Consider the following 72,089-nt stretch of genomic DNA (forward strand, 5'->3'; position numbering starts at 1 on the left):
CACGTGATATAGTTACAAATCAGCATTTTTAAATTTTTCCTTTGTTTGTAGTGTGAATCCTTGATTCTTGGCAAATTTCATAATTCTAGACTAGCGGGAAATACCCTATAGGTTTTGGTGAGTAAGTTTGCGAGTATAAAAACACGTGATTTAATACCCGCTTCTTTTTGTTTCATTTATTTACATGCTTACATTTATTACACCGTTAAGCTTCTAGACGCCTTAGTATGTGATACAAAATTCAACCTTATGCGTCTAACCGTTACTGTGAAAAAAGAGGGCTTAATAGACGGACAGACAGACAGTCAGATAGCAAATTACAATTTCTTGCGCGTGATATAATTGCAATTTACCTTTCCCTCTGGCGGTAGTGTGAAACCTTGCTTCTTGACATATTTCACGATTCTAGACTAAAGGGAAATTTCCTAATTGTTTTGATGTGTGAGTTTCAGAGTATCAAAATATGTGACAGAAGCGGCCGTGTCATTGGTTGTATTGAATTAGAAGGTAACGTTTAGGATGCCTCTAAGGACCCTTAGTACGTGACACAAGCTTGATACATCTACCCGTTGCTGAGAAAAATAGATCTTCACAAACGGCGGATAGAAAGACAGTCTTATAACAAATTCCAGTCTTTTTTTTCGTGCGTTATAGTTACAAACTAACACCTTTCGGATTTTTTTCCTTTAATTGTAGTGTGAAACCTTCTTTCTTGACAAAATTTCATGATTCTAGACTAACGAGAAGTAGCAGGCAGGTTTTAACGAGTGTGTTTGTTAGTATCAAAATGTGTGACATCAATGGCCCTGTCATTTGACTGCATGGACCTAGAAGCTAACGTTTTTTATATCGCAAAGGTACCATAGACCTTAGTGTGTGACGCAAATTTCAACTTGCTCGTCTACGAGTCCCCAGAGAAAGGGGTCTTAAGAGACGAACAGATGAACAGAAAATCGAATAACACATGACAAAAAAGCTTTTCTCATGTGAAATAATTACAAATTAAAGATTTTATGATTTTTTTTCCTTTGGTTGTAGTGTGAAACTGCTTCTTTGCAAATTTCATGATTCTAAGTCGACAGGAAGACTGCTGTAGATTTTGATGAGTGAGTTTGGAAGTATCAAAATACACTATGTGATCAAAAGTATCCGGACACCTGGGTAAAAATGACTTACAAATTCGTGGTGCCCTCCATCGGTAATGCTGGAATTCAATATTAACCTTAATGACAGCTTTCTCTCTCGCAGGCATACTTTCAGTCAGGTGGTGGAAGGTTTTTGGGGAATGGCAGCCCCTTCTTCGCGGAGTGCTCCACTGAGGAGAGGTATCGATGTCAGTCGGTGAGGCCTGGCAACGAAGTCGGCGTTCCAAAACATCCCACGCAGGTCAGGACTCTGTGCAGGCCACTCCATTACAGGGATGTTACTGTCGTGTAACCACTCCACCGCGGGCCGTGCACTATGAACAGGTGCTCGATCGTGTTGAAAGATGCAATCGCCATCCCCGAATTGCTCTTCAACAGTGGGAAGCAAGGAGGTGCTTAAACATCACTGTAACCTGTGCTGTGATAGTGCCACGCAAAACAAGGGGTGCAAGCTCCCTCCATGAAAAACACGACCACACCATAACACCACCGCCTCCGAATTTTACTGTTGGCACTACACACGCTGGCAGATGGCGTTCACCGGGCATTCTCTATTCCCACACGTCGGCATCGGATCGCCACATTGTGCACCGTGATTCGTCACTCCACACAACGTTTCTCCACTGTTCAATTGTCCAATGTTTACGCTCCTTACACCAAGCGAGGCGTTCGTTTGGCACTTACTGGCGTGATGGGTGGCTTATGATCACCCGCTCGACCATGAAATGCCAGTTTTCTCACCTCCACCTAACTGTCATAGTATTTGCAGCGGATCCTGATGAAGTTTGGAATTCCTGTGTAATAGTCTGGATAGATGTCTGCCTATTACACATTACGACCCTCTTCAACAGTTGGCGGCCTCTGTCAGCAACAGACGAGGCGACCTGTACGCTTTTGGGCTGCCCCTTCACGTTTCCACTTCACTATCTCATCGGAAACAGTGGACCTAGGGATGTTTAGGAGTGTGGAAATCTCGCTTACAGACGTATGACAGAAATAACACCCAATCACCTGACCACGTCCGAAGTCCGTGAATTCCACGGTGCACCCCATTCTGCTCTCTCACGATGCCTAATGACTACTGAGGTCAGTGATATGGAGTACCTGGCAGTAGGCGGCAGCACAATGCAGCTAATATGAAAGACGTATCTTTTTGGGGGTATCCGTATAGTTTGAGCACATAGTGTACGTGACAATAATGGTCATATCTTTTGACTACATTGACTTAGAAGCTTCACGTTATTATGTCACCAAAAAACCGTAGAGCACAATATGTGACATAAATTTGAACTTCATACGTGTATACGTTCCCGATAAAAATGGTTTTGAAAAGTCGGACAGTGAGACAGTGATGCTATAAAAGTTCCGTTTTTACCATCTGAGTTATGGAATCTTAAATAATCATGATTATGCACAATATAAAAATAATTTCAGCAAGCAGTGCGCTAAAGCGGATAAACGATAAATTTGATGACCCTTAACATATCTATCGTCACACAGACACATATACTAACGTAGACTATAGTAAGGGGCACAGCTAAACGTTATTTCGTTGCTTGAATGAATATTCACATTTATTTGATTAACAGCAACATTTCAAGTCCATTTGGGTTCAGGAACATATTCAGTATCTTTATGTGAGCTGTTACTATCCACACCATTCGCAGACCCCGAAAAGCATATTTTTGATGCGAATACCAAACGTTTTCACATTTTGTCAAAGTTTCCGTTATGGAGGATCCTAAATTAAAACTAGACCAAATATCTCTCGGTTTACCGTGGAATTATCAACTAATGTTATTAGTAAAGCACCTCACTTACCACGTTTTATACCCAATAATCCTGTTTCTCATCCACTGTTCTTACCATGGTTTTACAGGCGACAGCTTCAAATGTTATTCTATATAAGGATGCAGATACAAGCAGGAAATAATTTACAATCATCAAAGAAGTTAATTTCTAATACTAAATGTACGAAATAACATATTTCTAATCATAGAACACCGAAATAAGTAAATAAAGAAATCTGACGGTTTTGCATAAAATAAAAACGTGTCACTTTACTTTGCTTGTGTTAAAGTTCCTCAGATTTATTGTGAAAAAAATGCTGTTTTGGAATGCTAACAGGACAGATCAATTTACTTCGTATATTGACTTCCAATATAACAGGCTTCCCAGCAATTCCGAGACCAAGCCACGTCCTATTAACAACTAAATTTAGGCCCCTCTCACACTCTAGTTTGCCGTTGCTGTATTGCACACCCAAAGCGGTCCCCGGCAGCGTTATCGTCGTTCAATTAAAAACATGTTCCACAACGGATATTACTGACGAACAATGATGCTACTGGTTTATCTGGTAATTTCGTGTATAATTAACTTCCAAGCTCATATTTCACCACCAGCAAACTGTCCAAGTAATTTTGGTGTGCGCAATTCCAAGCGATAATTCTACGAATAACCTGAAGGACGAATGCCTCCTCGCATTCTGGCACTGACGAGTAGCACGTGACTGAACGAAAAGTAGAAAGACAGTGCCCCTGTCGCAAAAGGTGCGCTCAGTTCCGAAAGTTCCAGAGAACCAGCGATGCGTAAGCGGTAGAACTAACTATGATGTATCACTATCGATTGTAGGAGGGGTACCAAACAAACCGAGAAAGCATTGCCGTGAGCGGAGCTCGTGTAGTATGCATTTCTGAAGATATGCGTGTATAGCGCAAGTCATTGCCAGTTCCGCGCTACCTGTATTGTCGACTTGGCTTGTTCTGTTCATCTGCAGTGATTGTTTTTGCTAGCGCTGTTTTGTTCTTGTTTTGTTTTCTATGATGACAGGTTTAAATGAACAATGTGCACCTGCGAAATTTTGTTTTCTTCTCAGCAAAAATGCTCCTGAAAGAGTTTTAATGTTGCAAACAGCTTACCAAGACGATGCTGTGGAAGAAACTCAAGTGTACGAGTGGTTTGCTCGATTTAAAAACGGCAACATGTCGACTTACGACAAATCTCCTTCTGGACGTCCATCGAGGGCGTAGTTCATTTAGAGTTTGTTCCTCAGGTCAGACCGTCAATCAGACTTTTTACTTGGAAGTTTTGAAAGGATTGCGCAACAGTGTTCGTCAAAAAAGACCCGATTTCTGGCAGACAGCAGACTGGTTCTTCCACCACGACATCGTACCTGTACACACTGCCGTCACTGTTAGTTTTTGGTTAAAAATGGCATGGTCGCACTGTTCACTCGCCTGACCTGGCTCCATGTGACTTTTCCTTATTTCCAGGTTTGACTGTGGGCATCGATTTCATAACAATGAAGAAGCCAAGAAAGTATATATATATATATATATATATATATATATATATATATATATATATATATATATATATATATATATATACTCCTGGAAATGGAAAAAAGAACACATTGACACCGGTGTGTCAGACCCACCATACTTGCTCCGGACACTGCGAGAGGGCTGTACAAGCAATGATCACACGCACGGCACAGCGGACACACCAGGAACCGCGGTGTTGGCCGTCGAATGGCGCTAGCTGCGCAGCATTTGTGCACCGCCGCCGTCAGTGTCAGCCAGTTTGCCGTGGCATACGGAGCTCCATCGCAGTCTTTAACACTGGTAGCATGCCGCGACAGCGTGGACGTGAACCGTATGTGCAGTTGACGGACTTTGAGCGAGGGCATATAGTGGGCATGCGGGAGGCCGGGTGGACGTACCGCCGAATTGCTCAACACGTGGGGCGTGAGGTCTCCACAGTACATCGATGTTGTCGCCAGTGGTCGGCGGAAGGTGCACGTGCCCGTCGACCTGGGACCGGACCGCAGCGACGCACGGATGCACGCCAAGACCGTAGGATCTTACGCAGTGCCGTAGGGGACCGCACCACCACTTCCCAGCAAATTAGGGACACTGTTGCTCCTGGGGTATCGGCGAGGACCATTCGCAACCGTCTCCATGAAGCTGGGCTACGGTCCCGCACACCGTTAGGCCGTCTTCCACTCACGCCCCAACATCGTGCAGCCCGCCTCCAGTGGTGTCGCGACAGGCGTGAATGGAGGGACGAATGGAGACGTGTCGTCTTCAGCGATGAGAGTCGCTTCTGCCTTGGTGCCAATGATGGTCGTATGCGTCTTTGGCGCCGTGCAGGTGAGCGCCACAATCAGGACTGCATACGACCGAGGCACACAGGGCCAACACCCGGCATCATGGTGTGGGGAGCGATCTCCTACACTGGCCGTACACCACTGGTGATCGTCGAGGGGACACTGAATAGTGCACGGTACATCCAAACCGTCATCGAACCCATCGTTCTACCATTCCTAGACCGGAAAGGGAACTTGCTGTTTCAACAGGACAATGCACGTCCGCATGTATCCCGTGCCACCCAACGTACTCTAGAAGGTGTAAGTCAACTACCCTGGCCAGCAAGATCTCCGGATCTGTCCCCCATTGAGCATGTTTGGGACTGGATGAAGCGTCGTCTCACGCGGTTGCACGTCCAGCACTAACGCTGGTCCAACTGAGGCGCCAGGTGGAAATGGCATGGCAAGCCGATCCACAGGACTACATCCAGCATCTCTACGATCGTCTCCATGGGAGAATAGCAGCCTGCATTGCTGCGAAAGGTGGATATACACTGTACTAGTGCCGGCATTGTGCATGCTCTGTTGCCTGTGTCTATGTGCCTGTGGTTCTGTCATTGTGATCATGTGATGTATCTGACCCCAGGAATGTGTCAATAAAGTTTCCCCTTCCTGGGACAATGAACTCACGGTGTTCTTATTTCAATTTCCAGGAGTATATATATATATATATATATATAACGAGGGAGGAGGTGTCAGCTATTTCTAAAAATGACTACAAAAAATGTTTGGACAGTGAAAGCACCGGTGGGACAGACGTATTATTGTAATGGAGAGTATTTTGAAAGGGATAAGGTTGTTTGTAAGCAATTTGAAAATATATAGGTTTTAAAAAATAATTCCTTTTTTTGCGGTACCCCTTCGTAGTACCTGTTACTACTTCACAGTATGGAGTAATGTCAATCGCTCTTCAGTGTCGTTGAGAGATGACCCTGTAAATTACTGAATGGAAATATTTCTAGGTGGTTTTGAATAATGTAATATAATATACTTCACTATTAGCTATAGACAAACATCCGAAAGAAGAGAAATAAGAGAAACAAGAGAAATAAGAAGAAGGAATCGCTAAGTTTGATGCTGCATTGAAGATAACAGGATATGAGTTGCATATGCGCAGCCCATCACTTGCCATTATCAGCAGGATTTCTTTTGTCTATCTTCTCCTCATCCTTGCCTCCAGACGGGACTCATTCACAGCGGGGGTAGCTTAATCTCGCGAACGAACCTGTGCTGTCAAACTCAGCGACTCCCATCACACAGCCAGCTGTTAACTCCTCAGCTGGCGGCAGGAACTCATTAACGTCACTCTCACCACAGACTGCCTTAAATCTCGATTTCACTTACAGTGAACAGCAACCGCCATCAGTCTTGCCAACTTCCAAGGCTCTCAAATTGGCGGTAAGACGCTGTCAAAGTCCTGCAGTGGCAATAAGTTTATGTGTGACGGAAGGGAGAGCGTGTAATCCGATGCCGGCACACAGCCTACTCCTGCCGAACACCTGAAGGGGGGGGGGGGGGAGGGGGGGTCGTGGCCGCCGAGCTGAACTAGAAACTCGGAGCTCGTCCGCAGCAAATGGGACGGACAGTCCATTGCCGGGTGCACGATCGTTACCAGCAGGGGTAGGGGGCGGCTTCCCCCCCTCCTCCCTCTCCCCCCATATTTTTCGAAAAGAAATTTCAATTTTTTAGAGTTAGATGACAAAAAATGACACTGTTGAACGAATGTATCCAAGCGTAACTGATTACATGTACAGCTCTTGTGCAATAAGAATTAGTTTACTAATGTACCATAAATCAAATTCACCTATATTATTCACCAAAGAGACGATACTCCACGTTTTCATGAATTGTGTTGGTGATGGCATAGTAATAAAGTTGTAGTCAGTGCATGTGTCAAGACGTATAGCTATGAAAAGAGTTCAAGGCACTTAATTAATACTGCCTTTCTTTAAAAGACAAAGGAATAATGTTAAGAGAATATTTATTACAAAGTGTATTCCAGTTTCCCAGTCTTACCAACACAATATAGTAGAACACCTAGTTTATAGAAATATATCAACTATTTTTTAAACTGATTTAAATATAGCATATAAGCTACTACCTCCTAAAAACATTGTAATTCTTCTATTCTTCCCTATTTAAAGGTTTAGTAGCTAATAGCAATTTACACTTCGCGGCTTTGCCCGCTTTACTCAGTAGGAGAAAACTATATAATGTGAGTTTTTGGAGCGAATTTTGCGTGAACGTAGCTTTTATATAGAAGGAATCGCTAAGTATGACGCTGCATTGAAGATAACAGGACATGAGTTGCATATGCGCAGCCCATCACTTGTCATTATCAGCCGTTTCTAAATGTCTCACCATATCATGGTAACATCCAATTCACTGCCACTACAATATGTGAGAAACTTGTCCATTGCTTCCACTGAGAACAATACATACACACAAGGCGTTCAGAAATTCCCCTTACAGATTCCTAGGACTTGTAGAAGGGACTGAGCACATGATATTTTGAATAGGAACCCGAGCCCCGAAACGTACCGTTTCCTATCTACGAAGGCTTCAGTTCAGATATCTAACTCATCCGCTTCTGCTTGAGGAATTGAATAAGGCGTGACGCAGTACATTTATCAGGTAACAGTTCTATTGGACACATGACGGAACATCCATTTACAAGCACATTTGTTTATAGAAAGTATAGGGTGACAATTATTGAACTATATGAAATAAAATCGTCGTAACTTCTGAAATGTTTGCGTTGGGACATTCAAACTGCACGGTTGAACGCAGGGCATGATGGGAATTAGTATGCACATGTGACGACGAAAGCCACTTTCATGTGGACGGGTTCGTCAATAAGCAAAATGGATGCATTTGGGGTACTGAGAATCCGCACTTCGCGATGGAATGTCACTTCACCCTCAACGGGTGACAGTGTAGTGTGCAGTGTCCAGTCACGGAATAATCAGTGCGATGTTCCTTGATGGCACGGTAACTACCGAACAGTAATTGAAGGTTTTGGAAAATGATTTTATCCCCATTATCCAAAGTGACCCTGATTTCGACAAGATGTGGTTCATGCAAGACGCGGCTCGATACCGTCGAGGGAGGAGGCTGTTTGATGTCCTGCATTCATGCTCTGGGATACCCAGAGGCCGCTGACATGGATCTCTATTGGCCACCATATTCTCCTGATCAGATCACATGCGACTCTTTCTTGTGCTGCTATATTAAAGACAAGGTGTACAACAATAAGAGCGCCTCCTGTGATGTAATCCAAGAATGCAACCTGGGGGGGAGGGGGGGGGGGTATGGTGGGAACCAATAGGAACCCTTAATCCCGTCACGTGTTAGACTTCAGCCAGTAGGATGGCGGTATGTGGTAATGTTGTTAAAGGGAATATAGGGTAGGCTCAGCATCTCTGGGACCTGAGTCTTGCTTAGTCAGCCAGCAGCAGGAGAAGAAGAACCATGAAGTGTCAACAGCAGTCACAACCAAAACACAGCCCTACAAAACAGGAAGAAACGTAAAAGGAAGTATATCATATCACATTTTTCCCCGTGGTTAGCATTGTTACTATTATTATTATTATTGGTTGTTTTCGTTGGTCCGTATGTAATACTTCCTCGTCTTTGTTCAACAGTAGCCCTCGACGCGGCCAAGCCCGCAGGGTCGAGCGCCAACATGCCGATCTCCGCTGCGTCCGGACCTGTAGCCACCTAGGCTGCATCTTGTCGAGACCTGCACCGACCTCTGGACCTGTGGCAGCAACAACCTCTAGCATGGTTGAACCTGTAGCGACTACGAGGAATCCTGTAACGCACAATCCCACTTGTTGGAGCAGGACAAGGTGCTGTTGTTGTTGTCTGTCCAACTCATCCATTTGTGTGATGAGGACACGCGATCTGCTCCCAACACATCGAACGCTGCTGGTGGTCCCAAACAACAGCAAGATGGAGGACAGTACTGGTCACCAACATACGACCCATCCCCGCAGAACATCCTTGTGCTAGTGCAGGCACAGAGTGGAGACGCTGTGGATAAGAAGGCATCGAGTGTACCCATGCTTTTCAGTTCCACATGCAATTTAACTCTTAGTGGAACGAAACGTGTAAAGATTGGTATAGATGGGGAGTGCATGCGACAGTAGAAATTGAAATTGCATCGAAGGGTGTTAATTTCTGAGTTCGACTGGGATGAAATACGTCGTGTAGAGCGCTACATCAATCAGCAGATGACTACAGACTATTATCCAACTCGTTCTACCCCAGACATTCACCTAACTGGCGTGACACTATCCATTACAACAGTGTATGATGACTGTGCACTATGTGTGAAATCGGGTGACAACTGTGTTTGTCTAAGACATGCCTCAATTATGAACTTATGCGATATAGGCACTGCGCTAAATCTTGCATTGGAAAGATTGAACCGTTGGTTGCCGAGCATAGACTCTGGATACAATGATGTAAACTTCCTACGTGTGCATAGTGTACATGTTGATGATTTGGAGCAGTACCGTTGTTTGCGCAGAGCACTGAACCAAAAGAGAAACAGATTAAATGTGTGTGTGAAAAGCCCGAGTACTATGAGGCATCCATTGGCTTGAGGGAGACACGTGCTTAATTTATTGCACATCAAAAAGCTTTGTTTGGGAAATACTGTACAGGTGTGAAGAGGAAGAAGATACAGAAAGAGTCTGATGATTTTCTTGAAATACTGCATCCTTTGTAAGATATTTAAATAAATAAATAAATAATGTATATATAATCTCAAATCGTGCTTGTGTTTTATTTCATTCCTCTCTTATTATATTCAAAGTATTACGCTTAATAATATCCTTGTTTCTTCAATGCTACACCTATAATGATGCAGCAGCAGACAATTACCCCAAACATCAATTCACCAATTATAGACGTAATGAATGATCAAGTTCTCTACATGGGTAAAATATAAATATAGCTGATTTCTGTGTGAAGCCAATATAGCTCAGTCGGTTAAGCGATGGAGATATAATGGCTACACATACTATTACCGCCCCTTTAAGTGTATCTATATATGTCAACTACTTGTCAGTAGCTGGCGTAGTTAGTATCATGGCAGGGTGGGTGAAACATCCGCATAAGGACTTTGTTGTCAGTGACTGGTCCTGTGAAGATGCAAAACAAGACCTGAAGAAGAAGAAGAACGGAATTCTCCTTCCTGGTAAAATACAAGCAATTATTGTAGGTCCATCCAGTTGTGGCAAGACTAATTTCCTCATGACGCTGCTAACACATATAGATGGAATCCGATATGAACATTTTTGTGTATTCTAAAAACACTGTTTCAACCCAAGTATCAGCTATTACAGGAGATACTGCGAGTTGTAGATGGTGTTACATACACATACATTAAGTGAAAGCGGTGATATCCCTCCACCTGAAAAAGCAAAGCCAAACACTGTCTTCACATTTGACGATATTGCTGTGGAAAACCAAGACCAAATTCGAAAATATTTCTGTTTCGGTCATCATATGAATGCTGATGTATTTTAACTAAGCCAAACATATTCCCGAAACAATTAGTTAGGGATAATGCAAACGTCATTACAGCCTTCAAACAAGACAATCTTAATTTACATTTACCAGTCACATGTATGAATTGACATGTCGTTCAATGATTTTGTAAAGATATGTGCTGATTGCTGGAATCATTCACAGTATGCGTTTCTCGTTATTGATAAAACAAGAAAACTGAGTGATGGTAGGTACACGCGAAACTTTCAAAAGTTTTTGCGTGTATAGCACGGTAAGAGAGGTTAGTACATCAGTATACACTGCACCATGGACAAATTCGCGCACATGTCTAGCTCTCAACCTGAGAGAATGGGTGTACACAGACAGAACATTCACCTGTTCATGGATGCGAAAATTCAGGCTATTGTGTATAAAGTTGGACGTATGCACAGGGAACTAGAGACGTATTACCAGACTCTTCTGGTAATGGTAAATGGGTTAAATGAGTTAGTTAATGAAATCGGTAAGAAACTAACCGACTTAACTGAAAAGGTCGAGGCTACAGAGGGGAAAACAGATTTAGAGTTCCTTGTTGTTGAGAAGGGGTAACAGGCACATAGTAAGAGGATGAAGAAGAACGGATATGTAAAGCCTCGCGCTGCGCAGACGTCTGATTAGTATACACCGAGATGTCAACGAAGCAGAAAGTGGGTCAAGCGCGGAAAGTAGTTCGAGAGAAATTACGGTTGCTGAGGTTAGGGCATATGGATCGACAGCAAAAACTAAGAAAGACCTTTAAGCCGGTTAATGTATCTCTCAGACAGCTCGCAGCAAAAACAAAACCACGCGATAGGTAGAACATTTGGCTTTAGCAGGGGAGGACCGTACGTGTTGTGGAATGCATCCTATAACTGTAACTGATGACACAAAACAGATTGGTGATAGGCGATTTGAGAGAACGCCTGGCTTAATGAATCTTATTTTCCTAATACCTACCAAGAAACCTATAAATTATTCAGTTAATGATAGGGAAACGTACCGTGAAATACTGCACATGACTGACGTACATGAGATCGCGAAAAGCCTGAGCAACAAGAAGTATAAAACCATTATAAAACCAATACTTGATGGTGAAAACAACAACAGCAGCAGCAGCGGTGATGGTATTAACATTGAGCATAAAGCAGTGAACAATGGAATCCCGCAGTATATATATTATGACGACCCCAACGAGCTAATAGATCGACCACGGCTGCTCATGGAATCAGCTGCTGCAGGTAATACAGCTCATTCGAATGAGGCTGTTTCAGTAATCTCTGAGCTTAGAGAGGGAGGTATCATCGAATAAGTATGGAGACAGTAGTTCGAGAACTGCACAAACCAGCACGCAAAACATACCCTCGTAGGCATGTTATGATTAAAGATCGGATTACTTATGGCAAGGTGATCTTGTAGATATGAGGGAATATTCACATGAGAATAATGGATTCAAATATATTTTAATTGTTATTGATACATACTCCAAATTTGCCTGAGCACTACCTGATAAAACTAAAATGGGCAGAAATTTCGCGGATGTTTTTGAGCGTTTGCTACAGACAGAGACGAATCGATGCCAAGAAAACCTTCAAACCGATCACGGCAGGGAGTTTTACAATAGGTATTTCAAGTCAGTGATGCAACGGTACTCAATACATCACTACTCAACATTCACACACCTAAAGGGAAGTATCGTGGAGTGTCTGAACGGAACAATAAAAGGTCGAATGTGGATACATTTTAACCTTCGCGGCTCATACAAATGGACAGATATCCTCCCAGAAATAATTGCTCAGTATAATCGAACCAAACACAGTACAATAAAAATGAGAGCAATCGACGTTCGTGATGATGGACTCATGGATACGGTGTACTATCGCATTAAAATGCTGGATACACGCAGAGAGAAGTTTACTGTAGGTGATTTGGTACATATCTCAAAACACAAGACGGAATTTGAGAAATCATACCTATCGAACTGGCCAACAGAGATATTTATAGTTTCAAACTGAAGGATAGTAAAGGCGAAGAAATTGCAGGCTGCTTCTATGCCAAGGAGTTAGAGAAGGGCTCAGAACCAGTGTGTTTCTCGTGGAGAGAGTCATAAGACGCCGGGGAAATAGAGAACTAGTCAAATGGCTTAGTTTTCCTGCTACGCAAAACAATTGGATTGTTGCTAACGATTTGCTCTATAATGGGGGCGCACAGTCCACAGCCACGGCAGCAGCATAACATGCGTGCTAGGAGACGCATTAGAGGAGGTGACGGTATTCTAGCAAACTACCAGTGGAATTACACATCCCTGGGTATAACTACTGCGGACCTGGGACAAGGCTTCAGAAACGCTTGGCACGAGGTGATAAGGGGGTTAATCTGCTCGACGAAGCGTGTATGGAACATGTCAATGCATACGCTGCAAATAAAGATCTATCAAGTCGTCACATATCAGGATTTTCGCTGATGAGGCTAACGCGATACGGAAATGAAAGGATATTGGTATAGGTCAATGCATTGCAGCATTTGCAGTTGATAAAACCATGAGAGGAAAAATTAAGTTGGGATTAGGAGTGATGAATTTCAAGCGAATTGTGAATGCTGCACATTGTGCTCTAAATAGGAAGAAGAACAAGGGCGGGAAGCAGAGCTGTTTGAAGAACTGTGTCCTGACAGTGATGTATGCAGCTAAAAACGCAAGGAAGCAGAAAGGTGCGGGAAGAAGAAGAAGAGGATCGGTTAAAGCACCTCGAGTCCTAGCAGTAACCAAGACATCAGGCGGTTTTCTTCCATTTCTGATCCCGGCCCTCTCAGAGCTCTCGGCGATAGGGTCCGTCGCTGGTGGTGCTGCAGCTATTGTTCGAATGGTCAACAACGCGCAAAACTCCAAAGTGCAGTTAGAAGAGGCAAGAAGACATAACCGCATGATGGAAGCCGCAGCCATCGGAAAAGGACTATACTTGAAACCGTACAGGAAACGTCTTGATCTATTCATAAATAAAAAAAAGAACATTAGCGGCCCTACCGACTACTCACAGATACTGCTCTTCTTAAGTTTGTTAGAAAGAAACTCAACATTCCAAGACTCCGTGGTGTGTTTATGCGGGATATATTACCGGATACTATGTGGAAAACTGGTGAATTTAGATGTTTCTGGAGGCTGCAGCACCCACTGGGTATCATATGTGATGAAAAAAACGGATATCGCATACTATTGCGACTCATTACAGCGATACTTCACTCACAGAAGACGCGTGGTCTGCAATTGTCGGCGCTATCAGGACTTTAATACTAACCTCTGTGGACATCTATGCATCATGTTTCTCTTGACGTTTACAAAGAAGACGAAGTGTGCTATATAAGCACACTGTCTACGGATTCTTCCCCTCAGTTGCAACAGGGTATAAGATTGTTGAGACCCCTGCCAATACAATATACCTTGCAGTGACAGCTCAGACATTGAACATTTGTAGCTGCGTATTGTGGACCAGAATAATCAACTTGTTGACTTTCGTCGTGAGGAAATCATTGTACAATTACATCTAAGGTGTAAAACAAGTGCACGCAATCCACAGCATGCCACTTCGCTACCAAACAGCAAAGTGATAACACGTGCGAACTTCGAGTTTCTTAAATCAGTTGGCGTGAAACCTCGCAATGACGTTCTCACTCAATACAACCAGTCCAGTAGAGTATGATGAGGGAATTATGCGTCAGGAGTACTTCTCGAATAAACCTTACGCTTCAACCACATTTAACAAGAACGATGAAATTAGGATTGTCGTCCAGCACCAAGGTGCACTCATGCTTCCATGCAAGAGTTTCATATATCTAGCGGAGTCATTCAAGAAAACGGACGGCAGCGGTACAGTGGGATCGAAGCTTACACGTAACGCTTTAGCATTCCTGCTCCAAGAGATACGCTATGAACTCAATGGTTCTGAGATCGACCATACACACAATGTCGGCATAACATCAACCCTTAAAACATACATCTCTGCATCACCCGCGGATTTGCATAGTTTAGCAAATGCGGGGTGCTTCATAGATAGATCTGTCTGGAGGATAGAACAGTTACAGAGTACTAGCGATTTAACGCATGCATGACTCTATAAATGCCTATGGGCTACTTCGAGGACATGATACAGATTATGATGAATGCTAAACAAAAACTTATTCTGGTACAGAGTGCCACTGATAATAACTCATACATTCAAGGAGCTCAAGAAGAGAATGTATTCAAAATGAGCAAGGTAATATGGAAAGTGCCTCACATCAGTGTATCAGATGAGGAGCGTTTGAAGCTTTTAAAATTCCTGAATTCCGGTACATTTCTATCACTGACATTTCGCTCCTGGGAGGTTTTTGAGTACCCAGTATTACCAGCTGTGAGCAGACAAACATGGACTATTAAAACCTCCTCGCAGCTAGAGACACCTAGATTCATCATACCTGCGTTTCACACTGATAGAAGAGTTAACATAGCAAATGATTCCACCATGTTCGACAACTGCAAGTTAACTAATGCCAAAGTCTACCTGAATTCAGAATTCGACCCATATAACAATTTACATCTGCAGTGGAATCAAACTGTATACAGTCTAGCATATAACATGTATGCAAGGTTTCGTGCTTCTTACTATGAAATTGCTGAAGGAGAGGGAGGAGGGTGACTGTTCAGTCCTCGGAAGTTCAAGGAGGTTTCACTGATGATCGTCATATACTGTTCGAAACAGAAGGAGATAATTAAGTCTGGACCTACAGATATGCGAATTGAATTTGAATCTTCGACAAAATTCCCAGAACACACTGCCGTGTATGCTCTAGTTCTACATGACCATGTGATCAACTACTGCCCTCTCACTGGGGTTGTGCAACGAGCTGTATAAATGAGCACGTGCTGCACCATACCTAGAACATTTCGCAATGGCATCTCAAGGCTTGAACGTAATTGCAGACGCTCAGGGATTCTACACACATCAAAGAAAGTTTCGCATCACCCCGGTTCCCAGAAACCCTGATGATAGACGTTGACTGAGGATACTGTATCACAGACACAGTCCCTTTGGCTGTTCAGAGATGTTTCGAAACCCGCCCAAAGATGTAAACAACCATGCATGAGCAGCGCCTCTTAGACGTAGGAGGTGCCACGGCCTATCACTTCCAGCCATTCCACCAGGAAGGAGGTACATGGCTGGTCAAGGTGAACGCCTTTAACACACTGTCCAGCGGGTGCAGCAAGGTGGAGTTTCCTTGCTGTTTTGGGGTGGCATTATGTGGGGCTGACGTATGATGCTGGTGGTCAGGGAAGGCGCCGTAACAGCTGTACTATACATGATGCCATCCTCCGACCCATTGTGCAACCATATCGGCAGCATATTGGCGAAACATTCGTCTTCATGAACTACAATTTGCGCCCGCATCGTGCACATCTTGTGAACGACTTCCTCCAGGATAACGACATCGCTCGACTAGAATGGCCCGCATGTTCTCCACACATGAACCCTATCGAACATGCCTGGGATAGATTGAAAAGGGCTGTTTATGGACGACGTTACCCACCAACCAGTCTGAGGGATCTTCGCCGAGTCGCCGTTGTGGCGTGAGACAATCTGGCCACACAGTGCCTTGATAAACTTGTGGATAGTATGCCACGACGAACACAGGCATGCATCAATACAAGAGGACGTGCTACTGGGTATTAGAGGTACCGGTGTGTACAGCAATCTCGACCACCGCCTCTGAAGGTCTCGCTGTATCGTGGTAAAACATGCGATGTGTGGGTTCCATCAGCAATGAAAAGGGTGGAAATGATGTTTATGTTGATCTCTATCCCAGTTTTCTGTACAGGTTCCAGAACTCAGAACCGAGGTGATAAAAAACTTTTTTTGATGTGTGTATGATAGTGAGTTTAGACAATTGATATTTAAATATGTTGCATTTGTAGCGTACACACAAGATGCGGGAGTAATAGAGACATTATCAGCAAACATTGCATCACTGAGGTCTTTCGAGTATGTGAAGTGTGTTAAGACATGGAAGAGTGCAAAGTGGTTAACACATTTCTACCATGGTATTCACTGGGATGATCCTCGCATACCCTATAAGGATGTGGTTACTACACTTAAATTATTCGATCACACAGATATCAGCATCTATGTGAAGGGAAAGGAGAAGATCTCATGGATGCAAGGAATCTGTAAGTTTGCTGCTATTCCAGACCTGGAATTCTGTGGGTGCGCTTCTTTCCACCGACTCATGGAGAAGATGTGTGAAAACAGTGTTGCTGTGTCTGCTTATGAAATGTAAAATTACTTTAAGTTGGAGAAGAAATGAATTTTTACCTCACAACCTCTGTGTTCGTTTTTCATTTTTTTTTCAACCCTGTTCCCACGTTGACCATGTACAGTTTTAACCACAAGCTATGTCTGTAGTTTTCTTCAAGTACAGGAGATAAAATTTTAAACAAGCCTGCTATATATCTTTGGAAGCGGACATGGTCACGTGCCTCCTGCTCTCATAACCCAATTTGTGCTGCATGATAGGCATAATTTCACGCAACCATTCTATATACACTCCTGGAAATTGAAATAAGAACACCGTGAATTCATTGTCCCAGGAAGGGGAAACTGTATTGACACTTTCCTGGGGTCAGATACATCACATGATCACACTGACAGAACCACAGGCACATAGACACAGGCAACAGAGCATGCACAATGTAGGCACTAGTACAGTGTATATCCACCTTTCGCAGCAATGCAGGCTGCTATTCTCCCATGGAGACGATCGTAGAGATGCTGGATGTAGTCCTGTGGAACGGCTTGCCATGCCATTTCCACCTGGCGCCTCAGTTGGACCAGCGTTCGTGCTGGACGTGCAGACCGCGTGAGACGACGCTTCATCCAGTCCCAAACATGCTCAATGGGGGACAGATCCGGAGATCTTGCTGGCCAGGGTAGTTGACTTACACCTTCTAGAGCACGTTAGGTGGCACGGGATACATGCGGACGTGCATTGTCCTGTTGGAACAGCAAGTTCCCTTGCCGGTCTAGGAATGGTAGAACGATGGGTTCGATGACGGTTTGGATGTACCGTGCACTATTCAGTGTCCCCTCGACGATCCCCAGTGGTGTACGGCCAGTGTTGGAGATCGCTCCCCACACCATGATGCCGGGTGTTGGCCCTGTGTGCCTCGGTCGTATGCAGTCCTGATTGTGGCGCTCACCTGCACGGCGCCAAACACGCATACGACCATCATTGGCACCAAGGCAGAAGTGACTCTCATCGCTGAAGACGACACGTCTCCATTCGTCCCTCCATTCACGCCTGTCGCGACACCACTGGAGGCGGGCTGCACGATGTTGGGGCGTGAGCGGAAGACGGCCTAACGGTGTGCGGGACCGAAGCCCAGCTTCATGGAGACGGTTGCGAATGGTCCTCGCCGATACCCCAGGAGCAACAGTGTCCCTAATTTGCTGGGAAGTGGCGGTGCGGTCCCCTACGGCACTGCGTAGGATCCTACGGTCTTGGCGTGCATCCGTGCGTCGCTGCGGTCCGGTCCCAGGTCGACGGGCACGTGCACCTTCCGCCGACCACTGGCGACAACATCGATGTACTGTGGAGACCTCACGCCCCACGTGTTGAGCAATTCGGCGGTACGTCCACCCGGCCTCCCGCATGCCCACTATACGCCCTCGCTCAAAGTCCGTCAACTGCACATACGGTTCACGTCCACGCTGTCGCGGCATGCTACCAGTGTTAAAGACTGCGATGGAGCTCCGTATGCCACGGCAAACTGGCTGACACTGACGGCGGCGGTGCACAAATGCTGCGCAGCTAGCGCCATTTGACGGCCAACACCGCGGTTCCTGGTGTGTCCGCTGTGCCGTGCGTGTGATCATTGCTTGTACAGCCCTCTCGCAGTGTCCGGAGCAAGTATGGTGGGTCTGACACACCGGTGTCAATGTGTTCTTTTTTCCATTTCCAGGAGTGTATTTTGTTATCTTCCATCTTAAACTTCACTTCCTCAATATCACTTACCTTCAGCAAAACTAATGCCATTTGAGACACGCACAAGCGTTATATACATATACATACAGAATACAATAGGGGATAGGGCTTTTTGTAAATAACAGCAACAAAGACGTATGGTGACTAATTTTTTTCTTTGTTTATACAGTACACACAAATATAATACAGTTCTTGAGGTACAATATAATTGTTGAGGTGCAATGTAGTTTTTGAGGCACAATATAGTAATCTTGAGGTATAAATTGACTCTGCTATTCAAGCGCAGAAGTACTTCTAACTTAGACGCTATTACTGTAATACCGGTAGGAATTTTTTATTTTTTCTATAAATCTATGCTAAAAACTTGTGCAGAGATACTTTCTTTACTACAACTTAATTCCACAGCCCCAGTAGCATAGGTTTTACAATAATTCTGATGGACTGTGCATGCTCAGAATCTAATTTCAACAGTCCTCAATAGCAAAGGTTTTTACAATAACAATTCTGATTGACTGTGAGTTATATAGACATATACACATTTAAAAACTTGCATATATATATATATATATATATATATATATATATATATATATATATATATATATATACATTGCATATGAACAAATAAATCAATATATAAATATTTTTTCTGTTTATACTTTTTTGATATTTTTTGTTTATGCTTCTTTTCAAATTTTTCTTTCTTTCACACATGTAGTGTGCATATATATAAATATAAATTTTGTTGTTTTTCTTTTTATCCTTTCTTTTCCATGCATTTTCTATATATATATATGTATATACATGTGTACATAGTACACAAAAATATTTACACAGCACTCATACACACAAAATTACTTACACTATGATAAAAGGGTCATACTACTACTCTGCAGATTCTGTCTCTCTCTCTCTCTCTCTCTCTCTCTCTCTCACTATCACTCAATCAGAGTCCCCTAACCCTTGTCTCGCTACCAGTGAATAGTGTGAGTACAGGGAGTTTCAATCCCATCACCAGAAATGACTCTTTTATCGTCATGAGGCGACAGACCGATTTTAGACTGCAGTACGGTGTACATCTCGTGTCCTCTCGATCGAATACTGGTCTGCCATACCATATGCGGTGGCAGCAGTGCAGCTTTGTGAACAACTCTGCACATGCACCGCAAACAGTCTTCGATAGAGAGGGGTCTCGATGCCATACAATGCACACCCTTAGCCAGCCTCTGGGTGGCACCTTCCAATGTGCATTACGCATACATTTTCGAGCATAGACCTACCAACTCCACAATCGGCAATCGTTTCGCCTCATGCTGCATAAGAGCGATGCGGAATAATACCATAAGGATTATTGGCCGTGTATGAGGACGTGCCGAATTCATTACCGTGGCACCTCATTACCTCATATGGATCACAGTTCTTCACCCAATATATGAAGCTATCTGTATCCATATAAAGTAATTTAGGATCTGCCAAATGAATTTTCGCATACTCATAATGAAAGTGCTACATGTGGAGTTTGGACAGGTCTAGTATGCACATCCCCACATAAATAGGTTTTGTAAACTCTACTGCAGTGTTTGCCATCTCCACAGCAACGAAGTTCTTATTGAATATGGTGACCCGCTTAAGATTTGGCCTGGAAATGCATTTTTTACGCCATAACGCCTATCCCATTCGGTTCTAATCAAAATTTCACGTAATTCCGTCAAATTCTCCATTGTTTTACCGAAAATTGAATTATTCATTGATTTATAGAAATATTTCTCAAAGTCACATGTCGCAGAAGTTCTCTGTCTCATATTCAAATCAATATACTCCTTCAACCAAGGGACTGCTTGAAGGAGATAGTCCAGGTGATTCTAACCAGCTCCATACCCAAGCTGAGACATTGCTGGAGATTATGAAAAAAAATACTGTATCTCCACTTATCCCACAGCGTTGTCATCAGTTTTGGCATGAAGCCTCCTCACGGAACTAATGGCTCTGGACACAGTGGCAAAGCAGTGTGCACATCATGCAAACTAACTGGGTATGTGAGTCCTGCCTCCACCACATACCCTACATCAGAATCAGCTGCCATACCCGCCATGATTTTTCCACCTAATCCCTTGCATTCATCCTTGGACACTCATCGAAACTCACCAATCAGCAGTGACTGCTGCATGGCATGATCGTATATGTTATTTACGTCGGGGTACATTACGTAACTCGAATCAAGGGATGCGTTGAGCCTGTCACACATCCGCATATTATTTGCCTTCTCGTGCCTATGGACACATTGGCAAAGTCCCCCATGGAGTCCTCACTCAAAGAAAAGAAGCATGTCAGCATCGATCAATAATTCAATGCTGCACTTCGTCTTCTTGAGCATTACACCACAAGACAACCCAGGTGCTATGTAATAAAAGGCAGGATCCAGAGAATATGTGGTCATACATAGACTCCGGAATTTCTCGAAAACGTCCACAAGTAAGTGCACGTCTGTATCCATGTAAAGCTGTGCGTACTCCCCTAAAGTGGAAATATTGAATTTCCGCCAGACATTCACGGCTTGCTCATTCTCTGCATCCATTACGGCATCGCCTGTAAGGTTGCTGGAGAATGCAGTTGTGTCGAGCAGCCTGGTTTCGATCTGTTCCGCCATACTTCCCACATACTCATATGGGAAAACCGCCTTTCTAGTCACAATTTGAAACTTATCCTCATCGGGAAATGCAGCTCGACTGATATGCATATCCTCCCAAGGTAGAGTTTCAACGAGTTTCTGGAGCGGCGTCTGCAAAAAGCGTAGCGTATCAAAGAAGCATAACGTAATTCTTAGCCTCAGTTGTTTGGAGAATGAAATGTATTTCTCGACGCTTTTAGGTAGGACACTGACCTGATCTTTCTCCAAACCGAAATCGGCCAAGTGCTCAACTAGAAAGTGAGTGTCATACCCGCTTAAATTGTTGAAGAAAACGGGTATGTGCCTTGATAGCCGGTACTTCAAATTGCACGCGTTGTGAGCTGCGCCACGGAATTCCCTGTAAGATGACAGTGGACCCTTCGTGGAGTTTCCACTTCTCTGTGCAACGGCAGCCCACAGATATGACAGTCAACCACGTTATTATAAAATATTCACTCTCCTTAGATTTGGTCATGGGAACGTTGACGCTGTAAAGCTTATCAGCCTCCCGTGAAAGTTTTTTGAGCTCAGTGAGCAGCCAAACCACAGGATCCTCCCCGACATAAGATTTGCAGCGATTAAGACTGGAATGATAGGACAAAACAATTTGGTATGCTGCCGGATATGGTACGTGTTTTTCTGTAAAGGTGGTGTGTGAGGCTGTAGGGTCACATTCACAGTGGGTCACAGGAGCGAGGAGGCATTCAAAGTCAGCATACACTACAAACGTGCATCGCTTCTGGTGATGAGCACTCTTGAACTTTATGAATTTGTTTTCATCGGTAAGTATAACAAGTACCTGGTCCTTGGAAGGACAGTCTACTAAATGCGCCACTAATAACTTTTCTGAAGAGGAATAATTGAGGCATCTTAAGCAAACGTGCCTTTTAGACCTGTCATTATTCAGTTGAGAGAATAGGAGTCAGGACATGTCTTTGATCTAAACATAGTGATAATTATCACCTTAAGAGAAGAGCAGCATGTTTGCATGCAACTCACACTCACCGGCAAATTTTTAGAAATGGAGGGTGCCAACGACAATATGCTTGTCTTGCTCATCTGACTTGCTTTTCTTCTCCAGGCCATAAACATGAACCGATATTCTGGTATTCTGCACCTCAAATTTAGGTATGTCCTGGATCTTGACAGGGAAATCAATACCATCAAGGTTATAACACACACGAATATTATCACTACATGGTATGTACTGGGATGCTCATGATGATCTCTGTAATTTTAGTTTCTTTCGCAAGCGAGGATTGGCCAGGCAAAACTAGCCTGATCGCTTCTATTTTGACATTAATACGTGCCCTTTTGTTAGCTTGATATAGCTTGAACCTTCATTTACTGGATCGTAGACATATGTATGGATATCCAGGTGCAGTATTCGGCTGAATGCTTTAGCTGACCCTCTGACCCCCATGTTGGAAAACCGGGCCAGTTTAGCACACAAGGTGAATTTACAAAACTATTCGGCGATTGATGTGCTCTGTGTTATCGCGCCACTTTCCCCCCAGCGATAATGAAGAGTTTTCTCTTCAACATCAGACTCAACTTTGAGGGGGAGGAGGGGGGCGATAATGCGATGCAAATCACCCCACTGCATTTAATGGCGGGATACCGCAGATCTTTGACTACCTTGAGAAACTCCTTTCCACAACAGGAAGGCACGCCCTTAGAAAACCAACAGGGTCGCAATAACCACTAGCAGGGTTCTCACTTTTCGTGAACGAGATCCGCTCGTCAAAAGCATCTGCAACCACCGAGTATTCTAACTGCGATATGGTGTCACTGACCTGATCCTTTTAAAGGATGGGAGAGAGAACTACCACTAGCCACAGGATCATCTATATTAGTATTAATACTATTCTGAGTCGACCCCGTTGATGATGATGTTGGGGAGGGGCAAGTCGGTATAAAGCAAGGCAGACATACCTTGCGTTTACGCCGATTCCGACAAGGCTCATACGATGATGATGATGATGGCGGAGGAGGATGTTGCGGTGCTACCGGGTCAGAGCGGTGGAAACAGCCAGGTTGCGGCGATGGCTCCCGATGCTGTTGTAGACCCGTCCCGGTAGCTTGAGGGGTGGTGGTTCGTTGCTCAACCCACGGACGCCAGAGCGGCGGCGCCGGCGCGGCGGCGGCGGCTTCCGGTGCAGCGAGTAGAGGCGCCCTTATAGTCGAGGCGTGCCTTACCGGGCGCCGCTTTGGTGAGGAACACGGTTTAGCCGCCACTGGTATGCGCGCCACGATACGTTGAGGTTGCTGAGACGCGACTGCTGTAGAAGAAGAGACAAAATAAATAATAGTTAAGTACGTTGCTTATCGTTGCTGGCACAGTGAAAGGAAGAATGCTGACGATCACAAGGTTATAAGCACAGTGAGTATTTACCTTCTTCGCTCTGGCTCCAGGGCATTCACTTTATCGGGAAACTCCACCACACTCTCAAAAAAGTCATCACTACCATCATCATCTAATAGGGCCAGATCAGAGCGCCTTTGTCTCTCCTCGTCAGAATCTGGCAGTTGGTCTGTCTCGCCTACAACAGCAACAAACAAGATATATAAACCGGTTTGTTACAGCAAAAAACTTCCTATACTACTACTACTACCACTACTACTAGAGGCAGGTACAAATGTTACTTTTTTTTTTGACTTATAAGTACGCTGCCCAAAAGACACAAAAGAAGCTGTGGTTTCGACGAAGAAAGAAGTTCAAGAATTATCTGCTCATGTTGAAGCATTGGTAAGATACTTGTGTGTCTAGCTTGCAGCCGCGTAGCAGTTTGCAGTGTGCACAAGTTATTGTTGAACTGTTCGCAGCTCGTGGTCGTGCGGTAGCGTTTTCGCTTCCCACGCCCGGGTTCCCGGGTTCGGTTTCCGGCGGGGTCAGCGATTTTCTCTGCCTCGTGATGACTGAGTGTCGTGTGATGTCCTTAGGTTATTTAGGTTTAAGTAGTTCTAAGTTCTAGGGGACTGATGACCATAGATGTTAAGTTCCATAGTGCTCAGGGCCATTTTTTTTTATTGTTGGACTTGCTAGAATATTTTTGTCCAATTTTGATAACAGGAGAAATGTACTTGGATCACTATAGGATGAACTTTGTACAGTTATTTTACCTTATCCTCTTCACGCAGCATTTAATTATCATTTTAACTACCTACACATTTATTTCTAGTTTTCATAGTTTTCCGATTGTATTTTAAAATGTATTTTTAATGTTTTAAAAATAAACTAAATAAAATTTCCAATACAAATCTAGCAGAATTTAGTTTGCAAAATTATTCAGTTCGAAATAGTTTCCACAGTTGTGCAGGACATAATACATAACAATCATATACAAAAAGTCGACGAATTTAAATGTTAATTTTATATAACTTTTTATACGCCTTAATTCAAGCTTAATTGGCACGCATTAGCGGTTTTGAATGCCGTTGAAATATATGGTCTGATATATCCAGAATGCTCCAGAAAATGCTTTTAGAGTATAATCTTTTTCAACTTTTTTCAAGGGATTCTCGCGTTTAGACCCCCGTGGGATTTATACCACGCCACCCTTCCCTCCCTTCCGCCACCCTTCCCTCCCTTCCTCTCCCCCCCCCCCCCCCCCCCGTATTTTAATACTGGTTACGCCCGCTGACGAACGTACAGCTAGCTATGGATCCGGTTAATTGTCCATTAAATCAAAGCCCACGACCGGTGCCCTTTTCTCTGTCATCAAACTTTGCCTCACTGCTCCTCTCGTCAAAACTAACTGTATTTTTATTGGGTTGAATACGGTTACGATCAGTGTACATTCCCACACATTAATAATAGACGTTTCTTTCTCTTATTCAACAATATACGAATCTTTCCTACCAAGCAGAAAGCTAGTTTATATGCTGAATTCAGTTTTATGTATTTGAAGATTCAATCTCTGTGCATTAAACATAGGAATGGAAGTTAAGCAATTTTATAACTACACAGCTAGGTTCACAATGAAGGGCACACCTACACGATGATTTCTGAACATTAATGTGTAAAGAAAATTTCCCCCAGGTACTTAGGGTATCGTTGTGTGTTTGTAAGTACGTAATTCAGCAATATGACAATGTAACTAGGAAGAAAAACGTAGTAAATATAGAATTAAAATTACTTTTTTTTAATATCCATGTGTTGTACTGAATACACACCACATAAATTTTCGTATATTTCTCTACAATAACACCCTTTACTGATACAGCAGATGATTAGTTGTGTAATAGCCCTTCTGAAGACTTATATGGAGTATGGTGGAATCAAGATCTGTGTAGATCAGACATACTGCGACGCAAGACGAACTTCATTTAATTCCTCCCGCAGGTAAAATATTTAGTGTCGCAGCATCACTAATTTTTAAGCGATTTTTGTTTTAAAATGATTTTTAATAATTACGAATTAGTTGAAACTTCACTAACATTTGGTAAATGAATAAAAACCAGCGGAACACATCTAGAATTACTTTTCTGGTACAAAAAAACCCGAATAGTTTCATTTGAATACCCGCATTTTCTGTTGTTAATAAGGTTAGGATAAGGTGGTGTTGACTGTCTTATGAGCGTATAAGGGCATTTCATGAAAGTGAAAATCGCGTAACAATATGTTTAGCGTTCCAAAAGTATTCATAGCGAAAAGGTGTCTCACGCCGAACGTGAGGTTGAGGGAGCGACGCTACTCCAAGATCTCGGAGGCGGCTGTTTCAAATTCCCTCGCTCCTTGTTCAACAGCAGGGTGCCGTGGACTTCCTGACCATGGACTTTACGACTTGTAAACTCAACATGGTGTTTCCTGACACAAACATTTTAGCTATGGATTTTTCCGTCCGTTTCCTAATAGGAATATCCCATCACATTTTATCCATACTTAGAACAGGCGACCCACGTAGCATGTCGTTTTTTCTCTTTTTATTAATTTTTACCATTTCACTTTCTGTAACATTATTGCGGCAAATTATTAAATTTTTGCCTTATTTTATGATTTTTTTAAAGAAAGACAGACATTTTTGACATTCCCTTAAACCCTCCAAGCCATTATAATTTTTTATAATATCTTTTAATCCTTTGTCAAGAATTATGTATTGGCTTTTTTCTTTTCTGAATATCCAGGTCAATGGAATCTTTTATTTCAAATATAGTGTTTATGTTAGTCCCTGCATCTTTTTGTACGTAAGTATACATTCGGATGTTTTTGATTTATTGAGAAGTTCAGTTTACTACATCAATCTTCAACAGCGTTCGTGGTCCTGTGCCGTTGGTTTAAAACTTTACCCGATTTCAGGATTTTCCATCCACTGATTGAACCCATACTCTGCGAAGATCAAAAATGGTTCAAATGGCTCTGAGCACTATGGGACTTAACTACGGAGGTCATCAGTCCCCTAGAACTTAGAACTACTTAAACCTAACTAACCTAAGGACATCACACACATCCATGCCCGAGGCAGGATTCGAACCTGCGACCGTAGCGGTCACGCGGTTCCAAACTGACGCGCTTAGAACCGCACGGCCACACCGGCCGGCACTCTGCGAAGAACGTGACCTTTTCACCACTGGGCATTTTTCCCGTAATTACCATCTACACTTCCTTAACAGTGTTTAGTGAAAGTCTGCCACTAAAGGACACACGTGGCAAAACAATTGGATTTCCGCTCTATTGTTGTTCTCCTCTGTTAATCCCATTTCTTCTACCTTCTTTGAGAGACATTACTACCTGAAAGAGGTGTTTTGGGGAACATTGTTTTCGTAGCTTTAACTGCCATCATCTCAAAGCCTAATATTGTAGTTTTCGATGACCACAAAGGATGTTATTAGTCAATCCGGAAATCGTCGATCCTTCAGAGCCTTTTTTGGGGTACCGAAGTCATGATAGTCATGTGAGGGAGATCAGCATGGCGGGTATACGAGGGTCTCGCACTTGCGTTGGCCTAACTTCTTCGTTACGACATTTGCGATACGGGGACGTGTGTTATATTAACTTGGGGTAGCAATCCACAACACTGGTTTTCGACAGGCATGCTGTTCCATACACATTCTTCATTTTCCGACGGATGTTTATCGGTATTTGTTCTTCGACAACCAAGAAAAGAATAACAGCACATTGGTGCAACCTGGGCGCATTGTGTATTAACGTGGCCAAAGTTCACGGTTTCGCATGTACCACACGCGCTTCGCAAAGACACGAATACCAACCTCATCCCTCGCCTACATGTCGGTGCCTACATATGCCCATCGGAATCGCGCTACGTTGCTTATACACTACTGCCCATTAAAATTGCTACTCCAAGAAGAAATGCAGGCGATAAATGGGTATTCATTGGACAAATATATTATACTAGAACTGACATACGATTACATTTTCACGCAATTTGGGTGATTAGATCCTGAGAAATCAGTACCCAGAGCGACCACCTCTGGCCGTAATAACGGCCTTGATACGCCTGGGCATTGAGTCAAACAGAGCTTGGGTGGAGTGTACAGGTACAGCTGCCCATTCAGCTTCAACACGATACCAAAGTTCATCAAGAGTAGTGACTGGCGCATTGTGACGAGCCAGTTGCTCGGCCACCATTAACCAGACGTTTTCAATTGGAGAGAGATCTGGAGAATGTTACGGCCACGGCAGCAATCGATCATTTTCTGTATCCACTAAGGCCCGTACAGGACCTGCAACATGCGGTCGTACATTATCCTGCTGAAATGTAGGGTTTCACAGGGATTGAATGAAGGGTAGAGCCACGGGTCGTAACACATCTGAAGTGTAACGTCCACTGTTCCTGCCTGTGATGCAGCGTCAAGGGTAACCGCAGCCATGGTCTCCGAGCTCATAGTCTATGCTGCTGCAAACGTCATCGAACTGTTCGTGCAGATGGTTGTTGTCTTGCAAACGTCCCCGTCTGTTGACTCAGGGATCGAGACGTGGCTGCACGATCCGTTACAGCGATGCGGATAAGATGCCTGTCATCCCGACTGCTAGTGATACGGGACAGTTGGGATCCAGCACGGCGTTCCGTATTACCCTCCTCAACCCACCGATTCCATAGTCTGCTAACAGTCATTGGATCTCGACCAACGCGAGCAGCAATGCGCGATACGATAAACCGCAATCGCGATAGGCTACAATCGGACCTTTATCAAAGTCGCAAACGTGATGGTTTGCATTTCTCCTCCTTACACGAGGCATGACAACAACGTTTCACCAGGCAACGCCGGTCAACTGCTGTTTGTGTATGAGAAATCGGTTGCAAGCTTTCCTCATGTCAGCACGTTGTAGGTGTCGCCACCGGCGCCAACCTTGTGTGAATGCTCTGAAGAGCTAATCATTTGCATGTCGCGGCATTTTCTTCCTGTCGGTTAAATTTCGCGTCTGTAGCACGTCATCTTCGTGGTGTAGCAATTTTAATGGCCAGTAGTGTATCCTGCATCAACACCCTCAATGGCGAACTTTTTAATCGCCCCTCATATTTTGAATTTTGTCTGGGAGAAAAGCAAATAAAAGAGGAAATGCCTTCGTCTCTTATTTCGTGCTCCCTGTGTCGACGGGCATTGTGTACAGTTGTTTGACTTTTTTCGAACAACTGTCAAATTTCGCGTCCATAAGAACAGTTCCCTTTTCACACATGATTTTCCCCGATTCTCCACAACCGAACACAAGGATTCTTTTGTCGAGAACAGACCCACTGTGAATTCAAAAAGTAAACAGCCTTTACCATACATTAATTTCAAAATGTCATCGATCAGAAGAATCTCAAACTAGAGCCAGGTTTCTGTGTCGTCCCAATTTCTCCTCTTCTTACTCTACACAATCCAGTCTTAGAGTTCTCGTAATGTTGCATGTTTGCGACGAAATCTAAAAATTTACGTTTAAAAGCTCGAAATTCCTCTTTAAAAAACTGAAGATCAGGCACTGTCTTTTCTTCGTGTTTTTTTCTTTCTTTTACATTCGTTTTTCAGTCAGCATATCGGTGTAATCAGGTGGATAAGACGTTGCTGTTCAGCCGTGATTTGGACATTTTCAAATTTAAACGCGCTCGGTACTTACTCTGTTTGGAATCCGCGCACAGCCAGTTGGCGTACTCATCATGTTTTCTGTACATCCGGCGGTGATGACCAGCCTTGAGAAGACAAGCCTTCCCTTTCGTTGGTATAATTAGTTTCATTTTCCACAGTATATCAAACCCAAGTCCCGTACGAAGCTATACGAAAACGAATGTCGTGCGCGAAGACATTGCGAAACTGACGGTGATAACACATCCGCTATTGTGAACAATTGGCGCAAATTAGACGAGCAACTAAAATGAGGACATTGCAACCCCGTTTGGCTGGATTTTTGGTCACGTGACGGCCCTCCACCGCCGGATTTACGAAAGCGTTGTTAAGGAATCTTCGCAATAAAATATTTGTAACAATCAAATAAACGTCGTTGCTACTCTTTTCACTCGCAGCATCTTCAGCTGCGCTCTTAGGTTCCCGCCTATCCTCACCCTCGGAAATCGCGACGCATTTAGATGAAACGGTCAAATATTTGCGAGCACTAGCAGCAATTCAAGCTGTATTCTTAGGTTCCTTGTAAATCGGGACATATTCGAAAAACACGGCCACATATTTGTGAGAAGAAAGAATATAAATGTCATTGCTGGTTGCTTCAATCGCAACTATTTCAGACTGAATTAACAAAATCCAGGAAAATTATTCCTGAGGGAACATCCTCTTATAGGTCAGTATCATCGAAGAGAGCGCAACTTACTTCTATTATATGAATAAGAAAGTTCCAGAACGTGTTACAGACAGATGAAAAGAAAAATACTAACATTTACCAGGACACTACCCTACTTCCTCCGACTTCATAATTGCACATCTGTAACCACTGATCCACACCGATCGCTTGCAACTCTGAACACTACTATCGTTTACCTTTTGATCTCCTAGAGGCTTTTACCGCCGATGTCTAAGTAACCGACCTTCAATTGTAACAAATCGTACCGAGAATGGCGTGTTTGTGACAGAACTTCAATGCACCGTTTCCTTGAAACATCAAGTTCTCCTAACGCCCAAGTAATGGTACGGAAACAACGAAATACGCTAAGTTCATTATGGCGCTGCGAAAGTATCGAGTGAGGGGCGTCATGTGTAGGCTTACAATATTTTTTTTTTATCCAACCTAGGACATATTGCCATATTGTTTTGGGTCCAACCCATGACATATTTTTTAAATTACTTACAGGTCTTAATACTGTGCTGAAACATTAAACGTTAGTTACTGACTCGTAGATTTCACTATACATGACTTACTGTTAGTGTTTTCAGCAGTATAAGAAACCAAATTTTCTTTACGTTTATATTTTTTCAAGCACTCAAAAAGATGCTGAGTGAAAACTTGAGCAGTTTCGCCTGAGACTTCATCGGAATTTAGAAGTTTAATACGAATTACTTCCTCCAGACTGAAATTGGAAATCTGTGATAAGTCCTATAGGACCAAACTGCTGAGGTCATCGGTCCCTAAGCTTACACACTACTTAATCTAACTTAAACTACGGACAACACACACACCCATGCCCGAGGACTCAAACCTCCGACGGGGACAGCCGCGCGGACCGTGACAAGACGCCCGAGACCACGCGGTTACCCCGCGCGGCTCAGATTGAAATATCTTACAACAATGAGGACAAGTTTGACTTTACTTCTCTTAGAGCTATCCAGCTTACATAATTAACGTTTTCCTAGGAACACAACACATAATCAAACATAAATGTTGAAATAACTCTAACAATAACTCGGTTTTCGTTATAGCAACGAAAATAATGCGTCTTACAATTTTTAACCGGGTCAGGTTCGCAGTCTGATGTTTTGGAGCTGAGTTCGTATTTATCAGTGTGGTATAAAATTGTAGCCTGTTTAACGAAACATGCAAGATCACTGTTAGTCCAATCTTTGGCCTTAAAAAAATCTCTTATGTTTGATGATGCAGTTCCATTAATAGCACTCGTATGTTTAGCTGATTTTACTATTTCCTTTAATGGCAACAGAAAATTCTAGGGACCGATAACCTCAGCAAAAAAAAAAAAAAAAAGAAAAGAAAAAGTTTCAAATGGCTTTGAGCACTATGGGACTTAACATCTGAGGTCATCAGTCCCCTAGAACTTAGAACTACTTAAACCTAACTAACCTAAGGACATCACACACATCCATGCCCGAGGCAGGATTCGAACCTGCGACCGTAGCGGTCGCGCGTTTCCAGACTGAAGCGCCTAGAACCGCTCGGCCACTTCGGTCGGCTAACCTCACCAGACTGGTCCCTCAGGAATTCACACACAGAAAATTCTGCTGTACATAGTATGCACTAAACACAGTCATTTCAGATCTTTTACTTTTCTTGCAGGTTAGCATTTGCCTGTTGCTAAAGGATCAGAAAAAAAACGAGCAGAGATAAAACTGCTGAAAACGTACAGACGGGCTATTTCATATAAGAATACAACACATACACGCTACTCCTTTTGTGATGCCAAATGACAAAGCGAAAAGATGTGTGACGGAACCGCCTGATTTCACTCATTTATGCACCAACAGCGCTTGCTCCAAGATCCGCTGACAGAGGCAAGACCGTTAGAGAATGTTTAAAAACTCGATGTCACACATATAGATCTTAAAATTTAACAAAATCCTCGCCAGTCGTAAAACTGTCAAAGCACGGACGTTTTTGCAACGACGGACAGCCTTAAAAAACCAGGATTGTGCGGGCTAATCACAGACGCATGGTAAGCCTAGTCATATGCCCGACTTACGATTTCAGCCGAAAGTCAGCCGCACACTGTGGTACGTCATCGATCAGTGGGGGAAGCTCCGGGTGGGAAATACCACCGTACAAAACTGGCACCTGTGGCACCTACTCTAGGGTCGAGAATGTCACCGTCGGAAAACCTACGTAGCCAACCAGAGCTACTAGACAGCTCCGACTGAAGTGACATGAAAGCTCCGCCACCGGAAGAAACTACACCACGCCTAGCACTTAACGTCCCCTTGTGGACCACCATAAACAGCTTCAGATTCCCTCACTACATGAGACATTTCGGCGAACTTTGGAATTTAATTCAGGACATTAGTGCAAAGTTTGGTGATCGGGAACTTCACAACCCCACCCGTCCTGCACTAGCCGATTGACAACTCAAGGGCAAAGTTTCTTTCAGATTCAAGATTCGTAGCGGCTACCTCCGAGTGACGTGCCACCACACAGGTGTACGTTAGCGACCTCGAATCCAGATGATGCTGCCGAAATCTGAACTACCTGAAAAATAAGAATAGCAAGAAATTCTGTGTGAAGTGGTGAAAAAGGGAAACGCCGTTAGACTAACCCGCTATTATTAACTATAGACTGCGCTATCATACGTGAGTTCACCACAAATATTAATCCACTGTTGTTTCGATGATCAGCGATGTTATTGGTTTACAGCAGTTGTTAATTCCAGTCGCTTGCCATCTGTCATCTTCACTGTCTTATAGATGATGTTTAAAAAAGTGTCACATGTTCTACAGCAGGTAGTGTTGGTCAAAAGTACACGGTCCCGTCACATAACTGTTGTAAGTAGGCTGTTTATATTTTCTTATTGGCAACGTTACGTAGCGCTCTGTATGAAAATCACTGGCTGTGCTGTGTGCAGTCTGTGGCTAGTTTGCATTGTTGTCTGACATTGTAGTGTTGGGCAGCGGCAGCTGGATGTGAACAGCGCGTAGCGTTGCGCAGTTGGAGGTGAGCCGCCAGCAGTGGTGGATGTGGGGAGAGAGATGGCGGAGTTTTGTAATTTGTCATGAACTGCTATATATATTATGACTTAAGGTAAATACATTGTTTGTTCTCTATCAATATCTTTCATTTGCTAACTATCCCTTCTGTAGTTTGAATCTTTTATTTAGCTGGCAATAGTGGCGCTCGCTGTATTGCAGTAGTTCGAGTAATGAAGATTTTTGTGAGGTAAGTGATTTGTGAAAGGTATAGTTTAATGTTAGTCAGGGCCATTCTTTTGTAGGGATTATTGAAAGTCAGATTGCGTTGCGCTAAATAATATTGTGTGTCAGGTTAAGCACAGTCGTGTATAAATTGTTCTAAGGGGACGTTACACTGTGACCACTTCCTACACTCCAAACAACGTGCAGTAACCACTCACAGACGGCAGGTAGCAGCACTAGCAATGGATGTACATAAAACGTTTTGGGAGGGCGACGCGTAAAACAGTGCAGTCGTTGTAATGCGGAAACGGAGCGATTTATCTGACGTCCAAAAAGGCATGATCATTTGGCTTTGGGACCAAGGGTGGAAGCATTTCCGAAACAGCTAAGTATATAAACTGTTTGCGTGCCGCCGTGTTTAAAGCATAACGTTCGTGGCAAAATGGCGCTATCCAAAACCGGCGCCGAGGCAAATATGGTGCACTACGGCTATAGATGACAGGGATGAACGACAGCTATAGATGACAGGGATGAACGACAGGTGCAGAGATGTGTAGAAGTGAATAGGCTTGAAACTGACTGTTGAGCAACTGACTGCCCAGACAAGCCAAACGGGTACCAACAGCACCTCCTCAACGATCGTTCAGCGAACGCTGCTGCATATGGCCCTCCGCAGCAGCCTCCTGTTTCATGCACCCATGCTAACTGCTTCTCATTGGCGACGAAGGCTGTAATTTGCTATGGACGCCCGCAGAGTAACGACAGGTGGCCTTTTCAGATGATTCAAGTTTTAAGCTCCATCACATTGAAGTGTACAGCGTGAATGTCTGAAACTAAACACCCTGCATAAACCGTCAAGGTTGCCCATGCCGGAGGGCGTACACTGAGCGATCTCCTCACTATGAAAGGCGCAATGGATAAAACAAAAGTACGAGGTGCATTCAAGTTCCAAGGCCTCCGATTTTCTTTCTAATTAACTACTCACCCGAAATCGATGAAACTGGCGTTACTTCTCGACGTAATTGCCCTGCAGACGTACACATTTTCCAAAACGCTGACGCCATGATTCCGTGGCAGCGGCGAAGGCTTCTTTAGGAGTCTGTTTTGACCACTGGAAAATCGCTGAGGCAATAGCAGCACGGCTGGTGAATGTGCGGCCACGGAGAGTGTCTTTCATTGTTGGAAAAAGCCAAAAGTCACTAGGAACCGGGTCAGGTGAGTAGGGAGCATGAGGAATCACTTCAAAGTTGTTATCACGAAGAAACTGTTGCGTAACGTTAGCTCGATGTGCGGGTGCGTTGTCTTGGTGAAACAGCACACGCGCAGCCCTTCCCGGACGTTTTTGTTGCAGTGCAGAAGGAATTCGTTCTTCAAAACATTTTCGTAGGATGCACCTGTTACCGTAGTGCCCTTTGGAACGCAATGGGTAAGGATTACGCCCTCGCTGTCCCAGAACATGGACACCATCATTTTTTCAGCACTGGCGGTTACCCGAATTTTTTTTGGTGGCGGTGAATCTGTGTGAAAGTCCTATTCATGCTGTCGTTATGCGTCAAAATTGCTTGGCAACATGCCACACGGGCAGCCATGTGATCGTCCGTCAGCATTCGTGGCACCCACCTGGATGACACTTTTCGCATTTTCAGGTCGTCATGCAGGATTGTATGCACAGAACCCACAGAAATGCCAACTCTGGAGGCGATCTGTTCAACAGCCATTCGGCGATCCTCCAAAACAATTCTCTCCACTTTCTCGATCATGTCGTCAGACCGGCTTGTGCGAGGCCAAGGTTGTTTCGGTTTGTTGTCACATGATGTTCTGCCTTCATTAAACTGTCGCACCCACGAACGCACTTTCGACACATCCATAACTCCATCACCAAATGACTCCTTCGTCGATGAATTTCGATTGGTGTCACACCACGCAAATTCAGAAAATGAATGATTGCACGCTGTTCAAGTAAGGAAAACGTCGCCATTTTAAGTATTTAAAACAGTTCTCATTCTCGCCGCTGGCGGTAAAATTCCATCTGCCGTACGGTGCTGCCATCTCTGGGACGTATTGACAATGAACGCGGCCTCATTTTAAAACAATGCGCATGTTTCTATCTCTTTCCAGTCCAGAGAAAAAAAATCGGAGGCCTTAGAACTTGAATGCACCTCGTGTGTGTCTGTCATTGGAGACAATGCCCACACCTACATACAATCATTCCTCGTCACGATGGCACATACCAGGAGGACAATGCTACATGTCACTCAGCACGCAGTGTACGTGCTTGGATCGTAGAGCACTCCCCTGGCCTCGAAACTAAATCGAGAATCTGTGGGACCACCTCGACTGGGCTCTTGACGCCATGGATCGTCAGCCAGAGAAACCTAGCTCACCTGCCCACGGCACTGGAGTCGGCTTGACTCCACATCCCTGTCGGTACCTTTAAGAACCTCATTGACTCACTTGCTGCACGTCTTGCAATGGTCTGCGCTGGAAGAGGTGCTTATTCAGTCTTTTGGCAGGTGGTCCCTTTAACGTGACTGAATAGCGTAGAAGATTGTATGACGATATGTACAGAAAGCAATACCTCTTGAGATATGGATCGTTCCGCTTGCGACAAGTAATTTGACGGGGCAGCATTCAAGAAGAAATGGCACACAAAATTACCACAATATACACGAACGGGCAGATGCAAATCCTCGAGCAGTCATGGAAGTGAGGTATCAGGATCGCTCAGTGACAATGTATGAGCAGGAATTGTTGCTGACTGACTCGTAGGACCGAGCACTTAACCAAACTGATTAAAAAGTGCTGAATTCCGTGTGATAAATTACCAGCGCTATAGGAGAAGCCTACTCTTGGAGCAACACGACTGTGGTTTATGCACGACGGGAAGTCTCCTCGTTTTCAAGGAATCGTGCGACGGTACTCATTGCAACGTTTCATGGATTGGGCAATGAGGTCCGGTAGCATGGCCTCCCCGCTCATTGAACCTGAATCCATTGGATTTCTGGCTATGGGAATATTTACGGATAGTTTTATACGCCCAATCGTCGACATTGTGCAGAAGTTAAGGGAGCATTTGACCAAAGCATGTGACGCTATCCGAACGGAGGCAGGTGTGCTTGAAAGAGTGCTTGATTGACTGCAAAGACAGGCTAAAAGATGTGTTATGATGCGTGGTAATGACATGTAGAACGACCTATAGTATTATATTATTATTTTAAACATAGCTGCGTAACAGCAACGGTTCCACGTAATTAGATTAAAAACAGCCGACCAGTTGCAAAGGATAAAGTAATCTTTACCTAGGTTTCGATAGGTTTAAACCTATCTTCTTCAGAAGACGGCCTGAGGAAAATGAACATCGTGTTTTATATGAAAGGTATACACATAAGTCAAGATTAGAGTTTAACATATATTAAGAGAATCTTGTGTTACAAAATATGAGAAAAATTTCTTGTACTTACAGTATTACATTAACATGGAGTGATACGTCGTTGCCATTTTTACAAACATCTCCATAGCTCCATTAGTTCAAATACAATATAGCCCTAACAGTAGGGTTTGTCAGATAAATAAAATTAAGTACATGGAAGTCGGAGAGCGTATCAGCAACTGAGTAAAATCGGCCTGCGTGGTAGCACTGCGGCCAGGGCAGGTGGCGCTCAGGTCGCGTACTATGTGCCGATTGGCGTACTGAAGCAACATGTAAAATATAAATATTAATTGCGTCTTTAGATAGAGTGACAGTAAATAAAAGGAAAGCATTTAACATTCCCATTATAACAATGTGGGAGCCTTAGAAACAATAACGTAGAAACATACATCAAAAAGGCAGGTGGCGCATACGCTATGAGTTACATGCAGTGGCATATACAGCCAAAATAAAATTATATTACCATATTAGTGAAGCACATAGAACGTATATAAGTCAAAACTTTAAGAATAAACAGTAATGGCATCTTAAGACATAAATTACGAAACCTGGTCCACAATCTAGTTATTATACATTCACTGGGATCCGAGGTTTTAGGATAAGCGAGAATTACATGAGGGCCGGTGTAGTGGCAGCCATACATCATGAGTAAATCACATTGCATAAAAGGTAGTGAGCTTAGAGATATAAAAGTGCATTATAGCTTCCTGAGGAAAAAGACTACTGAGGTTATCAACATTAATGTTATGAATTAAATAGTACGGGTTTAAAGCCTTCAAAAAATTGTCTACAGGCAAGGTTCAACTGATCGTTGAGTATATTACCGTCTTTGAGCTCTAGACGTTTAAAAATAAATAGCTCTTCCCACAGATCTAGTCTCCGTCCTTTAACTTGTCTGTGTAGGATAACCGTGTCTTCTAACTGTTTAGGCGTATGGCCGGCTATCAAGAGATGTTCAGCAAAAGTAGAATTGTGAACATTAGCTCCTTTTTTTCCTAATAAATGTTCTTTATATCGTGTTTTAACAGCTCTGCCTGTTTGACCAATTTAATATGAGGGGCAGTTATTACAGGTTCGTTTGTATACACCTGAATTAGAAAACCAATCGTTAGCAATTTCTACTGAATGTATAAGATTTCTTTTTAAACTGTTGTCTGTAGAAAAGGAGACGTTACAGTTATATTTTTTATTTAGAAGACGTTTAATCCTATATGATATGTTACCCAAGAAAGGGATGGAAATAAATTTTTTAGTTTCTGTGGTATCTGTGGGGAGGTTATTACTCAAAGTCGAACAATTTTGGGAAAATTGCTTATTAAGCAGGTGATCGATCATGTTCTGGTTGTATCCATTATTAACAGCAATCGTTTTGATGACATTCAATTCCTTTTGTTGATCCGCAGGTGATAAAGGCGTGGTTACCATTCGGTGAATGGCGGAATGAAAAAACGCCAGTTTGTGCGCTTTAGGATGAGTTGAGTCAGCAGGAATGACATTATCTGAATATGTTTCCTTGCGGAACATATTGAAATGGAAGGTATTATCTTGTATAGAAATTGTTAAATCTAAAAAATTAAGTTCACGTTTATCATTTTGAAGTTCTTTTGTGAAGGAAATTTTTTCATGTAAACCATTGAAAGTGTTGAAGAGCTGCTCTAACTCATGGTCAGTGCCATCAAAAGCAATGAAAATGTCGTCCACATAACGTGCATAATAGCGGATTTTTTGGTGTAATTCTGAACTAGAATTGAAAAATGCTGTTTCCAGGGCGTTAATGAAAATCTCTGCTAGAATACCGGCGAGGGGGCTGCCCATTGCTAGACCATCTGGCTGTATATACATTTTCCCATTAAATGTGAAATAATTGTATTTTAATATGATCTTAAGCAAACCAATAAGTTCAGCAATCTGAGTTTCACTTAGTTTTTTATGCTTAAAATGATTTTCTTTTACAAGGCCTATGGTTTCATCAACCGGGACATTTGTATAGAGGCTGACGATGTCGAAGGACACCAGTCTAGTGTCAGGTGTACATCTTACAGATTGAATATTGTTAATTAATTCCTTACTATTTTTTATAGAAAAGTAATTTTCAAATGTGAAAGCATGTTTAATTTTAAAATGGAGGTGCCTAGCAAGAGTGTGATGTGGACTGCCTATACCATTCACTACAGGGCGGATCGGAAGATTTTGTTTGTGCAGTTTAAACTGGCTTCTGAGCACGGGTGGTTTCGGGTTCATATTTATAAGCCCTTTCTTTTGAAACTTATTAAACAGGCTGACGGAATTAGTTAGAGTACGCCGGATTTCATTTTGCAGTTCAGCAGTAGGATCTACGGTAACCTCAGTGATGTCGTTTTCCTCAAAAAACTTTACCGTTTTCTCTATATATTCATTTTTATAAGCCACGACAACGGTGTTACCTTTGTCGCTCTTAGTGGCTAAGGCGTCATGCTCTCTAAGTTTATGATTAATGCTTTTTACTATACTATATTCACCCGACTGACTATTAGGAGATAATTTAATTTCTTTTTCTATTATGTTATTACATTCGTAGGCACATTTAACTTGCTCCGTTTTCTCTAATTTCAGAGATTCTAAACCGGTTTTTAGATCTACAATGAGATTACAAATAACTGGATATTTATCGAGTTTAGAAGGCAAGTTATATTTAAGGCCTTTACGCAATAAGTCATTCTCAGCCTGCGTAAAAGTGATATTAGTTTTATTTAGTACTCTTTCGTAAAATAGGTGCTTGCCACTATTGTCTGCTGTATTAACACTTTTACTTGTGGTCCTATTACTAAACTTCAAAAGCTTTCTTTCATGTCTAGCCTTGATTTCTTCTTTACGATTAGAGAGCCATTCATTAATGCTATTTAACATGTCAATTTGAAAATTACAAAGATCTTTAAAAGCTTTAGTTAAAAATAGGTGTATACAGTAGGCTTCACTATTAAGAACATCTTTTTTCTTGTACAAATTCACTATGCTATCTGAAATGACTAAATGCACTAACTTCTTTTTAATAGAAGGCACTCTGTTACACTGTTTAAAGTTTACGTACGCCTTCACGTAATCAGGGATAATGTCTTTATCTAGGCACTGTTGATACCTATAGTATCTTACAAACGAGAATGACAGACCCGATTGGCCCATATCACAGTAGGTATTGGTTACCGGATATACTATTACAGGAATTTTGCTTCCAATTTTGACTAATAATACCTTCTGTAAGTATATGTGACACTTTTTAAGCACCCATTACACTCGTATCTAGTACTGTTCCCCGTTCACCAACTCTCCAACCACAGTTTTCATTAACTAGTCATGTAGAAAAATGTACACACCCACTCTGTGTCTCTTAGTATTATTAAGTTATTACGCTGGTGCATACATTCGTAGCGTTTTTGGTTTGTATGTCGGTATTTCGGCAAGTATGGGTTTATTTATCGACTGTCCTTTTTTATTTATATGTTGACTGTTGCTATTTGAGTGTACAGATTGTCATTTTGTCGATGGAGATAGTGAGTGGAGCGGCGTACGCTAGAAAATGGAGTGCCAAGTGCATTTCCGACATATTTTTCTACTTAGGTTTAATAGAGGGATGACAGCAGCAGAGGCCGCCAGAAACATTCGTGCTGTGTATGGGGATAATGTCACTGGACACAGCCAGGCAAGAAATCAGTTTTCTAGTTTTAAGGAGGGTCGTTATGACATTAGTGACTCTCCACGTTCAGCAAGACCTGTGGGATTTGATGAAGAGCGTTTAAACGCATTAATATACAATGATTCGCGTCAGTGTACTGGAGAACTGGCAAATGTGATGAACTGTAATCATCCCACCGTATTACCAGATCTTGAGCGTTAGATCTTCACCTTTTCCGTTCTCTATCGAGCAACCTTCAAGAAACTTCCTTTCCGGGTGAAAATGCGCTCCAAACATGGCTCGACGAGTGCTTCGCCTCAAAACCACGTTATTTCTGCAGTCGTGGAATCGAAAAGTGACTCCAGCGTTGGCAGACTGTTGTAAATAGTGAAGGAGAATACATTACTGATGACTAAAGTCTCTGTTATGTGTATATGATATGTTTATTAGAATTTTTTTTTCGTGTGACTAGGGCCTCCCGTCGGGTTTTTTCGATTTGACGCCACTTCGGCGACTTGCGCGTCGAATTAGAACTTATGAATTAACGCTACTAACTTATGCACCAACCCAATACTTAACAGACATTTTATCTGTTTGTATCGCAGCAGGATGTCTACGTCGTGTAATCGATAAATCCACCGGTTCTTCAATAGGCACCTGCAACAAACACCGTACTTCAAACAACTCTAATCGATTCGTTTCTGTCTCCCTCCACTGCACATTTTTCATAGCCAAACTGAGCTGTGTTCCAAACGTAAATTTCCTAGAACTTCTCTGGTGTTAACAAGCTTTTGGATGTTAGTTGCTGTTTCCTTTCACAGAAAACTATTTAACATTTATCAGTCTAGCATGTCCACCGGCTGCGTACATTATTAGCTTATCCTCCTTTTTGCTGAAGCGCGTATTATAGCCATCAGCTAGCACATGAACTGTTTCATTAAATCGATTCTTGTCCAATTCTAATGACCGCTGTTGCGTCATCGTCGAACTGTACCACAATGGGTTTTTTTATTATTGCAAAGAACACCCACATTGAGATAGTCCTTTATATCCCTCTTTGCTTATTCAATAAACAAACACAATACTCACCTTTCCAGCGTTTAGCATCTTGAATCATTCAGTCCATGCTGATCATTTTACTCCGTTTTGCATATAAATAACTGATAAGCCTTCTACCCCTGTCGTTGATACCACATTATCTAAGTATGGAAAATATTTTATTCTGTTACACATTATCAAATGCTTTCTGCGAATCTACGAATGCAAAGGTTAACTTTTTCCTCCCGTTCTTTGACAAAGTACTCTTATGAGAATTTTTGACACTTGGGATAATAGACACTATGCGCTAAATTTTATATCTATTTCCTCTTGAAAACCCACTGCGTGCCTGAAATTTAGCTGACACGCACCTGCAACTAATCTGTGTTTTTTAATACATTATGGGAGTGAACAGTGATCAATGTGTTACAAATATTTACTATCAAAAACAGTCGTGATCACAATTTATTTATTACGGTGACCGGTTTCGACCACTACTGTGGTTATCTTCAGACCAATGAGTAAGAACCTCCTTCTGCTGGAGAATCACTACTAGTAGTACAGATATATCTGGGGATGGCATCAATGGTCCCAAAATAGATCATACAAGAAAAAATTACAAAATGAACTTTGCAGTCAGAAGCCATTTCATTTATAACTATTTACTGTGTACTGCTGGTTCCAAACATCCACTACAATCGATAGTCAAGATAGTCGGACATCAGTTTTCTTTGTGGAATAAATGCATAGCTACAGTGTACAATGGACACAGACAAAATTGTCAACGACGTCAGGGTGCATTGTTATCTGTGAACAATAAAATGAGCCCTTTAAAATAAACGCTATGTATTCCCTTTCCATTACATTTTATGAACAAACAGCTGTACTTATTGCTTTCGCTTTAATTGCTTTCGATTGAGATGAAGCTTTGTGGCTTTGAATTTTACTGAAATTAAAATGGAAAGCTATAAATACTGCTTTTTGGACACAAAGAATAACAAAAATGGAATGAACAGCTATCTTTTGCTTTTGAAGCTCTGACAGCAACCTTGTTTACGTATTAAATTGTGGAGCCAGGACGATTACGAAAACAGATGACCATCAACAGGGGTCAAACACACAGCAGCAAAATAAACACTGTGTTTTGTGAGATTCGAAGTTGTAATGTGGGAGTGAAGTTCATTAAAAGCATGCAATTTGCGCCTGTGTGTGTTAGCAGTAGATGAGCATGGAGACGATAACTGATACCATAAAAACAGCAAGTACGAGCTTTATAATATTATAAGGATCTTAAAAAACACTGACAATCTAGAAAATAAGTACGAACTGATGGTGGCACAAATGTGCCGAAACGTGTTTGGATACTAGAATAATTCTTGTTTGCATAATTGGTGGTCCTGATTGTCCTAAACAAGTAGTGTTTATATTGCGTCATGAAAAGTATCCAAGTAACGTTAAAATAAACAGAAAGATACTATAGATTTTATGTCGAGAGTGGCTGTGCCTATAATTAAAAGAGAATCATTCAGATGCAGGATTGGATCATGAGGATGTCCATAGGCTTGCCGATTCCACACCCCTTCTATGAGAAGCTTTCAATAAGTAGTGCAACATATTTGTTTTCTCGGGCAGTTTCCGTTGAAAAAATGCAGAATTTGTTGTGGGTCATAGTGGAATATTCCCACTTTAGACCCTATACTTTCATGAATTTCCGACAGGTGGCGGCGCTATACGTAGCCTTGAAAATGATGTCTGTAACGGATGTGTGTTCCAATTAGAGAGGTCACTGAGTATCTTTTGGGGTAAAATAAAGTATTACACATATTCATAGGCACCTGCAGAATGTCTGCGGGGACCTGGCAGTGAACAAAAGCACTGTGAGCCGTTGGGCGAAGCATCTGACAACGTCGAATCAAGGTCGCGCAAACCAATCCGATCCCTACGTGCGCCAGCCGATCACAGTAGCTACTGAAATGTTGGAACGTTTGGATTCTCTCATTCGAGGTGATCGACGGGTCACAATCAAACACCTCGCTGCACAACTAGACGTCTCTTTTGGTGGCACTGATACAGTCGTCCACAAGTTGGCTTACTCAAAGATGAGCGCGCTGGGTTCCTCGCCATCCATCACAGGAGTATAAAGAGCAACGAGGCACCGTCTGTGCGGATTTACTTGCGCGTTATGAGACTGATCGTGATAATTTTTTGTCGAGCGTCACCGCAGGCGATGAAACATGGGTTCATCACTTCGAGCCGGAAACAAAATGGCTCCTCCGAAGAAAAAGTTGAAAGCCGCACCCTCAGCTGGTAAAATGATGGCAACGGTCTTCTGGGATTCTGAAGCCGTTATTCTGTTTGATGTCCTCCCTCATGGTGCAACAATCAATTCTGAACTGTACTGTGCACCCTCAGGAAATTGAAGAAACGATCTCACCGTGTTCGTCGCCACTAGAATGGAAATGAACCTCCGTTTTCCATGAGAACACCAGGCCTCACACAACTCTGCGCACCCGAGAGGAGCCCACAAAACGTCATTGGAATGTTCTTCCTCATCCACTCTGCAGCACGGATCTTGCACTTTCCCACTTCCATCTATTTGACTCAGTTAAGGAAGCACTCCGCGGACAGCAGTAGGGATAGTGGTGGTGGTGGTGGGGGTGGGGGGGGGGGGGGTTTATTGGCGCAGCAAAACATTAGAAATGGTTCAAATGGCTCTGAGAACTATGGGACTTAACATCTGTGGTCATCAGTTCCCTAGAACTTAGAACTACTTAAACCTAACTAACCTAAGGACATCACACACATCCATGCCCGAGGCAGGATTCGAACCTGCGACCGTAGCAGTCGCGCGGTTCCGGACTGAGCGCCTAGAACCGCTAGACCACCGCGTCCGGCCAAAACATTAGCTCCGACGTCGACCAGTAGAGTGGTATCATGCGAGCATAAAGGCCCTCACAGTAAAGTGGTGAACGGCCGTCGCATTGAACGGAGATTATGTTGAAAAATAGAGTTCTGTAGCCAAAAGAGTGGGGAATAATGTGGTCCAGTGTGCTAACCACCTTCAACTTTGTAGTACATTTACAGCTGCTGTACTATTCTACTCACACCCAGTAATGCACCTGTTAGACATACCACAGCAGAACTGTCTCTGAAGAACACCCAGGACCTTCTGATAATGCGCCACTCTTACTGTGCAATGGTCTTAAGAGTGGAGCGACGCGTATGGTATAACTTATTTTCTGAAGTCTCTATGTACTCCAATTATCATAGTAACACTTGTATGACTGTTCTTGGTTTGTTTAATGAACAAGTCAGTCTTTGTAATTATGCTCTACTGTTCATAGTTTTACAAGTATTTTTCAGGGGAATCGTGGATGTCACCCACTGGACTGAGCTGGAATAAATTCAATAAAACATTTTATTCAAAATAGGTACGGGATTTGTAAAAAAAAAAAAGGATAAGCTCTGTTATTGTGTTTTAAGATTAAATTATTCAGAAGGAAACATCTACAAAAATTTTCAAAGCACCTAATAGCGCTTTGTAACGACCACACGTGTCATTACTTCTATAGCTCTGATATAGTGAATTGTCCGCATCTCCTCCTTCTGCTGTTTACTGGGAAAAGCTGTCCTACTGCTTGTAGATGCACATCGCTACAAATTTCACTATCTCCTGGTTTGTTTGTTGTGAGGAAAGGTTATCGTTTCCTTTCTATCTTTCATCTAGATGAAAGCAGTCTAACACGAACAAGGCGAAAAGACTCTTGGTTCCGTTGACCACCATCCTTAAATCCTTAAAATCAAATTTAACACAATAGCGACAGTATAATGCTAAATCATACTTATATTGTGTGTAAATTGTTGTCTATCGGCTATATATGTATGTTATGTTCTCGACACCAGTAAATAAATAAATAAAAATGCTAAATCAGATCATTCCAGAAAAAAAAATCGCGAGGAGGACAGAAATTGAGAGGCGTATTCCAAAACTACGGTCCGGTATTTAACTGATGGTAGACCAGAATGAAGTTTGACGCACGCAGCGCTGTCTACCGACTGTTTAGGAAACTACTGCAGTGTTGGTTTGATTCAGCAGTCGTTTTCCACTTGGTGAGAGCAGATCGCAATGGCCGAGGCAATCGTAGATCGTGCCAGCTGTAAAGTGAACGATGTGATTAGATTTTTGCTGGCAAAAGGATCTTCAGCTGCTGAAATCCATCGAGAGTTATGCCTAGTGTATGACATGAAATAATGAATGATAAATAAGTCAGAAAAAGTCGTCGAGAATTTCAAAATGGCCGCACAAATGTTCACTAGGGACAGCGGAGTAGCAAACCCAGTATTGGGTTCGACGACAACTTTAATCGAATGAAACAAAAACTTCGAAGTGGTAATTGATTGACGATTAATGGTCTGGCCAATGAATTCCAAAATACTGCTTTAACGTCAGTGTACAGGTTTGTCACTAAACAGCTTCTATATCTGTGTGCAAGGTAGACTCCAAAAATCCTTACTTATCAGCACAAAGAGCAAGGACTTCGTAGCGCACGACAGTTTTTGCAGCGCTATAGATAGAATGGAGATGATTCGTTTTCCCACATTGTTACGGGTGACGAGACGTGGGTATCGTAGGGTAAGTGCGGGAGAGTTGGACCACTGGGTGAGACAAAGCAGTGGCATACTTCACAAATGCGCCGCTGGAGAGCGGCTCCCGGTACTTGGTATGAAGCTCTGGTGTGCACAAACGTGACGCCAAAATGTTGCTGTTCTGGATAAAAATTATATTCTCTGTTCTGGTAAGCCGAAAAGTCTTATCGTGTAGCTACGTAATGTTAGTATTAAGGCTTAGTTTGCACAATACTGACGCGTTTTTTTATGTGAGCTTGACAAATGCGTAGACATGGAACTAATGGCCACCGAGTTCGCTACCTGCAGTTAGAAGTCGGAGTGGTCCATCTCTCCCAGACAATCTGGGGAGGTGGACCAGTGTTCTATGAGTGAGATGAACAACATCTTTTAATGTGAGAGAGATGGAGCACAATAACATTTAGGGTCAAGGAATCTGCAATAAACCCACTGAAGACGCCCACAGTTTCAGACTATGCTTATTTGTCGGATGATATTTCTGTGCCAGTATATGGAGAGCAGATTCTCACACACAGGCCAACCAAACACTTCGAAGTTCATCGGAGGGCCTATGGATCACAAGCACATCAAAAGAACAGAGTTATTTCCACAAGTCATATTCCTTCAATGACACAAGTTTGGATTCCACTCTTACTAAATCTAAAATTTTAGGAAGAAACATTACTGCTCCTTCTATTGATAAAACCACGAATTTTAAGCGGAACGCAGCAACTGCATTCAGAGAGCTGAACTCCGCTGTAAGTATTGAGTCTATAAGGAAAACGAGGGAGAAGAAAAGAAAGGAAAAAGAAAAAATGCGGAAAAAGATCTCCAACGGGAAATGATAGTAAAGAGAAAAACAGACTGAAGAATCTAAAAAAAAAAAAATATTCAAATAGCTCACCCTGTTCATCAGATGCAGAAATTCTAGAAGATTGCGAAAATAGCTTTGTTGAATGGGATGAAGGTTAATGTACTGGGTCTGGTGAAATCAGTTACGAAACTAATGAAAATGAGGAAGTGTGCTTGCCGTTCACGATGGTGACGTGAATGTTTTTCAACAGTTGGTTACTGTGCAATTGCTCTGGTAAGAGAAAGACAGGCTAATAATGCTTGAACAAAACGAACAACTCATTAGAAAACCCAATGTTCAATAAAGATTTCTGGAATAAAATATTTAACATTATAATTCTATATTCATTACTACATACTCCAAATAAAAGTATGAAATTTTCATTGACTTTTCTCCATGCACAACCATTTTTATATGGTCCATCTCCCTTACGTTAGTACACCGGCCCATCTCACCCATAAACCTGAGGGTGAGATGAACCACAGATGTATATTTTAATTTTATCGTACAGCTTGCATTTTAAGTGGCTGTACCTCAGTAGTATATTCTACTCAAGTTTATATGACACTTTGCACGAACATGCTGCCAGAAGTAAGAGAATATTGAAAAACACTCAAATTTTATGCTGAAGAAAAAAAGTGGTCCAACTCTCCCGCACTTACTCTACACCAACACAGAATTGAAACAACACTGCAGTGGCCCCATTCAGCTTCACCCAAACCAGAAAAGTTCAAGCAGTCTCCGTTCTCGAATCGAAAAACGATGGCTATCGTTTTTTTTTGGGATGAAAAGTCGTCCTTTTGCTTGTTTTCATGGACCATGGTCAACAGTTACATCTGACGTATACTGTGAAACGCCAACCAGACTGAGACGTGTGATCCAAAATCGACGCTGCGCGAGACTGTCATCAGGCATAATTCTCCTTCACGACAACGCGTACCTTCACACTGCTGCCAAAACCCCAAGGAGAAGACTCTAGACTTTTCGTTGGAGTCTTTTTGATCACCCTCCGTACAGTCCGTACCTTGCAACAAGGGACTATTTCCTATTCTTGCATGTGGAAAAGCGGCTGGATAGACAACGATTTCAAACGACGATGAACTCAAGACTGGCGTTACCAACTGGACCAATCTCCAGGTGGCGGACTTCCATGCAAAGAGTTAAAGAATCTGGTGCAGCGTTACACAAAGTTTATAGATTTAAACGGCGATTATGTGGAAAAGAAAAGTAGATATGTAGTAAAATATTACTGTCAATAAAAACCTTTACTGATGAGCTTAATTCTTTTTTGACCAAACAGACCTTAGTTTTGGAAAGTGCCACAGACACGTAAAGACACAGTTTTAAATACAAATAAACGGGTAGAAAGTACATTCCTCTACACGCACTCGCTACAGTGCAAGACCATCTCACCAGGAGTAATTTCTTACTTAATACGTGTGTCACATTGTATAATTAACATCGAAAACTGACACGGGTGAAACTGTTATATGGTAATGAATGGAAAACTCATTATTTAATGTGTGTCCTCGAACCAGTCGCTTTCGAGACAAAAGAATGTGTCGATAGGAGCCACAACTGACAACGGCCTGAAATATTGTTTTGCTTACGATAAATGAACTGAAATGAGAACTTTTCCATTAATTCTCACTGTAATTGGGCTTAAATTTTTCACATCACCTTCTTTAACAAAAAGGACAACATGTTACATGCTACAATTTCCTGTACACTCGTACCTGTTGAAAGGAAAGAAGGAAGATTCGAGTTAAGTCCTGTCGACATCGAGGTCATTAGAGATGGTGGAGAAGCTCAGAATTTTCAAGTAGCTAACGGGAATGAAGCTGGGTGACGACGCCAGCAACAGCCGATATTTCGACAGGGGGACATCGTGCCGTTTTCAGGACAAAACTACAGTAAGTAAGAGCTGTACAAGCGAATTTAAAACCTCGGTTTTCACAGAAACTCCGTAGATACAACACACACACACACACACACACACACACACACACTGTAAACACTAGCGCCATCAGAAAACAAAGATTACCGACGTCAGAAATTGCCAGAAGTGAAATTAATAATCAACGGCTGATGTAAGATAAACTCTGTCAATCTGTTTTGTGGCAAGCGAGAGAGTAGAATTCCACACAGAATACAAACAAAAACCCCTACCTCTATTTATAACGTTACTTGCTAGTTTAATTTCAACAGCCTTCTTAATAAAACTGTCGCCATAGCTGGATGTGTACGCCAGAATCTCCGTGTTGTTATATTTCATAGGATGACCGGTGTCAACATCAAGTTCTGCAATGGCGGATTTGCTCGGAATCTTCCGTAAGAAAAATTGGCAATAATAGTTGACAACTGGTCTCTCATCATAACTCTGTCTACTCGTAGTACTGGTCCTTAAATAAAAAGTAAGTGGAAGATTCCGAGGAATGTGCCTTGGAGTAGGCGGTTTTGAAACTGCATGTTTTTTCAGTTATTTAGACGACACTAGTCTTGTTTGGTTTCATGGAAGTGAGAATTTGAACGACTTTTTAGAACACCTGAGTTCAATACACCCGTATATTCGTTTCACAGTGGAGTTGGAAAAGGATGGCTGTCTTCTTTTCCTAGATGTGTTGGTCAGGAGGAAGGTGGATGGTGCGTCGGGACTTGCGGTTTATAGGAAGCCTACTCCCACTGCCTGGTATCTGCAGGCTGATATTGTCACCATCAGGCTGAAGGTGAAGAGGTATTTCGTGCCTCGTTTCCCAGGGCCCATGTCATCTCGGAGCCTGAGAGTTAGCCAGTTGAGTTAACCAGCTGAGTTAGTTACAGTGAAAGCCAGATCAGATGTGCGTTGCACTATTGTCCAGATGTGATGATAATACCGAGGTGACATCAAAGTCTACGGCCTTTTTGTTTTACGCAGGGAGCGTTTCAACAGGACTGGTCGTATTTTGCGGAAATATGACTTGTAGTGTGTTTTTCGACCCGGTATGATCGTATGCTTTTACCTTCCGTAAAGAATGATCTTGGTTTGCCTAAATCGGGTGTCTACCGTATTCCTTTCAGTTGTTCGCATGTCATATATTTGACAGCCTATTAGGACTGTGAAGGATCGGAGCAAATCCTGCATTGAAGAACATTGTCTTGACAGCGGTCGTCCTATAAAATATAACAACACGGAGATTCTGAGGTTCACTTCCAGCTATTGAGACAGTGTTATTAAGGAAGCTGTTGAAATTATATTAACAGGTAACTATATAAATAGAGATCGTGGTTTTTGTTTATATTTTGCATGGAATCCTGCTCTGTCACTTGTCAAAAAACTGAGGGATAGAGTTTGTACTACCTCACCTGTTGGTTATTAATTTCACTATAGATTATTTCTGACGTCGGTCATCTTTGATTTGTGATGGCGCTAGTGTTTACAGTGTGTGTGCGTGTGGGTGTGTGTTATCTTCACGAAGTTTCTGTAAAACCTAGGTTTTAAATTCGCTTACGCGTCGCTTACCCGCTGCAGTTTTCTCTTGAAAATCGCAGGGTGTACTCCTGTCGAAACATCGGCTGTTGTCAACGACGTCACCCGGCTGCATTCCCGTAAGCTGTTTGAACATTGTATACGCCTGGAGAAACTTAGGCTTAGAGTGTTTAAACGGTGTGGAACAACACTGTCTGTGCCCTTTCAAAGGAACCATCCCGACATTTGCCTTGAGCGACATAGGGAATTCATGGAAAATATAAATCTGGATGGTCGGACGAGCACTTGACAAGGTGTAACACGTGTCGTCCTCACATTTGGATGCAACACTGAGCTCTTGTCTGCAGCGGGTTACGAATCCTCGCAGACACACTCTGACCATCTCCCGAATATTTACAATAGTGTATAGTTCGCTGCTACCATTCATCCGAAGTGCTGTACATCTCGCCTTTATAATAACCCAGATAAAAAATCCAGAGGATTCGGGTACAGCCCTGCACGACCTATGTCTCTCGGACCATATTGGCGCGTTATATCCCTTACAATAGCAGCAGAAGTCCCGGCGGCCCGTCATACATCTACGGCATTCTCCAATGATTGGCCATGTGTGAAATTTGAGTCCAGCTGGACGTCGACTTCAAATATTAGGGCAGTGTTTCATATTAAAGCTAGTGGAGACTTGCAACCACACATTTGGAGTTATCTCGCAAACGGCTGGTTTATGGACATTTGTTTGCTGGAACGTTTGTTTGTTGGAACGTTTGTTTGCTGGAACGTTTTTGCTTGTGTTGGGTTGGCTGTGTTTGTTTTAAGTTTATGTTTCCAAAAACCTAAACAAGAAATGAAAACAAATGATGCATTCTCCTTTGTTGTTTACAATTTCTTCCAGACTTTCAACAAGCTCTTTATTGCCTCGACAGTAGAAATCACTTGGTTTCCACTGAAAGAAATCGTCAAGTCAAGCCTTCACTTCCACTTCTTTATCGATCGAAACGCCACGCAATGCAATAGAGTGGGATAGAAACAGATGTAAAAGAGAAGGCGCCAAGTCGGGGGAATACGAACGATGTCACAGCCGTGGCAGCCAAGCGTTTCAATGGATTCTTCGGCCATTTGGAGTTGTTGTCGTGTTGCAGAAGAACATCACACTGTCGATCCGGTCGTTTTTGTCGGATAGTGTTGCTGAGTTGTTGCATTTGTTGGACGTAAAGTTTGGCATTCACTGTTTGGTTCCTATCAAGCAATTCGTAGTGGATCGTGCATGTCTGTGAGGAAGAAATTGCTGTCTTTGAATCGTTTAAACGAATTCTGAGCCGTTCTAAGAGGCATCGCTCCTTTGTCAAACAATTAAAAAATATCTCCAGCAACTTTTATGGCTTTGGCAACTCGATTAAACGCAAAAAGCAGAAGGCGTCGAAAATGCTCTTTTGTTTGGACTTGACACTCCATTTTAATCACTTGAAAAGAACAGAAAGTATATTAGCCTAAAAAACGAAACATCAAATTACATGAAACGCATTGCCAAAATATTTCACGCGACAAATTCACAAGAAAAAAAAAATAGATGCCAGACTTCAGTGGCAACCTAATATTATCATATATCTTCACCAATGTTAGTTTTGCTGTTAGTTTTCATACAGAGTGTATATGTATCAGCTAACACAATAAGGGGAAGAAATATTTTGTCCGATGTTATCTTTCACAAAAAAGTTAAAATAGCTATCACTCCCTCTACATAGTGTACTCGATACACCACTAGCAGCTAAGCAAAATCCGCACTTTCGGTGTCACATAGTGGGCCTGTTAGCTTCAGATATATCGTAAACCCATTGAGGATCGCAACGGCACACGCAAACGGAACATTCCAATGCCTGTGGATACTTAGAAGCAAATATGTTAGAACGCATATGTGACACGGTTCACGAATGAGCTTTTCACAGCCTGTAGTCCAAACAAAAATACAAACGCCATTGCCTTGAAATTCCTTGCGTACGATTGGAAAGCCACCTGGAAAAATATCAGTTGCCGGAATCTGCCATCAAACGTGATGGCGACCTGGTATAAAGCAATTACCTAGAAAGTTCCGATCAATTCAAGACATCATAATATCCACCTAACCATCTTGTAATTTAATCGAAAGCGAGGAACATATATTTATGTGGAAAAACGTAACTGAAGTCTGACAAGGTGTCGGACAGAAGCTAAAGAGCATAAAAAGAACGTTTTCCAAATATATCGCACCAGCTGATTTTCTAAATCCAGATGACTTTCCGTTCCCAATCACAAAGCGCAGTACCGTGAACTGAGTTAAAGGACAGACAACCCGCTATATACTGACAGAAGAAAATGAGATTTTTGGCTGTATATCACTACATGGAATCACAACTCAACGAGAACACGGAGAACTTCTTAAAATTTACGATTAAGTAACAATTAAGTGGCAAACTGAAAACGATTAAAAGAAAAGGAAACTTAAAAAAGGGTAATTGGAAGAAGTATTCAACAGTTATCCACTAAAGCAAAGAAAAATTATAATTTTCATGATAGTTCATTCACAGCTGAGGAAGGCTCACAAATACGGACGCAGATCTGTAAAACAAATAGCAAATGTATATTCCCACAGCCTTCCATAAGTAAGATTGAAGTGTTAACGTGTACAGCGTGCACTAATATTCATAAATTGATTTAGTTTTATGTTACTATGATGTGTTTCTGTGACGTTACATTCGTTTAAATAAAAATTTGCGAAAAAAATAGTAGATTCCCGGCAAGAGATTTTCGCTCGGAGATTAGTTGTTTGTGTTGTCCTCATCACTTCATCTTCACCGACGCTAAAGTCAAACGTGGCGTCGAGTAGAAACCCTTGTACTTAGTACTGCACTATCCCATAAGAGGTCTCCCGGCCAATGAAGCCGTGGGATCATATCGTGAAAGAGTTATAAGGTATTACTGACCAATGCTCCCATTACAGTATCCTTTTCCAGTTTTTTAGAACGGTATGAGTCGTTCTGCAAGTCACATTGAATTTACGAGTACAATGTGTATCTAGTGCCTTGAAAAGTTTCTTATTATTTATCGTTTCTCTGGTTTCTCCTCGGTTAATTGACGATGTCGTAATGTATAGTAAGAGAAAAAGTAACTAGGTAGTGAAAGAGAATATTTGCGATACTTCCAGAAGCTGTATATGAGGTGAATGTAAAGACATTGAAAAAGGTGAAGGTGGTGTAGTCTTTTGTTATCTTCTTGTTAACCTTTCTCTTGTTGCCGGCCGTTGTGGGCGAGCGGTTCTAGGCGCTTCAGTCCGGAACCGCGCGACTGTTACGGTCGCAGGTTCAACTCCTGCCTTCGGCATGGATGTGTGTGATGTCCTTAGGTTAGTTAGGTTTAAGAAGTTCTAGGGGACTTATGACCTCAGATGTTAAGTCTCACAGTGCTCAGAGCCATTTGAACCATTTTTTTCTCTCTTGATTGTGAGACCTCCAGCTGGGCAAATGTAAACTGTGTAGTTCTTAAATGTTTGCTGGATAAATGTTATTTATGTCTATATATTTTGTCGAGTCCATCATTAATCCAAGACACTAATTTGTCTCCTTATCATTTATTCAATTCACGTTGTGATCTGTATATGTTTAAAACAAAAAACCGGCGAGGTTGGCGGCGGATTGTTCGGACACGAATTATCGGACGCTATTGATGATATTTCTTTGATTGCTTTTGAAATAAGAGTTAGAACTCCATGAAATATCTTGTCTGATTATTTTGCTGCTGTACGCAATATTTTATAGCGAGCATTACGCGGATCTGATTGGTTGCTGTTTCTGAACAAAGACGCCTACCAGCCTACTCATTGGTCTGATATAACACAAATGACAGCGTAAAAAAATCCTGGGATGGACTACAATGAGACAACCTTTTTGTGAGAATCATAGAAACTTTGATATACTGAACTGCAGCGTGGTATTTTTGCGCTAATCGTCCATTCTCAAAGTGGGTGACCTCCAAGTCGCGACAATCATAACACATATACTAGCAAGCTAGGTGGCGCAGTGGTATCACACTCGGGAGGACGATGGTTCAAACCCGTGACTCGCCCTCGAAATTTTAGGTTTTTCCGTGATTTCTCTAACTCGCACCAGGTAAATGCCGCGATGGTTCCTTTGAAAGGGCACGACCGAATTCCTTGGACATCCTTGACAAAATACGAGCTTGTGCTCCGTCTCTAATAACCTCGATGTCGACGAGTCGTTAAATCCAATTATCCTTCCTTCCATAATATGTTGACGACGACAACAAGGCAAGTGCCATCTTCTGATATCCCAGGAACATCGCTCAATAGAAGAGGAGTCAAAATAAGCGAACACGTATCACGACCTGTCCGTAGATACTCGACCGTTTATGGTAAGAAGGCGGGCAAAGTTTTCAACGTCGTTTGGATGCCTTTTAGAGAGCACTGATTTCAGCCGAAATGTTGGAGCAGTGGTTAGCGTCGTAGCCTCTCACTTTTGCGCCACGTGTTCGAAACGCTATTATTCTTTTTATTTATTTAATTAATTTTTGTCCCATTTACCTACCCATGTCTATAGAAGTTTACTACGCGAATGTGCCTTATTAATTTTGGGGATACAAGGGCGCTATATTAATTGTAAAATTATAAAATAGTTTCACAATCTGTGTCATGGTTTTTTTACACTCCTGGAAATTGAAATAAGAACACCGTGAATTCATTGTCCCAGGAAGGGGAAACTTTATTGACACATTCCTGGGGTCAGATACATCACATGATCACACTGACAGAACCACAGGTACATAGACACAGGCAACAGAGTATGCACAATGTCGGCACTAGTACAGTGTATATCCACCTTTCGCAGCAATTCAGGCTGCTATTCTCCCATGGAGACGATCGTAGAGATGCTGGATGTAGTCCTGTGGAACGGCTTGCCATGCCATTTCCACCTGGCGCCTCAGTTGGACCAGCGTTCGTGCTGGACGTGCAGACCGCGTGAGACGACGCTTCATCCAGTCCCAAACAAGCTCAATGGGGGACAGATCCGGAGATCTTGCTGGCCAGGGTAGTTGACTTACACCTTCTGGAGCACGTTGGGTGGCACGGGATACATGCGGACGTGCATTGTCCTGTTGGAACAGCAAGTTCCCTTGCCGGTCTAGGAATGGTAGAACGATGGGTTCGATGGCGGTTTGGATGTACCGTGCACTATTCAGTGTCCCCTCGACAATCACCAGTAGTGTACGGCCAGTGTAGGAGATCGCTCCCCACACCATGATGCCGGGTGTTGGCCCTGTGTGCCTCGGTCGTATGCAGTCCTGATTGTGGTGCTCACCTGCACGGCGCCAAACACGCATACGACCATCATTGGCACCAAGGCAGAAACGACTCTCATCGCTGAAGACGACACGTCTCCATTCGTCCCTCCATTCACGCCTGTCGCGACACCACTGGAGGCGGGCTGCACGATGTTGGGGCGTGAGCGGAAGACGGCCTAACGGTGTGCGGGACTGTAGCCCAGCTTCATGGAGACGGTTGCGAATGGTCCTCGCCGATACCCCAGGAGCAACAGTGTCCCTAATTTGCTGGGAAGTGGCGGTGTGGTCCCCTACGGCACTGCGTGGGATCCTACGGTCTTGGCGTGCATCCGTGCGTCGCTGCGGTCCGGTCCCAGGTCGACGGGCACGTGCACCTTCCGCCGACCACTGGCGACAACATCGATGTACTGTGGAGACCTCACGCCCCACGTGTTGAGCAATTCGGCGGTACGTCCACCCGGCCTCCCGCATGCCCACTATACGCCCTCGCTCAAAGTCCGTCAACTGCACATACGGTTCACGTCCACGCTGTCGCGGCGTGCTACCAGTGTTAAAGACTGCGATGGAGCTCCGTATGCCACGGCAAACTGGCTGACACTGACGGCGGCGGTGCACAAATGCTGCGCAGCTAGCGCCATTCGACGGCCAACACCGCGGTTCCTGGTGTGTCCGCTGTGCCGTGCGTGTGATCATTGCTTGTACAGCCCTCTCGCAGTGTCCGGAGCAAGTATGGTGGGTCTGACACACCGGTGTCAATGTGTTCTTTTTTCCATTTCCAGGAGTGTATAATGTATGTCCCTATGGTATTTAAAATTCTCATATTCTTGTATTTCGTTCTTATATTAATTCTTATAATTTATTCTTATTTTCATTTTTGAGGAGGATTTGGCACAGCTCCTTGAATGATACTGTTCGTAGAAATCTTCGAACACTACGAGAATCGGGCGAAAGCAGGTTTGCCACAGTGACATTACTTCGTAAGAATCTCACTCGGAAAAGAAACGTCGTCAGCATTCCTAAAGGTTTCACGCGTTGGCGATAACTCCGTTGCAGACCACGCATAGCCCATCACTTTATCGAAACCTGGGGCTTGCAGTTGATTGTAAATCAAGATACACTATAGGAATTCTACATAGTTTTTCCTTTCTTTCTTTCTTTCTTCCTTTTTCTTTGTTACTTCGAACACCAAATAATTTTTTCTTTCTTTCTTTTTGTTTTTAAGTCATTTACCAGACATACAATTAGTAGACGAATAAGGACAACACTGTTTCAATGTACATTGGAAAACATTCGTGTAGTAGCCTTCTGTGGATATGGGCAGAGAAATGAAAAATAAACACAAAATAATAATCATGTTTCGAACACAGGGCGCAAAAGTGTTCATCGGTGACCCTAAACATTGAGCCGCAGTTTCGACTGAACGTTTTACTCGCTTAAAGGCACATAAAGTACCTCGAAAACTTTGACCGTCGTTTCCTCAGAAATGTCGAATATCTACTAATAAGTCGAGACACATGTTCGCTTATTTCGACCCCTCTTCCACTGAACGAAGTTTCTGGGATATCGGGTTATGGCGCTTGCCGTGTGCTCTTCGTGAGTTTCGTAGTTTGCAAACTGCCAAACTGATGTCGCATCTTTGAGAAACCTTTACAGTAATCGTCTCGATGTGAAAAAGGGGTATATGAGTCCACAACCTGCCGTACCAGTTACTGCTTTATTTAGCGGCACCGCCCTGAAGGGCACACACGGCGATTGTACGTAACGACAGTATTCTTTCCGCCCGCATCGCTGAGACGTGGCTCATTTGCAAAGGGCAGACGACGACAGAGAGCCCGGATGAGAAGGGGTCGCCATGGGGGAAGGGGTGGTAATGAGTCAGAATTGCCAGCCCCGTGTGGTCAGCCGGGGGTGGAGTCTTCCGTGTCCGGCGGCGGTCGCCAGGGATTACCACCCCCGCTGACTCACTGCTTCACTCCCCCCCTCCCCGTCACCGTAGCCAACCCTCTAGCTGGAACCGGGATTTTTTAACATGCCGGCTTTCGTGTAAACAGCGGCCGCCGGCGCGCAGAGGCGGATGTAAACACGGCCTCGGCTACCGCGGACTCTCCGAAAGCGAGCGCGCTGTTGGTTACACAAGGGCGGCGTTGTCCGACAGAGCGCGGCTCGAAAGCAAAACAAGCAGCCGGCCGCGTTCGCATTCAATTTTTTAAACAGCGCGGGAAGGCCATCAATTAACGTGCTCGTCCGTAGCCTTTGCAGCTTCTCGACAGCTGCTCCTAATTGGAGAGCTTCCCTTTCTCTTTCGGCTTTCGGAGGTCCAGATTTTTACCCTTCTGACGCATTTGCTTGAAAGGTGACGCCGGGTAACAAGCTGACTTTTTTCCAGAAAACACACTACTGTCACTCTCAGCCATACTAAGTTGGCAGGTACCACGGAGACGCAAAGAACAACTCTCTTATTATTTATTTATTCAAATGGCTCTGAGCACTATGCGACTCAACTTCTGAGGTCATCAGTCGCCTAGAACTTAGAACTAATTAAACCTAACTAACCTAAGGACATCACACACATCCATGCCCGAGGCAGGATTCGAACCTGCGACCGTAGCGGCCACGCGGTTCCAGACTGAAGCGCGTCTAACCGCACGGCCAGACCGGCCGGCATTTATTTATTGGTCCCATGCAAAGTCCATTCCATCAGCCTCATTTACGTCTCATAATGAAAGAATTAGGTCATTTGTAATTTCATTACAAGCATATAACACAATGTACTAAAGACGGTCCAGTAACATTAATGTGACCGCTGTATCTGAGCTACACTACTGTCCATTAAAATTGCTACACCACGAAGATGACGTGCTACAGACGCGAAATTTAACCGACAGAAAGAAGATGATGCCATATGCAAATGATTGGCTTTTCAGAGCATTCACCCAAGGTTGGCGCCGGTGGCGACACCTACAACGTGCTGACATGAGGAAAGTTTCCAACCGACTGCTCATACACAAATAGCAGTTGACCGGCGTTGCCTGGTGAAACGTTGTTGTGATGCCTCGTGTAAGGAGGAGAAATGCGTACCATCACGTTTGCGACTTTGATAAAGGTCCGATTGTAGCCTATTGCGATTGCGGTTTATCGTATCGCGACATTGCTGCTCCCGTTGGTCGAGATCCAATGATATGGAATCGGTGAGTTGAGGAGGGTAAAGCGGAACGCCGTGCTGGATCCCAACGGCCTCGTATCACTAGCAGTCGAGATGACAGGCATCTTATCCGCATGGCTGTAACGGATCGTGCAGCCACGTCTCGACCCCTGAGTCAACAGATGGGGACGTTTGCAACACAACAACTAACTGTACGAGCAGTTCGGCGAAGTTTGCAGCAGCATGGACTATCAGCTCGGAGACCATGGCTGCCGTTACCCTTGACGCTGCACTACAGACAGGAGCGCATGCGATGGTGTACTCAACGACGAACCTGGGTGCACGAATGACAAAACGTCGATTTATCGGATGAATCCAGGTTTTGTTTACAGCATCATGATGATCGCATCCGTGTTTGGCGACATCGCTGTGAACGCACATTGGAAGCGTGTATTCGTCATCGCCATACTGACGTATCACCCGGCGTGATGGTATGGGGTGCCATTGGTTACACGTTTCGGTCACCTCTTGTTCGCATTGAAGGCACTTTGAACAGTGGAAGTTACATTTCAGATGTGTTACGACCCGTGGCTCTACCCTTCATTCGATCCCTGCGAAACCCTATATTTCAGCAGGATAATGCACGACCGCATGTTGCAGGTCCTGTACGGGCCTCTCTGGGTACAGAAAATGTTCGACTGCTGCCCTGGCCGGCACATTCTCCAGAACTCTCACCAATTGAAAACGTCTGGTCAATGGTGGCCATGCAACTGGCTCGTCACAATACGCCAGTCACTACTCATGATGAACTGTGGTATCGTGTTGAAGCTGCATGGGCAGCTGTACCTGTACACGCTATCCAAGCTGTGTTTGACTCAATGCCCAGGCGTATCAAGGCCGTTATTACGGCCCGAGGTGGTTGTTCTGGGTACTGATTTCTCAGGATCTGTGCATCCATATTGCGTGAAAATGTAATCACATGTCAGTTCTAGTATAATATATTTGTCCAATGAATACCCATTTATCATCTGCATTTCTTCTTAGTGTAGCAATTTTAATGGCCAGTAGTGTACATCTACACAGTTACTCCGCAGCCACCGTACGGTGCGTGGTGGAGGGTACCCTGTACCACTATTTATCATTTCCTTTCCGGTTCTCCTCGTAAATTGAGTGCACGTAAAACGAATTCCGATATGCCACCGTATGAGTCCGAATTTCTCTTATCTTATCTTCGTGGTCCTTAAGCGCAATGTATGTTGGCGGCAGTAGAACCGTTTGGCACGCAGCGTCAGATGCCGGTTCTCTAAATTTTCTCAACAGTGTTTCTCGGAAAGAACGTAGCCTTCCCTTGAGGGATTCCCATCTGAGTTCCCGAAGCATCTCCGTAACACTTACGTGTTGTTCGAACCTACCGGTAACAAATCTAGCATCTCGCCTCTGAATTGCTTCGATGTCTTCCTTCAATCGGACCTGGTACGGATTCTAAACACGCGAGCAGTACTCAAGAATAGGTCGCACCAGCGTCCTATATGCGTTCTCCTTTTCAGGTGAACCACTCTTTCTGAAAATTCTCCCGATAAACTGAAGTCGGCCATTCGCCTTCCCTACCACAGTTCTCACTTCCTCGTTCCACCTCATATCGCTTTGCGACGTTGCGCACAGATATTTCGACGACTTGACTGTGTCAAACAGGACACTGGTAATACTGTATCCGAACATTACAGGTTTGATCTTCCTACTCATCCGCATTAATTCACATTTTTGTACATTAGAGGCAATTGGAAATTTTGTCCAAGTCCCAAAGGTATTCTGCAGGATTCAAGCCAGGCCTCTGTGCAGTCCAGTCCATTATAGGCATACTATCGTGTAACCACTCCGCCACAGGCCGCGCATTATCAATCGTGTTGAAAGATGCAATCGCCGTCCCCAAATTGCTCTTCACCAATAGGAAACAAGGAGGTGCTTAAAACATCAATGTAGGCCTGTGCTGTGACAGTGATACGCAAAACAACGAGAGGTGCAAGCCGCTTCCATGAAAAACACTATCACACCATAACACCACCGCGGGCCGGCCGGTGTCGCCGAGTGGTTCTAGGCGCTTCAGTTTGGAACCGCGCAGGTTCGAATCGTGCCTCGGGCATGGATGTGTTTGATGTCCTTAGTTAGTTAGGTTTAAGTAGTTCTAAGATTTAGGGGACTGATGACCTCAGATGTTAAGTCCCATAGTGCTCAGAGCCATAACACCACCGCCTCCGAATTTTACTGTTGGCACTACACAAGCTGTCAGATGTTCACCGGGCATTCGTCATACCCACGCCCTGCCATTGGATCGTCACATTGTGTACCGTGATTCGTCACTCCACGTAGCGTTTTTCCACTGTTCAATCGTCCAATGCTTACGCTCCTTACACCATGCGAGGAGTCGTTTGGTATTTACCGGCGTGATGTGTAGCTTATGAGCACCCGCTGATGAAATGCAAGTTTTCTCACCTCTCTCCTAACTGTCGTAGTACTTGCAGTGGGTCCTGATGCAGTTTGGAATTCCTGTGTGATGGTCTGGATAGATGTCTGCCTATTACACATTAGCACTCTCTTCAACTGTCGGCAGTCTCTGTCAGTCAACAGACGAGGTCGGCGAGTACTCTTTTGTGCTGTACGTGTTCCTTCACGTTTCCACTTCACTATCACATCGGAGACAGTGGACATAGGGATGTTTAGATGTGTGGAAATCTCGCGTAAAGATGTATGACGCAAGTGACACCTAATCATGAGACCACGTTCGAAGCCCGTGAGTTCTGCGGAGCGTTCCATTCTGCTCTCTCACGATGTCTAATGTCTACTGAGGTCGCTGATAAGGAGAAACTGGCAGTAAGTGGCAGCACAGTGCACCTAATATGAAAAACATATGTTTTTGGGGGTGACCGGATACTTTTGATGACATAGTGTACGTACAGAACAACAGTGGTTTATCGCACTTCCGTGAGGCACTCCTGATGAACACTCGCCGATGACGACAACATTCTGGATTGTATTATTTAAGAAGTCTCCCAGCCCTCACATGTCCGTCAACTTATTCCATATGCTCGCACCTTCGTTAACAGTCTGCAACGAGGCACCGTTTCAGATGCTTTCCGGAAATCTAGAAATATGGAATCTGCCTGTTGCCCTTCATCCATAATTGTCAGTATATCATGTGAGAAAAGGGCAAGCTAAATTTGGCGCGAGCGATGTTTTACTAAACCACGCTGATTAATGGACATAAGTTTCTCACTTTCAAGAAATTTATTAGCCTATATTCGAACAGAGAATATGTTCAAGGATTCTGCAAAAAACCGAAGTTAGGGAAACTGGCCTGTAATTTTGCAGGTCCGCTTTTGTTATCTTTCTTACATACAGATGACACCTGCGCTTTTTCCCGGTCTGCTGGAACTTTGTGCTGGGCGAGAGATTCGCAGTAGGTAAGGGGCCGACACCGTAGAGTACTCTCTGTAAAATCGCACTGGGATTTCATCCGGACCTGGTGACTTATTTGCGTTCTAATCTTACAGTTGCTTCTCTACGGCAAGTGTACTTATCATTACGTCGCCGGCCGGAGTGGCCGAGCGGTTAAAGGCGCTACAGTTTGGAACCGCACGACCGCTACGGTCGCAGGTTCGAATCCTGCCTCGGGCATGGATGTGTGTGATGTCCTTAGGTTGGTTAGGTTTAAGTAGTTCTAAGTTCTAGGGGACTTATGACCACAGCAGTTGAGTCTCATAGTGCTCAGAGCCATTTGAACCATTTTATCATTACGTCGACCATACAGGAGTCTGACCGGTAGTCAAAGCACGGTATGTTTGTACGATTCTGCTGCATGAATGATTTCTTGAACGTGAAATATAATACTTCGGCATCAACGTACAATAGTCACCAGCAGACCGCAGGCGACAACACTAGCAGTGGATGGTGTACAGAGCGCGTAGGGGGACGCAAATAGTGCTGTCGTCATCGTAATTCAGAAACGCAGCGATTTGTTTGACGTCCAACAGGGCACGATCTTTGCAAAAACAGTCATAATGTCTTATGGGATACCAGCAATCAGTGATTTTATAATGTTACTTAAAATCCGTCTCGATTGCAATTTTTTTTATTCATGTGACTGGTTTCGGTTCGTTCAGAACCATCTTCAGATCTGTAAAAATAATGATGCTAATTTACTATTTCACGGAAGCAAATCTTTTTCATCCTATCTAATCAACATCAAATGTACCAGAACATCCCTGATATTTCAGTTACAGGAGTAACCCGTCCAAATGCAGCAACTTTCACATACTACGTCACATAAAATTGGTTGGCAGAGTGCACGTCATTTATATTAATTATAACACTATTACCGACAGGTGGCGTCTGGTACATTTGTTACATTCCATTTGCACATACTGTATTCAGTAGATCTTTTTTTTTATTTTATATTAAAAATACTTAATTAAAATATGTAGATGTCAAGGTTAAAATCTGTACCTATCAGAATCAAAAAACAGTAAAATTATCATTTTTATACGATCTAAAACATAGGGCGATTTATATATTTATGGTGCTGGTGTGATCTACTGAATACAGTATGTGCAAATGGAATGTAACAAATGTACCAGACGCCACCTGTCGGTAATAGTGTTATAATTAATATAAATGACGTGCACTCTGCCAACCAATTTTATGTGACGTAGCATGTGAAAGTTGCTGCATTTGGACGGGTTACTCCTGTAACTGAAATATCAGGTACGTTCTGGTACATTTGATGTTGATTAGATAGGATGAAAAAGATTTGCTTCCGTGAAATAGTAAATTAGCATAATTATTTTTACAGATTTGAAGATGGTTCTGAATGAACCGAAACCGGTCATATGAATAAAAAAATTTGCAATCGAGACGGATTTTAAGTAACATTATAGGGCACGATCACTGACTTTCGGGCCAAGGGTGGAAGCACATACGAAACGGCTAAGTCTGTAAACTGTTCACACGCTGCCTTGGTTAAAGTAAACCGTGTACGGTAAAGTGGGGCTATCCAAAACCGAGGCTCAGGCAGCTGTGGTACACGACGATCCATAGATGACAGGGGTGAACGACTGCTATGGAAATGTATACGGGAGAATGTACGTGGGACTGTTGACGAGCTCACCGTCCAGATAATGCAACAGGCTACCAACACCGTCTCCTCAACGACCGTTCAGAGAACGTTACTGCGTATAGTCCTCTGCAGTAGGCTCCTGGTTCATGTATCCATTGTGACTGCTGTTCGAAGGCGACGTTGGCAAGAATTTGGACTCCATTGCCGCAACTGGACGTTCACTGAGTGGCGACAGGAGGGCTTTTCAGATGAATCACCTTTTTTGTCCCATCGGACTGAAAGAAAACATCCTGAAACACTCGTCGGAAGGGTCAATGCCGGAGGCGGGAGCGTTATGGTCGGGTGAATGTGTTCAAGACATTCCCTGGGCGCTCACGTCGACCTGGAAGACACAGTGAATCAACAGAAGTACGTACCCATCCTTAGGATCATGTCGAGCCCCCCTCCCCTGCCCGATGCAGTTTGCTCTTCGTCAGTACGATGGCATCTACTACCAGCACAATGGAACCTGTCCCACAGATCGCAGTGTACGTGCACTGGAGTCGGCATGGCTTCGCATCCCTGTCGATACCTTGCAGAACCTAAATGATTTTCTTCCTGAACGTCCGCGATGCAAGAGGTGGTTAATCAGTCTTTTGACAGGTGGTCACATCAATGTGAGATTGTACAACCAAACTTATAACGTTGTTGCTTTATTCTGCTTTGAAAGCGGTGCTGATAGCCAATAAAAGCGGGTTAAAAACTGTCAGCTGGCTGGGGAAGTTAACCTTGCATTACTGCGCAACTGTTTCACCAGGTATCCAGTCTAGCTTACCAAATTCCCAACCAGACTAACATTAATTATAATCTTTTAATAGTCATACGACAACCGGTGATATATATAAAAAAAGAGAATTGAAATGAAAAGAAATAAATCAGTTTATATTTTGAAATTATTTTAACATTGATCATTGAAATTTCAGCATATTAAATTTGATTCATAAATAAACTGGTGCCTTATTTAGGATTGTGGAAAATGTGAGTTTGTAATCTTACGGAACACATCAAATATGGAGCCAAGATTGAGAGATTGTATACAACACTGCATTCATAAAATAACACACGAAGAACGTTGAAACATACGCAAGAGGAAATTAACCACAACCAACCGATTCAATTTTCACCCAAAGAAGTTACATTCGTAGCACAATCCTGTCCGTCATGTAATTACCACACACTGGTATACTAAATTCATACTAACACTCTGTGAAATCTTCCCGAAAAGAATAGCTGAGGGCTACTTTGATGATTACACCACATGCTTCACGTGATCAACTTGCTTTACACAAAGCGTGTAACTCCACAATAATTTTGATAATTAGAATAAATTAGATCGAAAAGCAATTTACAAAAGAAAAACCTTGAACTGATTACTAACGTCTTACTATTAACCTGATGGGTCAAACAATTATATAAGCACGTGGTGGTGGTCTCACAAAGTACACCCCACGTGGGTTGAACATAAAGAAAACTTGCTATATTGAAAAAATATTGTCAAGACGAGATGTTATAATCTCACGCACGCTCGCATTTAAGATTGATGATCTTAGTTAGAGTTACTGATCAACACGTGGTTCCACTTTACTCACAAAGTAGTGACAAACCAACTACTGGAAAATATTCTGAACTTCACACTCGAAATACACTGCGTTGCAATTTAAGATAACATTAGATATTTTAGAGCTAAACTTGAAATAAAGGCGATTAAATTTTCAGTTAGGCTGAACTTACGAAATCCATTGTCCTACGGACTTAGCAGACACGCGCTTAGCCGGAGATCTTACCACTTCAGACGCTCGCCACGGACAGACCGACCTGGTCCCTTTCTGAGGGTGGCTCACAAATACAAACGGAAGTGGCCAGAGGTGCAGCTTCCTATACCAACATGACAAGAGACGGACAGGACCATACTACGGATAGAAACCTCTTTGCTTTTAGAAAGCGTAGCTACCTGTTCCGACGTTGGTCCTACTGTTCTCTAGCAGACAGGCTTGTCTACTACCCTCAAGCATGCAACTAGAAATACATTTGCTCATTCATCCTCTCACACAGAAGGAAAGGGTGATGACAGTATCTTATCATATACAGTATATAAAAGAAAGCGGATGTAGGTTCCGTATGAGACTGTGTGACATGAATTACATATAAACTGTGTTTTAAAGTGTAGTAGTGTGACAGATCGTTCTTGTTTATGTGTAAAAGTAACACGTTCCACTACTCAGTCTCCTCCCAGTTAGTCAGAAACGCCACAGTAAATTTTAGAAGAGGAATTTGTGCCGTAAATGACAACAGATTTAAGAAATTAACATGAAAGGAATCCAACAGAGACCTTTCATAACCCCAACGCTCCAGGAAAAGACTGTGCAGGGAATTTTCTGGCCATGCTAGGACATTCCCAAGCAGGCTTCTCACACCCAACTTAAACCAAAAATGTAAAGAAAAGGCAAAAGGTCACCAGCTACTTGCTAAAACACAATAATTTCAACAAATCTTTAAAATCTAGCAATTTCAAACAGAAAAAGAACACGATCTGTGACACCTATTTAAAAGATAGTGTAGACCTAATTCGGTCAGCAAGTAAAGACAATGTTTCCTGTGTCATTAATATGAAAACAATTTCTGGTTGTTACCCTTATGGAGTTCACCAGCATTTGCTCATTGCAAGAGCCAACTGATCACAGGAAAATATATGACTGTTTATTAACAAGCAAAATTTATGAAAATAGCAAAGGTGCCACAGCAATTAAAAAAGAACATGAAAATAACATTAGTATTATAAAGTAGAACATTACAATGCACAATCTGCAAAAGCAAAAAAAAAGTGATAAGAGAAAAAAAACATGTTTTACAAAGTGGTTATCACGAAAAACTTCTATATCTTATAAAACTAATAATTTGTAGAATTAAAATAACTTTGTGGCACTAATTTAATCACTCTACTATATTTCAGTTAATTAGGAAACAATGATCACTGTGTCGTCATACTGAAACCACAATTAATTATGTGATTGTTACCCTTATGGGGTTTCTCACTATAAATTTGCCCCATGCAAAGGCTAATCGATCACAGTCCAATGAGAATGAAAAGCTATCTGACTGATAAACGAAGCAATGCCACAGCAATGAATTTACGAAACAAAATATCACAAATCTAATACATCACACAAAAACAAACATTGATAAATAAAACAGCTCTGAAAGGACAATAGTCAACGTCTAAAAAAAACACCAATAAATAAAACATCTGCAAAATACAAGAGTCAAAGTCTAAAAAAAAAACAATAAATAGAACACCTGCAAAATACAAGAGTCAGTCTAATAAACACCAATAAATCGAACCCCTGCGAATCACACGAGTCAAAGTTTCTGTGACAGAAACACACGTATATGTACTGGACTAAGAACCGTATAATCACTGTTCACTGACACACTCAGTACTTCCACTGTTCCGTGGCACAATATAAGGGGCGGGGGAGGGGGGGTCGCCGCCGCAGCTGTCAGTAGGGATTTTTGTCCATCTGTTGGGCGCAATCCCGCGTCTCTGCCCTCTCATGAAGTTTCTCTTGGTGGCCCGTGTCACGTACATCTCGATTTGGTTCCATATTTGCGTTGTCAAATTCGTGCGGTATCCTCGTTTGACACGCCTGGGCAAGGATGACACTTAATGGCTCTTCTTTGTGCCACCCTTAGCGACCAGAGAACATCGAACTATGATTTACTGTCGCTTGACAGTGGGCATCCGTCAGGAAATGTTGATAGGCGTCGTTGAGTCTGTCATTTTCTCTGGACAGTACCTGTCAAAAGGCTCCACGCCCCTTGTGTTGTTACATTCTTGAGTTATCCTCAATTGGCTCGCTGGTTTGATATTCCTGGGCAAGGATGACACTTAATGGCTCTTCTTTGTGCCACCCTTAGCGACCAGAGAACATCGAACCATGATTTACTGTCGCTTGACAGTAGGCATCTGTCAGGAAATGTCGATAGGCGTCGTTGACGTCTGCAAGTTCCTGTGGACAGTACCTGTCAAAAGGCTCCACGCCCCTTTATCCCCTGTCTTCCGTCGTTTCACCGCGGCCGTCTCGTCACGTTTGCGTGCGTGTGGTGCGTTGCCAGCAGATGGATTTCCTTGCGGTGGATCGCTCGGACATCTCAGGTCATCGCCTCCAGTAAGAGTCGCATGGGGCGGCCGTCCATTAGCTCCAGGTGCAAGGGAAAGTGTTTGTCGCGTGCCCTTCTTTTGTTGTCGACCGCGGTCCTGAAATGGCCCGGTTTGACAGCGTGTCCTGCTGGGAAACCCGCCAGATTAGCCAGATTACAACTAGCCCTTCTCTTCGCTGCTCCCACTGTCTTGTAAGAGTTTAGCCGGTTCTCTTTCACGTTCTCAACTGCATTCACAGAAATTGTTCATCATAGTTATGTGATTACAAAATGTCATACATAATACCGCTTAGTATTGTCTTTCACAATTTTTTTAAGAACAAAAGTGAGACTTATTCTTTTTTTTAAATAAAAAATTACATGAATCGACATTATAAAAAATAAAAGTTAAATGACTTGACAATATAAAAAAAAATAAAAGTGAAATGAATTGACAGTATAAAAATAAAATTACTTGAACTGACAATATAATACCTAAATCCACATCACTAATGTGGTTCACTTGCGTTTTAGTAAATCAAATGCTACTTATTAATTCACTAAAATGAATAGGATTATGCCTTGTGCAAGTATAGGTCAGGACAGCACAGGGTTCACATGTTATTTACACACACACACACACATGCACACCTGTTGTCTATTCTACAAACTAACTACCCATAAACATGCATTACTCAAACTTCTATTTCTATCCACTACTAGTTAATCCTACAAGCTACTTCAATGTTACTTCAACAAAGTGTTTACACCACTACAACATTGTTATAATTCGTCCTCTTCCTGACGCTCGCCGCATATGTCTTGTCACATGATAAATATGGAGAACTTTCCTTAAACATACACAGTAAAAAGATCAATGGTTATTTACACGCCAAAACATTTATACCAGTTGACACATCTGATAAGAGACTCGCAATTATACATTTATCATACCATTATATTCACACATAAAACAGTAAGAAAATTTCATCTAAAATTACGTTATCACAAGAATTAATCACATAGATGACTCATCATATCTGCATCATACAGGTTATACTACATTTTCTTACCCATTTTGCTGCGATTTCGTTCCTTCTTTAAGTTACCTTTCGCTTCCAAATCAGTTATTTCGCCTGTGGTGGTTATTCTGGATTCATTTCTCATGAATGGCAAAATTGTGGTCTCCTCTACTCTGTAAAACAGTTTCATCTTAACATATTGAACTTACAACAGACACAAAAGATCCGAATCCTCCTGTAGTTTAAATGACAAATGTTTTGCTTCATCCTTATAACATTAAACCAAGCTTTCCTTCGGTCCCATGATCAAAATTACACTCCTGCAAATTGAAATAAGAACACCGTGAATTCATTGTCCCAGGAAGGGGAAACTTTATTGACACATTCCTGGGGTCAGATACATCACATGATCACACTGACAGAACCACAGGCACATAGACACAGGCAACAGAGCATGCACAATGTCGGCACTAGTACAGTGTATATCCACCTTTCGCAGCAATGCAGGCTGCTATTCTCCCATGGAGACGATCGTAGAGATGCTGGATGTAGTCCTGTGGAACGGCTTGCCATGCCATTTCCACCTGGCGCCTCAGTTGGACCAGCGTTCGTGCTGGACGTGCAGACCGCGTGAGACGACGCTTCATCCAGTCCCAAACATGCTCAATGGGGGACAGATCCGGAGACCTTGCTGGCCAGGGTAGTTGACTTACACCTTCTAGAGCACGTTGGGTGGCACGGGATACATGCGGACGTGCATTGTCCTGTTGGAACAGCAAGTTCCCTTGCCGGTCTAGGAATGGTAGAACGATGGATTCGATGACGGTTTGGATGTACCGTGCACTATTCAGTGTCCCCTCGACGATCACCAGTGATGTACGGCCAGTGTAGGAGATCGCTCCCCACACCATGATGCCGGGTGTTGGCCCTGTGTGCCTCGGTCGTATGCAGTCCTGATTGTGGCGCTCACCTGCACGGCGCCAAACACGCATACGACCATCATTGGCACCAAGGCAGAAGCGACTCTCATCGCTGAAGACGACACGTCTCCATTCGTCCCTCCATTCACGCCTGTCGCGACACCACTGGAGGCGGGCTGCACGATGTTGGGGCGTGAGCGGAAGACGGCCTAACGGTGTGCGGGACTGTAGCCCAGCTTCATGGAGACGGTTGCGAATGGTCCTCGCCGATACCCCAGGAGCAACAGTGTCCCTAATTTGCTGGGAAGTGGCGGTGCGGTCCCCTACGGCACTGCGTAGGATCCTACGGTCTTGGCGTGCATCCGTGCGTCGCTGCGGTCCGGTCCCAGGTCGACGGGCACGTGCACCTTCCGCCAACCACTGGCGACAACATCGATGTACTGTGGAGACCTCACGCCCCACGTGTTGAGCAATTCGGCGGTACGTCCACCCGGCCTCCCGCATGCCCACTATACGCCCTCGCTCAAAGTCCGTCAACTGCACATACGGTTCACGTCCACGCTGACGCGGCATGCTACCAGTGTTAAAGACTGCGATGGAGCTCCGTATGCCACGGCAAACTGGCTGACACTGACGGCGGCGGTGCACAAATGCTGCGCAGCTAGCGCCATTCGACGGCCAACACCGCGGTTCCTGGTGTGTCCGCTGTGCCGTGCGTGTGATCATTGCTTGTACAGCCCTCTCGCAGTGTCCGGAGCAAGTATGGTGGGTCTGACACACTGGTGTCAATGTGTTCTTTTTTCCATTTCCAGGAGTGTATTTAATCTTCCTCTACCTTCAAGAGGGAAATTTCCTCAGTACAAATCACATAGGCTGCAGTGCATCCCGCACCAGCGAAAACAGTAAACTGTAATGCCCACAGCATCAGCAAAACACATAAACGTCGCTTTTCTAGGACAAGTATTAACGCAGAATAATTTTTCAGGCTTTGGCTCAACATCAATCAAGACTACAGAGAGGATCCATATTTCTGTTCCATTCTCCATTTGCTCATAAACTGCTCGTATTTGACTACCACATGGCCACGTAAATTACACAAACCACAATTCTTCTTTCACCTTGAAGGGAATCAATCTACTTACGAAATCCACAGACAGCACTTTACGTACTCAGCTATAAAGAACAAAAAAGACATATATCTCAATATTAACATATTAGCGTATATTGAGAAGCCATTTGCTAAACAATCGTATTATTGCATCCTGTTTTCAAGATTCCAAACTTACTCATTCCTTTCTCAGAGTTCTCCTACCTTAAAATATTTATACAACACGCATACTATAGTGAGAGATCCTCATTTATACTGCCAGATATAGAATAGTAACTGCGTTAATATAAGCTAATGATTGTGTGATATAATTAGTCTACAAGGTACATTAGTCTGACTGTATCATTACTATAAAGATTAAAAATTTTTACTATGCAGCATAAGTCACTTAAGACGTACACCCTTTTTCGCGGATGATGTTGTAGTATACAGAGAAGTTACAGCATTAGAAAATTGTAGCGAAATGCAGGAAGATCTGCAGTGGATAGGCACTTGGTGCAGTGAGTGCCAACTGACTCTTAACATAGACAAATGTAATGTATTGCGAGTACATAGAAAGAAGGATCCTTTATTGTATGATTATATGATAGCGGAACAAACACTGGTAGCAGTTACTGCTGTAAAATATCTGGGAGTATGCGTGCGGAACGATTTGAAGCGGAATGATCATATAAAATTAATTGTTGGTGAGGTGGGTGCCAGGTTGAGATTCATTGGGAGAGTCCTTAGAAAATGTAGTCCATCAACAAAGGATGTGG

The sequence above is a fragment of the Schistocerca cancellata genome, chromosome 2 (genome assembly GCF_023864275.1).
Source record: "Schistocerca cancellata isolate TAMUIC-IGC-003103 chromosome 2, iqSchCanc2.1, whole genome shotgun sequence".
In the NCBI taxonomy this organism is placed as follows: Eukaryota; Metazoa; Arthropoda; class Insecta; order Orthoptera; family Acrididae; genus Schistocerca; species Schistocerca cancellata.